Raw genomic sequence first — 69,827 nt, 5'->3', positions numbered from 1 at the left:
GATATCTGGCAAGGGAGGACAACATTAAATTATGGAGAAAAAGTGTCTTTCCAGTAAATAGTGCTTGGCAACCAGCTGTTCACATGCAGAAGAATGAAAAGGTACCCTAACTCATATCACATACAAAAATTAACTCAAAATACATAAGGGCATACATGTAATATGTAAAACATGGGGATAAATGTTCACGACCTTGCATTTAGCTATGGTTTCTCAGATCTGAAACCAACGTACAAGCAACAAGAGAAAGAATAAATTAATTTCCTCCAAATTAAAATATTTTCTGCATCAAAAGATACCAACCAAGAGGTAAAAAGTCAGTCATAGAATAGAAGAAAATATCTGCACGTTGTACATCTGACAAGAGCCTGTTATCCAGAATACACCATGAACTTGTACAGTGCAAGACAACATCCCAATTTTTTAAATGGATGAGAGACTCCAAGACATACAAATGCTCAACAAGCACATGGAAAGGTGTCACACAGAATTCCCTGTGCACACATGTGTATTTCTATAATCAGGAAAACTGAAAATCACATGTTGCCAAGGATGCAGAGGAATTGGAGCCCCCTAACCTTTGCTTGCAGAAATGTAAAACGTGCAGTCTGCGTACAACAGCTTGGGGTTTCCTCATAAAGATAAAATACAATTACCTAATTGTTGTTATACACCCAGTCCTGGATAATATCCCAAAGAAATGACAATGATGTTCAAACAGAAACTGGCCCACAAGTTCTTGGCAGCATTGTTCACCACAGGAAAAAGTCAGGAACAACTCAAATGCCCATCAAGGGATGAATGGATGGATAAAACCGGGTGGATCCATAAACTTTATTTTTCTACCATATAAAGAAACAAAGGAAAATGGTCCACAGCCTTCTTGAAAACACTGTGGGGAGGGAGGAGGGGCGTCCCCATAAACTTGAATATACTGTTAATGTATGAGCAGCAATTCCATTTCAGGGCATCTGCCCAAACCACATGAAAGCAGGGACTTGGATGTTTGGACACCCATGTTCACAACTGCATGACTCACAACAGTTAAAAGGTGGAGAAGACCCACGTGTCCACAGACAAATGAATGAACAAAGTGTGGTCTCCACATAGTGGAGTGAACAAGGGAGTCCTGGCACCTGTTGCATGGATGGACCCTAAAGCCATTTTGCTCAGTGAAATGCACCAGTCACAGAAGGACGAATACTATGTGATCCCACTTATGTGAGATCTGGTGGAACCCAACTGAGCTAAAGTCTCTGGAACAGTTCCAGAAAAAGGAAATGGGATCAGAATGGAAAGACATTTGCACACAGCTGGGGTAGGTGGAAACAGCTGTGTGGGGTCTGTGCACTGGATTATAATGTGGAGACCCTAATACTTCCCTCTTTTAGGGTCAGGATGGTGGCTCCCTATTTGGGGTACAGGCCAAGAACATTTTGTGTGAAGTGGTGGGTGTGGTAAAGTGGGACCATGGGGCATTTAGTGTAAAGAGTGTTTGTACTGACACTGCAAGTTTTCTGTGTGCTTGAAATTGCTGGAAAGTAAATTACTTTGCACAACAACCATGTCAGTACTGCACCAGAAAAGCAGAGCAGACATCACACCCGGTCTCAGAGGCCAAGCCCTCCCCATTCAGTTCACCCGAAGTGGAGCGCTACTCAGCCTGTGGGAGTCACTACAAGGCACGTGGTAAAATTCCCTTGCAGACACTGGGGTTGGTTGTTGAGACAACCTTGAGTGGAACAGTGGGATTTTTTAATTCCAATATCCACACCACTCCACCAAAAACCTGTTACAGCTAAAAATAAACTCAATGATCTTACCGGATACTAAATCAATATACAGAAGTTGTTTGCTTCTGTTCACCAATAACCAACCATCAGAAAGAGAGATGAAGAAAACAATGCCCTTTACAACTACATCATAAAGAATAAAGTACCTAAGGACAAGCCTAACCAATGAGGCGGGAGGCTTGAGGCCTGAACACTGTGGACACTGCAGACCTGGATGGGAGGAGTTAGGCCATTACAGGTCCCGTCCACCCACAGCAACCTGCAGACTCCGTGGGACCCCACACAGAAATTCCACCACACTTCACACAGAAGCAAACACTCAACAAGCTGAATGGAACTGGACAGGACCCCATCCCCACAGCCGTCCTGAGAAAGCAGAGCCCGGGCATCATGCCCTGACCTCCCACTACACTGTGGACCTGTAGCAACCGAGACCCCATGTGGCACCCAAGCAGAAGCAGGTGTGGAAACAGGACACCAGGCGCCCTTCATCCCCCAACCTGCTCGGCATGAAGAACCAGCTCAACGAGGCCCCCAGCGCAGCCCATGGGTGGGGGCCGCCCTCAGGGAGCCGGGCTGGGTCAGTGCCATGCTGTGCCTGGGGGGCCTCCCAGGCAGATCCCACCTCGGGGACCCTTCCCAGGAAACTGCCCCATGTGCTGGGCACACAGCAAGGGCTGCAGCCCAGGTAAGCAGGCTGCTTAAGCAGCCAAGTCCCCACCGACCCCATTACCATCTCAGAGCCTTGTTAGGAGGGACAGAAACAGGAATCAAGATGGTTTAAGCAATAAGGGCACCTGCTGACTCATATATGAGGAAAGCTGGAGGCAAGAGGGCTTGAGGGGCAGCTGATTCAGAATCATCAACACCAGGTCCTGTCTGTCTCACAGCTCTGCCATCCTGTGTCAGAAGTCATTAGTCACTTGCCAGTAATACTTCTTAGTTAGAAAAGGACACGTCTGCTGTCTCAACATGTAACAGTTGCTGGAAGCATCACCCAGAGCCCAGAGTTGGTGTAATGTTCCCAGCTGTGCCTTCCTCTTGACCACAGAAATGCTTCCTGCCTCCAGGGGTCAGATGTGTTTGTTCATCCGATGTCCCTTCCTGGGAGAGTGGTGAGGGAGGCAACTCTAAAATCTGTATTATAAACATAACATCTCCACCATCTCCATAATCACAGCCAGGACACGGGATTCATTGCTGGCATTGAACATTTATTGTCCAGAACAGCTGCATAAGCTAAGAAAGCATTTAGGAACTGTTGCCGAGGAATGAAGCAGCTCCCATCCTTGACGAAGTACCCGAGCACTGCAGGCTGGGGTAACACACACTGACCTAGCTTGGGAGCCGCAGCTGCCATCCTGGAGGGCGTATGGGGTCCAGGCCCGGGCAAAGCCATTCTAGTCCTTGCAAACCCAGGAACTGCAGCTGTGACTGCCACCCACAGCACGCCATGCCTTCTGTAAGAGTTTATTTTGTCCCTACAGCATCTCCACCAGTGCTGCCTCTGTCCAGTTTTACAGTTAGATAAAGGAGGCCCAGAGAGGTGCCCCACATTCCAGGTCGCTGAGCTGGAGAGCCACAGCCCTGATTCATGACCACCCAGGCCTCCTGTCCCCTGGGGCATGTTCTCCAGAGGCCGTGTCCTGCCATCACCATGAACAAGTCCAGCCCGGCTTATCAGAAGCTGCACCTGCAGTCACATCCAGCACCCTTTTGCAGAGCCTCGCTCAGAAATAAATTTTAAAATGAGTGATGCATGATGAGCTTAGCTAAGACACCCAGTAAACGTGACTCCCTGGACGGCATGTCATCTCTGAGTCATGGCAATAGATCCCAACCTCTGCAGTGGAGAGGTGTGGGTGGGAGGGAGGGATGGAGAAAAAGGAAAGAGGAAAAGAAAGAAAAGGTGATTTGGAGACAAGAATGCAGCCCCCACGAGAAGCCAGCAGGCAGTGTCTACAACTGCAGTCCAGCGGTCCCACAGCAGTTTATTCCACAGCCCCCTAGACACCAAGGACACTTTACAGCCCATTTAATGTCCTCATTTACTAAGGCAGTGCTGTTAAATATGTTAAAATAAATGTCTGCTAATGAAGTACAGGTTCAGGGAAGCTAGTAAATCTTCCATTGCCACCAATGCATGTCTTCAAATGAACAAACACCCATATAAAGATTTAGGACATTATCAGCCCCAGAAGCCATCCCCACATCTCCTCTGTGTCCTTGAAAGTGGCCATTAACCAGATTTCTGACACCAAGATTGCTTTTGCCATTTTTGAAAATGCCATCTTAGAATCACACAGAGGAAGCCTTCTGTCTCAGGTTCAGTTCCCTCATCCAGTCTTTCACAGGGAGAGTCATCCCTGTTGTTGATGAAGTCATTCTGGTCTCTTTTATTATGTGAAGGAGTCCATTTACTGAGCACAATACTATTCACTTGCCCCTCACTGTTCATGGATGGTGACTCTTGATTTGGGACCACAAGGGGCTGCTGTGAAGAGCCTTGTGTGCCTCCTGCACCTAAGTACATGCTTCCTGAAACATGTGTCTGTGTGTCTGTATGCACATTTACATTGATACGGACATTTACTTTACACTTACCAGCAATAGGCTATGCATAGTCTTTCTAGGAACTGCCACCATTGTCCAGAGTGTTTGCACCCTGCAGGAGCCTGCCAGCCGTGCAGGGGACTGACAATTGCTCTGTATCCTTGTCACCACTTATCATTAGCTTTTTAAAATTTAGACATGCAATTGGATTAATAATAATAGAGAATGGTGTTCTTAATTTGCATTTCCTTATGGCTGATGAGGTTATCTGAACTTTTTTTGAAGTGTTGTTTCATGTATTTGTTCATTTTTTCTGTTCTGCTATCTCCCTTCAAATTGATTTTTAAGAGTCATAGAGGGGAGTTTCTTGTCAAATACCTAGTATTACAAATTTTATCTCTACCTCTGAGGTTATCTAGGCTTTATCTCTAGACTTTACACTCTCTTGGTGAGCCTTTGATCAACAAAAGTTCTTAATTTTAATGAAGTCCATTTGTCATCTGTGCTTTTGGTCAGTGCCTCCTGAGGCCTATTTAAGAAATCTTTGCCATATTCCCCTTTGTTACCATCTAGATATTTTATCATTTAACTTTTTATGTGGAGGTCTATGATACACCTATAGCTTATTGTGTGTGGTATGAGGCAGGGGTCAAAGCCCATTTAGTTTTGGTTTCAATTCCCAGATATCTCAGTTTTTAACCATGAATAGGTGTTGAATTTTATGATTTTTCTATATATATTCAGATGAGTAGATGGTTTTTATCATTTGTTCATTTAGTGTGAAAAACTGCACAAATACATTTTCTAATATTGAATCTACTTTTCTTTCATTCCTTAAGTTTGCCTTACTTGGTTGTGTTGTATTATCCTTTTATGATATAGCTGGGTTTAATTTGCTAATATTTTGTTGAGGAATTTGTACCTACATTTGTGAATTTGATCTTTTATATTCTTTTTTATAAAATTAGGGTCTCATATGACAGTTACACTCACCCATTGGTGAATAAGAAAGTGTTCTCTGTCTTCTAGTCTGGAATAGTTCAAGTCAGATAAGGTAGTATTTCTCCTTAAAGTTTGTAGAATTCACCAAGGAAGCCATCTGGGCTGAGAATTGGGGAAGGTTTAATTTCTACATTCAAGTTTTTTAAACTAGACACATCATGATTGAGATTCTCTATTTCTTAAGTTAATTATAAGTTTTTTTCTCAGGGAATCTGTCCTTTTAATATACATTTTCTATATTCTTTTATTATACATTGAATGTATGTAAGAGCTGTACTAATATCTCCTTTTTCCTTCCTGGTGTTGGTAATTTGTGTTTTCCTTTTTTTTATCTTGATTTTAAGCTCTTATCAATTTTATCACTGTTTTCCAGGCACAGCGTTTTGACTTTGTTCATTCCTTTCTTGTGTGTTTGTTGAGTTACTAACATAGCCTCCTATTTTTATATTTCTTTAATTCTGCTTTCTCTGGGTTTACCGTAGGGCTCTTCTTCTAGCTTCTGAAGACAGATGCTCACACACTGACAGTGCTGTTTGTTGACAGTACATCATCTGTGTCTGCAAACCCCCCCTCAGTCCTGCTGTAGTTCTTCCTTCCAAGTTTTAAGATGTGTGTGTTTCCCATTATCATTTAGTTCTAATTTTTCTCAACTTTTCTTGTGGTTATTTTAAATTTCATAGGCTGTAGGAATCTACAGCTTAATTTTCAATCAGTTACTAATTTTTTATTCAGCTTTTAATAAGGATTTCTGGCTTAATTCATGGTGATCAGTATACTGCATGAATTTGGTCCTCTGAAATTTTGTGGAGGCTTGCATATGATCCAGAATGTGGCCCATTTTGGTAAAAGTTTCTTTTACACTTGAAAAAAAATGTGAATTCTGCAGTTAGTGGTTTGTATACCATTTACATCAAGTTTGTAATCACAGTATTTAAATATTCCAAAACCATTACTGATTGTTCTAACTGCTTGTTCTATCAGTTACTGTTTTAAAATCTCCAGCTATTATTGTGGACTTGTTTCTCTCTTTTTATTTAACTTATACTACTTGCTTTATGTATTTTAAGGTCATGTTATTAGGGGCATACTAATTTAATATTTTATCCTTTTAAATCATCCATACTTAGTAGTGCCCCTTGCCTTAAAAATCTACTTTAGCTGATATTAATATAGTTATGTTAGCTTTCTTTCACTTGATATTTGCAAGACATATTGTTTTCTATGCTTTTATTTTGAATTTTCCTGTTTTTTATTTAATTTGTGTGTCTTCTAAGCTCCATGGGATTCCCTTTTTATTACCACCCTACTTTTATTTTTACATGCAGTATCTTTACACCCATATTTAGACTACTTACTAACAACCTGCAGTTCTGACCTGCCTGCATCTCTTTGCTCTCTGCTGCCTAAACTGCTCTTTGCTGCTTTTGTACTCATTCTGTTTCTTTTTCATTTATCAAATATTTCTATTATGCAAGTTTTCCCTTTTTAGAGCATTATCATACCTTCTATTATTCCTCTAGTTGTCACCCCAAATTTACATGTACCTCTGCCTCATAGGAGGTGGCCTCCAGTTATCATTTCACCACTTTCCAGTGATTTAAGGACTTTACATACAACTCCATTTACTCCATGCTTTAGGTGCTATTGTTATGTGTTTTAATTCTGTATGTATTTTAAATACTATAAGACACAACTGTTGTTTTAAAGTCAGTATTTATTTAGGGCACCCACGTACCTGTCTTTCTCGGTGGTCCTTGGCCCCCTGGGTCTCCACATTTCCATCCCGGTTCACCCTCCTGCTGCCTGAGGACCGCCCTGTAGTGTTTCTTTCAGCACCATCCCACTGGTAATGACTTCTCATTGTCCTTGATTATCTGAAATCATCTTAATTTTGCCTTCATTTATAGGGTAGTTTTGAGAGTGTTGAACTCTTTATTGACAGTTATTTTCTTCCATCACATTAAAGATGTACATCATTATTTCTTTTGAAAACTCAGCTGCCAGTCTCACCGTTGTTCCATTGAAGGAACGTGTCTCTTTTCTCAGGTGCCTCGAGGCGTGTTTTCTCTGTCTGTGGCTCTCACAGCTGCTCCATAGTGGGACTCACTGTGGCTTTCTTGCGTTTCTCCTCTGGGGATTGATGGGGCTTCTTTAATCTATTACCATATTTTAAGTTTCAAAAAATTCTTGTCAAATAGTTATTAAAGTACTGCTTGTACTTTATTCTCTTCTCTCCTTCTGAAACTCTGTTTTCACATATGATCAATTTTTTCACCACCTGCTATATATTTCCTACTGATTCTCTCCATTTTCCAATATTTTGTTTCTCCCTATTCTAGACATATTCTTCTGGACTATTTTCAATTCATGATACTCTCATTTACTTATCTAATGTTAGACCCTGTTTTTAAATTCCTAAATTGGGACTTTTTTTTAAGTTTTGAAATTTCCACTTGGTTTTTGTAATCAGTTCCATCTGTTAATAAAAGCCTCTATCTCTTCATCAATTTACCTGAGTATATTAATCAGTGTATACTTAATACACTCTGTGTATTAAAATGCCAGGTTCTGGACGTCTTTCTAAAATTGTCTCTTTTATTTATTTTTTCTTTTTAACTTGGCAGTTGATCATTTGGTCCTGTTTCTGGCATACCCAGTTATTTCTATTGAAATTACAAATAGTTAAATTACAGAGGCTTAGATATCCCACTGCAGAGAGGTTTTCTATCAAGATAGGCAGAGCACCAGTCAGGATCGAGTTGATCTGAGGCTGTATTTCAGGCTTTATGAAGACGGGCTTCTCTCTGGTTCATCACTGTTTCTGGGTCACAGCTCTTTAGGGTTTCCAGAGAAAGCCTGGGAGTCCCTCTACCCAACAGACCTTGAATTCTGTACATGAAGTTGCCAAAATTTCTTCCAAGCATGTCATTTTCTTAGCCCCTGGGTTTCACTTCATTTCACCCAGCACGTGAACTTGGGACCCAAACGAGTGTGAGACCTTAGGTAATCACCTGCTGAGCCCTGGACTCTGTTTTCCTTTTTTCCACACCTGCAGCCCCTCACCGGTTACCCTGAAAGCCCCTTACTCTGCTGTCATTCCTTGCAGTGACACTGTGACAAGCTCGGGGCTTTTGCTCCCTAGATGGTCCCTAAGCCCTGAGACAGACAGCCTGGAGACAGCGAGGGGGCAGGCGTGGACGCATTTCCCTTCCCTGGGTCCCAGTCCTTCCGGTCTCCGCCGCTTGGCTACTGTCCAAATCCCTGCCCACTTTGAGTGGAAGGCGGTCAGTAAGCTGCTCCTTCAGACCCACAGAGGAAGCCCACTTTAGGGTGTAATTTCTAATGTTCTTCCAAATGTTTAAACTTCACTTAAACCTAGAGAGCTGATGTTTAATTACCCTGTAAATGCATTTGTGTAGGACAGCTGGTTTTCCTAATGACTTTTCAATTAAAAGTCAAATTGAATATTCAATGTCTTCTCCGAAGCAGAGGTTAAGTGTTATAAGAGCACTATAAACAAAACGTTCTGAGCATTTTTAGATATGGAAGGTATCACAGACACTTAAGTCCAGTAACAGGGCATTTGACGTGAGCCTTGCTGGAAACAGTGCTGTTTATACTTTCATTCCCAGGTCCTGTTCAAGGACTCTGACCTGAGGAGCTCGTCGGGAATTACGGTAAAGATTCATGTACAAAAATATTTATCATAATACAAAACAGAAAACATCCTCGATACACCCTAGGGAGTAGTCACATAATTATTAGCTTCCATTAAAAAAGAAGGAAGCCTTAGGGTCTAAGTGCCCCCGCGTCAATGGGTGACAGCCCACCTCCCCACCAGGAGGCTGCGCTGCACCCGCAACCACACCCACCTGAACCGGTTCCTCTCCTTCATCCTGAGAGCCGTCTCGGCGCTGCAAGGATGACGCTCTGTGCTCCAGCTCCCGCACGCGGCACTGCCCCGACCGACAGTCCTCCTGGGTAAGGCCGCCCCTCTGGGCAGAGCCCTCTTGCTGCGGGGGTGTGGCCTGTGGGCAGTGCGGCCGCCAACCTCCCTGCCCAGCGACCCGCCCCTCCTCTAATCCCCACTTCCCGTGATGAAGCCCTGGAGCTGGTGCACGGGCTCCAAGAGGTCGCGCTCAGGCCTGAGAAACGGGCCTGGCCGTAGGGCGGGGGCCCAGAGCAGGCCCAGCTCGGAGGTGAGACAAGGGGGTGACACCGGCAGGCGGCTGGCTGGGCCCCCCTTCCCTACTGCCAGGGCTTGTCAGCAGTGGTTCTGGGCTGGAAAACCCTGACACAGAGGGACGAGCACAGAGCCATCGTTCTGTCCCCAGATCTCCCCGATTCTGTGTGGGAGATGCTCCCATCAGTCCCCTGCACCCTCTGGGAGCCCAGCTGCACGTCTGTGGGCGAGCGTGGGCTCGGCCCTCAGGCACAAGGGCACCCGCGTCAGTCACCGGCTCCCACAGAGGCAGTGGGGTGACACCGCAGCCCCGTGGTCCTCTGGCCGCCGGGCCCAGGGAGCATGCGAGATGGTCGTCAGCACCAAGCCCACTGCAGCGCGGTGCTTATCAAGCAAGCCCCTCGTGCGCGGGCTCCTCTCCGCTGCGCGACGCCGGTGTCCTCGGGACGCTGGCAGGCATTCGGGCTCTGGTGCCTCGTCCCTGACGTGGTCGCACCTCCTGACGTCGGCTCCTCTCACCCGCAAGGAGCCAGGACACTGGCCTGCCTTGTGTTCCGGCCGGATGGCTTTGCCACACGGTTGCTCTGCACTGGACAGATGCGGACTGATTTGGTTTTAAGACAGTGAACCCCTTTCCACACCACAGAACATCAGCTGTGCCATCAGGCTGCAGGTGAACACGTCTGGGGGATAATCGGCTCACAGCCTACGGGCACTCTTGTCACGCCCAGGAGCCCACAAATCCCACCCCAGGAAGTCGGGGAGTCTCCGTGTATGACAAGGGCTGGTCTCCCCTGAGGAACCGCCAGCGTTTCCCTGGATGGCCTCAAAGCTCTGAGGAGCCCGCCACCTCCACTGCCCGTCATGGAGCCACAAACACCAGGCCTCTGAGGAGCTGCGTCTCAACCCTCTCCTGCCATGTGGACAGTCCTGACTGGCTCCTCGCCAAGGGATGGGGGAAGGACGGCACCTGGGGGGGCAAGCCAAGGGTGACCCACCCTGCTGGCACCCCACCAGCCCTCTGCCACCCCGGTGGATGGGACCACCCCCACCATGGCTGGAGCCCCTTCCTGTACTGGGCTTTGCCTGTGGACCCTGTCGATGGTGCCCAGCTGCCTCCAAGAGAGCAATTCACCCATTTGGTTAATGAGGATGTGGGGCTGAGGGAAGCCCAGCCACCTGTGGCGTGTCACTGCTGACTGGGCTCAGGCTGTGCTCTGGCCGACTGCAGGCCCACGGCCCAGCTGAGATGCCTGCGGGGCCACTCACGCTGTCCCAGCATCTCTGAGAACCGCTGTCTGGGACGGAGTGGGCAGGGGTGCCTCCCCTCGCCATCCCCAAAGCATGGAGCAGAGGGGAGGGCACCAGATGCCACCGAGATTCCTGTGCCAGGAGAGGAAGGGAGGGAGGGGGCAGCAGGAAAACAGGGCAAAACATGAGGCGGGGAGAGTGGGGCCCGGGGAGGAGAAGGGCTCTTCCCTGTCATCGTCCCTTCATGGGTGCAGAGCCCTGAGTGAGTCCATCAGCCGGGACACTCGGGCCCCACGTGGGGATGGGAAGAAGAAGCCTTTCTTTCATCTATGCTTTTTGGACACTTCTGTTCCCAGCTGGGTTCAGCCAAACACATTCCCCCAAGCAGAGCACCTGGGGCGGGTCCCCCAGTGAGGCACGGCCATCCTTCCTCAGGGTGTGCATATGGGTCGAGGCATGAAAAAGCCTGTTCTTCTTCAGAAGCCCCCAGCCCCCACCACCTCCACCTGCATGGCCTGTGCCATGGCTGCCTCTGAGCCTGGGGTGGTCTGGGAGCACCCAGCTGCCAGAGGGTATGCATGGAGCACACAGGTCATTCTCACTGAGACCAGAGCGCACAGCATGTGGGGACACTCTGAGCCCCAGCCCAGGCTTCCAAGACCATCCCTGATGGCCCGAGTCCCCAGCTCTGAGCTGGCCACACCCCTGGCCTGGGAAGAGCATGTGCATCACAGGGCCAGGCTGGAGGCTGGGTGAGGGTCCTGGGCCCACCGAGCTGACACATTGACCACAGCCCAAAGGACAGGGGTGTTAGGAGGAAGGGAAGTGAGCAAAGGGGCACAGTGGGTGAGGTGCCCACTGCATGCGCCCTTCAGACTCAGTTCCTGTGTTTGCATCCATGCCTGGAAGGACAACCTGCCTGAGGTTTGTGTGGTGCTGCGGGAGCCCTACATCCTCAAGTGCAGAACAGCTGTGAACGGGACCCAGGAAACCACCTTGCAGGCATCACCACAGACACGCAACTCTGCCCGAGGCTGAGTGCAAGCGGGGGCTCCGGGTGTCAGACACACCCCCGCGCCAAGGCCCACTTTCTGTGCTGGCCCCATTGCTGTCTGAATGGTATTTCACACATTCAAAAAAATATCCTGTTTTGCTTGCTCATAATCAGCAACTACAGATGTCACCAGGCTCCCAGGGACCAGAGAACCGCCTTACATTTCCGTAGGGCCTGGAGCGGACACACACGTCCAGGTGTGACAGCAAACCTTACCTGCAGCAGCCCAGGAGACACGCGGCTTTTCCTGCTCCTTACGTGGACTTGGGCCTCTTGTATCACAAAGGGAGCTGGAGTTGCCATTTCCCAGGGTCTCCAGCCCTGCACACACTTGGGCTTGATCCTCTGCTCTGGTCTGTCTGGTTTTTATCCAACTGCCCTGGAAAACCACACTCCAGAGAACATGAACAACCGTACGGGAAGTTGACCTGTGGTGGCAGCCCTAGCCAAGGTGGGCTCCTCCCCTCCACCCTAGTGGGTGCATGCGTGTGGGGCTTGCAGACCAGGGCCGGGCAGGTCAGGACTGCTGCTCTCACCACTGACCTGGGCAGGCTCTGCCCCCACGTCTTTGGGATGCCATCGAGAACCCTGAGGGGTGTGGTTTGTAGCCCCTGAGGATGAGGCTAGCTGGGAGCGCCATGCCCTGGCCCCTGCAGTTCTCAAGTGTGGTGATGTTGAATGAGAAAATGGACCAGTTGCAGACACAGTATTTGCAGTTTTCCCAAGAAAACGGAATCATCTTAAAGACCATTTTTCTGCATCCTCTTCCTCATTCAACAGGACGTCGTGGAAATCCTCCAAGCCCAGGGGGTGTCAGTGTTTCCTTTGACTGGCACTGCAGCCCAGCATGTGGCTGTGACATCCAACCAAGCAGGCACAGCCTCAGTGTCGTTGTTCCTGTCGGCACACACATCTTCACATGCGGCACCTCGTCTCTGTCAGATGGAGCTCTGCAGGAAAGCAGTGCAGTGAACACTCACACTTAGAACTGGGTCTCTTTCCTAAAGGCCAGAGAGCTGGCAGCTCTACCCGCCACTCACAGCTGCAGCCTGTGCTGGTCCGGCAGGGCGTGCCTCCCCATCCATACCTAGCCCAACTGCATGCCTGCCCCACTGACAGGCTATGGAGCGATTTTCCCATGTCTGTAGCTGTTATCACGTGAATTTCTGTGTCCATGAGGCCCTGGCGGTAGGACTCAGGGTCCCAGCCCCAGTAAGCAGTGCCCCTTCCCTCTGCTGCTCCTCAGAGGCCTGCGGCGGGAGGCGGGCAGGCTGGAGGGCTGAGGACTGTCAGCCAAAGTCCTTGCAGCCCAACAGGGTCCCTTTAAGCACCCCACAAGTATGTATGTAAGTGGATATAAACATACATCCACATGCCATATAAAAATATCTGCATCTGCCCCGTGTGGGTGCCCATGCACGTGTGAGCATATCCACGCCATGTGTGTCTGCATTATGTAAGCATATCCATCCCACATGTGTCCATGCCCACATGTACACGTCAGTGTATCCACATAAATGTGAAAATGTATCCACATATATGGATATATAGAAGCACAGCCACACAGTAATTTTAGGGGGAGGCTGCAGAGACAGAGAACAGAAATTAAAGTCCTTTTTTTCAGGACTCCTAAGTAAATTTAATGATTAAAAGCAGCAATTTAGTGTTTGCATGTGAAGTTTGAACATCTGGTTCATTTATTACGTGAAGGCCTGAGAGACTGTAGTTAAATATATATGCTTTATATTCTGTGCAATTTTCTCCCCAGAGAAAACCCTTCCACAACTCCTGGGGAAATAATTGCCGGTTTCTCTTGCTTTTCCCTTTATTTCTTCATCGCTTTTAAGAGTGGATCTTGGGATGAACAGAGGGAGGAGGGTTGAGTGGAGGATGGGGAGCGGGGAGGGAGGCGGGGAGCCCTGAGCACAGCTCTGGGGGCTGTGTGAGGTGCCAGCACCTGCGGGGGCTGTGCACACCCGCTCCCCGCTTTCTCTCCTCTCCTCACAGCAGCGTGGGTGTGGTGCTGGGGGGCAGCTCGGCCTGCCATGTGCTGTGCTCAGGGCTGTGCCCGTGCTGGTGTGTGACCCTGCAGGTTGGCTGCAGGCTGAGTCTGGTGCTCTTCCATAACTGTGTCATGTCTAACTTCTGGCTGCTGGCCGAGGGCTGCACCTGCATGCCCTCCTGGTGGCCATGCTCCCGCCACCGCTTCACAGCTTACCTCCTGATCGGATGGGGCAAGCTGCCCAGCGCCCTCCCACCCCAGACCTGACCCCTCCCTGCTGACCTGGGGGGTACTTTTCAGCTTGGAGAACCCCTGCTCCCGCTGTAGGGAGCACTCAGGCTACACTGGGGCGAGCTTTTCTAGGAGGCTCCAACAACCAACACATTACCATTTCTGGGACCCAGAAAGCTGGTTTAAAACTGCACTGAGCTCACATTCCTGGAGTGTGCCCAAAGGGGGGACAGGCGGGAAGAAGGCTGCAGGGAAGACAGAGCAGGAAGCCCTTCCACTGTTAGGGACGGGGTGCCCCGTCGCACGGGCACAGCCGCTCTGCACTTGAATGAGTGCTCGTGACGCACAGTGGGCACTCAGAGTTCAGACACACTCGTCTTCACACCTTAATGAGGCCCAGGTGTGAGCTGGCATCTGTTTATGAGGTGGTTCTGCTTAATGTCATCAACAGAGAGCCCTGGTCCCTGACGGCCCCGGCGGATGAAACGCACAGCTGCATCGTCCCTGCCGGTCTGCCCCCGGTGACCAGCCGGGGCTGCGGATGCCCGGGTGTCTTTCTGCAGCTGTCCCCACCATCTGCACGGGGGCGTGGGCAGCCACCAGGCTCTCCTTAGAGGACACGGGGTGAGTGTCACGCCCATACCACTGCCTTTGGAGTGGGCGGAGCCGCGTGGTTCCTCCTGCCCAGTCGACGTCTGCAGGCGTGGCCAGGTCAGCAGCAAATGAGCGGCTCCGAGTGCCGTGGGGAGGACTGTCCCTGGGTCGTAGTGTTTGGAGAGAAGGGATCCGGCAAGCCTTGCTGCAGAGCGGGAAGTGGGATAAACCAGGCAGATCTCATCACGGGAATCCGGGTCTTAGGTGAGGGGAGCAGTATTCACACAGGAAGCTGGACAAAACACACGCAGTGTTTGCTGAGCCAAAGGTGAGGGGGAAGGGTGGAAGGCGGGCTGAAAAGGCAGGAGGGCAGCTCTCGGAATGGTTCTCCACCTCTGCCTGGGTCCTATGTGCAGGACGCAGTGCAGACAGGGTGCAGAGCAGGTGGCGGCCCCACCCAGGCACCAAGCGTGCCCACCGTGAGTACTGTGGGAGGGGCTGTCGGCACTGGAAGTCACCCAGTACCAGTACCCATCCACCCGGAATGGGGACTTGGGTAATCACGGTGTGCTCATGCGGTGTGCTTCTGTGTGCGGCCGTTGGGGCCGACTGCGGTGGTTCTTCCAGCCTTAGTATGGCTCACACTGGCAGGCTCAGAGGTCGGCTGGAAGGGTTGGGGTTGGGGTTGGGGTCGGGGTTAGGGTCAGGGTCAGGGTTCGGGTCGGGGTAGGGGTTGTGGTTAGGTTCCCAAGGGCTTCACATCCTATTGGCAACACCAGCTCCAGCTGGGGTCGAGAGTGTGTCTCTTTCCTGGTTGGGAGGGGCTGCTGTCCCCCACTGCTGGATTTGACAACAGAAGGAATGTTGGGGACCCTCTAGCCCTTTAGGCAGCTAAAGACGATGCCTCCCGGACAGACGTTTCTAGCTGTGCTGGCCTCTTCTGCTGCACAGACATCTTAAATGTCACTCTGTACATACATTCAGACCTCAGAAAGTGAGGAAACTGGGGTTCAGGAGAAACGTCCCTGGATTTGCTGTCTGCCGCAGCAAGTGGGAGTCGTGCCGGCTCCCCGGGTGTAGCTGACGTGTGCTTTGGTGTCCCCGCTCCCCGAGCCATCACGGCGAGAATACAGTGAATCCATCTCGACGGGGGCGGTTGTGCCAAGACCTGTAAATGCAGAGCAGTTATGCTCTTACCGTGGAAGAAGTGGCACCAGGAGCCTGGAAACGCACCCAAGGGAGGTGACCAAGGGAGGCAGAGGGCAGCACCTTGCAGGGGGTGAGTCCACAGTCCACACACCATGTGGTTTACAGATGGAGTAGGTGGTAATGGGGTTTTCCTTCTCTCTTTTCAATAGTTGCTGGGATACCAATGACCACAGCATTCCCTGGTGGGTTATACGAACACCAATTTTAATTTCTATTATAGTAAGTAGTTTCTACATGGAAACATGAGTTATCTGGTGGGTAGCACTTGGCAGGGCGAGCCTGTCACCCTGTATTCAATTTAAACAGCCCCATTCTTGGAGAAGACCGAGGGAGCAGCCAAGCTCCTCCCAAGGGCTGAGGGCTCAGCCCACCTCCTGGAGCAGGAGGTGCGCGTTCCCTGGCAGGAAGGGCTCCCCAGGGCAGGCACCCTCAGGCTGGCCAAGCATGGGAGGTGGACTGGACTCCTTGCCCCTTTCCCATCTCCAAACTACCTCATACGTGTTGCCACCTGGGCCACAGACAGTGGTACAGACACTGCCAACTCCAACCAGGGGCAGACCTGTGGGGGGGTGGGGGGCACCGAGCCCTGTGCCTAGCGAGAAGCAGCCGCCCAGACAGGGCTGAGCCGCAGGCCTCCCAGTCAACCCCCCTCCCAGGCTGGGGGGCTCCACATGACATGCTGTTTCTTTTTGTGCAGGTCAACTTTGTCCTTTTTGTATTATACAAGTTTTACTGCAAAAGTTGACATCCCCAGATGTCGGTGGCAATGACCAGTCACAGTATAAGTGAGTATGTGCTTAGATCCAGGGCTGAGAGGCCCTCACCACAGGCCTGGGGCCAGGGTGGCATACCCAGCAAGCGGCCCAGGCCCCTCTGTAGTCAAAGGCACGTGCTTGTGGCTAATTCCTGGGACTGCACATGGCTGAGGCTGGTGTCTTGCCCAAGGGAGGGAGTAGCCGCAGCCCCTTCCCTTTGTGTTGGCATGGACATCCTCCGGGAGCCACTGTTGATACTTTAGCCTGTTCTGTAATCTGACTTTTCTCTTTGGCCCCACATTGGTAGTATTTTATGTTTAATCCTTTCTTCCCCTTCAGACCACGGGGTTCATGCTCACACCTAATGCCAGGCCTTGTCCTTAGTGATAATTCAATTTGTGTTTGTTAATGATCATGTGAAGATGGTCTTCATCATCTCCACTTAGTGGGAGTGGGAGTCACCCACAATCACCCAGCCAATTAATGAGGAGCTGAGAGATTCTCTGAAGGAATTAAAGATTCTAAAAATTTCTATCAAGAATTTATAAAGAAAAAATAAAGCCCAGGTATCTAGTATAAAATCAACACTATTTAAGTATGGAGTGGTTGGTCCAGCTACTGGGAGCCTGGGGACAGATGACCAGGTCCAGACCCCAGCCACCCACCTGCCCGTCCATGGGCCCCACCCCACCAGCTCCTGCCTCACCCTCCTGTAGACCTCGGGGCCTGGGGAGGCAAGTAGGCAGCATCCCTGGTAGTCTGGAGCCCTATGCCAGCTGGAGGCCTGCAGGGGGAGACGCCCCTCTGGGCCGAAGTCTCCTCAGTGGGAAGGTGGGAACCACAGTCACCATCTCCACGTTCAGGAGGACTGTCAGTGTCCGGATGGCATGTGGTGCCCAGCCCCGCCGCTGTAAGAGCCTGGCAGGCAGTCACCCGACTGTGCCCTGGCATATATAAATACCCCTTTGTATCAGAGGGGGCTGCACAGAGCCCGCAACCTAGAGAAGGTCCCACGTCAGGCCGGGAGGGCAGAGCAGTTCTGGCTGCAGCATCTGAGCAGTGTTTTTAGCTCCGGTGAGAGGCCGGGCTGATCCCTGGAAACCACCTCAGGTTGGCAGCCCTTTTCATTCTCCATGAGTCTTGCTTAGCTTCCGTGCTCACCTTTCTCTTGTTTTGGGGGACTTCCTGTTAAGTAGGTCTAGAGATGAATGCTTGTATTTTGGAAACAAAATTAAATGGGGACAATAGAATATTTTTCCAGAATAACAAAAAAGGCAGAGCGCGTCTGGCATCCCTCTGGTCATATGTTGGTGTCTCTCCCATGTAACTGTCATATCACGAATGGTAGTAACCACTCTGCCTGGACAGGTCCCCAGAGGTCAGTCTTGCTGGGACCCTTTTCTGGAAATTAGCATGATGGCAAATGTTGGATGTATTAATGATGAGAATTTGGGCAGCTTGTCCCTCTAGCATACAGCCAAAGGCACAGATGCCCACAGGGCCTCAGCGTCTGCTCACCAGGCCGGCCTGAGCCGAGAGGCAGGTAAGCATGGCCTGGGCCCACAAGGGCATCCGGCGGCAGTGCAGAGTCCCTGGCAGTGCAGAGTCCTTGCTGACTGAGAATCCAGGGTGCTCACAGCTGCTGCAGAATTGGAGGCTCGGGGTCTGTGCAGGCACAGGATGTTCCACTGGTTGCCAACACCACAGGTGTTTGTTGTTAGGGAAACTGGGGGAAATGAACACATTTCTGGAACTTACATCCAGGCTCTGAGGGCTTGGTTTCACGCCAGTACCTCAAAAATACATAAGAAATCCATGACTTTATTCTAACTGTTGGGGGTCAACTAACAAGAGCAGGGGGATGAAGTGGAGCCCCCCCCCCACTCAGGAAGAGGCAGCTGGGCAGTTGACAAGCCTGCTGCAGTCACTGGGGGTCCACATGCACATGTCACCTGGGGACTGAGGCCCTGCACTCCCAGTGAGTCCCCAGGTGGCTCCAGGGGTCCAGGTCCATGGCCACAGGGGCCTTGCAGGGGTCACACTTGGTCACACTCTGTAATCACCCAGAAGATGTGACACTGGCATGGGGCCCACCTACCAAGACCCACCTGGATAGCAGTGGGGGGACAGGCTGGACCGAGCAGCCAGGTGATTCTAGCCCACAGCAGTGAGGGCAGCTGCCTTACAGTGGTGGTTCCCGACGTGGGGCTCCAAGACTGCCGCTGCAGCACCTCTGGGAAGCTGGCAGATACAGGGGGTCTCAGGCCAGGTGCCAGGCCTACAGGACCAGCCTCTGCTTTTCAAGGTGGCCTGCATGGGTTCCAGTGCAGCTGAAGCTTGAGAAGCACCGACTTGGAGAACTGAGACATAGAACAGGGAAAGAAGTGTTTGGAGAGTGGAATTCAGTTCATCTACTTTATTTTCAACATAAAACGCAATGCCATTCACTATGTAAGAATTCGTTCACCATGTAAGAACTTGTTCGTTATGCTTCAGAAGATTGGAGACTGACGAGAATTAGGCTTGAGATGGATTAATGATTGTACATTGAGCATTGACCCCCCTATACTGAATTTTATTGTTGTTAACAACCATTTGATCAATAAATATGAGAGATGCCCTCTCAAAAAAAAAGAACGCAATGCCAGAAAAATCTGTGTTCTGATTAGGGAGGATAATGACTCACACAGAGAAATTGTGCAGGTCCAGGTCCCCCAGTTCCACAGAACCCATGGGCTCAGGAGTGCAGCTCACCAGCCCAACCCGGGAACTGCCTCTGCAGGGACCTTCCCTCCCTCCCTCCCACGTGGGTGCCGCACCCCCCTGCATCTTTGCTTGTGATCTGAAAGTAACACCTGCCTCTGTCCCTAAATGCCAGTGGACGGTCCCGACTGCAAAACCAGGGACACACAGGGGGTCAAACCCTCTGAGGCTCATCTTCACTAGCAGCCCCATCGAGATTCCTTGTGAGAGATTATTCACTTTAAGAGGCAAACAGATTCTTACCCACCTTTGCCCATTCTGCCCTGGGGCCGGGGTGTGTGATACTTAAACTTAGGAGAAAAGAGACTGGAGGTGAGGCCCTGGGCCAGTGTGTGGGTTTGCCCGGTCTCCTGCGGGCCAGCCTGCAGCCCTGCCTGACTGGGTCCCCTTTTTCGGGGCAGGAGGCTGACCAAGTCCACGCTGCTGCTCATCCCGCTGTTTGGAGTCCACTACGTGGTGTTTGCAGTGTTTCCCATTGGCATCTCCTCCACATACCAGATCCTGCTTGAATTGTGCATGGGATCGTTTCAACTGCACGTGGAGGGGCTGCCCCTGCCCGAGGGCTGAGTGGCCGCTGACGCCCCTTCCTGCCCACAGGGTGCTCTACTGCTTCCTCAACAGCGAAGTAAGTTGTCAGCGCCTCGGGACCCGTGTGTGAGGGATCCCCCAGCCTGGAGGAGCCTAGGCCTCCGCCGTGGCCCCATGGCTCACCCGAAAGCTTCATCCCATGCCCTCATGCGCCGGCACCAGTGGAGAAATGGCACAGTCTCTCTCCACCCCAAGCCAGGGCTCCATTGGAGGTCCCCCACCCCGCAGCTCCGGGGCCAGACCTGCAACCTGCAGAAGGACACCCACACCCTGCTGGAGACTCCACTGGGATTGTGGGGCTGCTCCCTGCCCTCCTCTGGGGGTGGTCTCCCCACCCATTGACTGTCCCTCAGGCACCTCTGCACTCACAGGTTCCTCTCCCCTTCCTCAGGACCAGCGCTTCCCCAGTCTGCCTTCCTGCCACGCCACCCCACATGGGGAGAATCACAGCACTCCCCCCAACCCTACCACCTGGCCACCAGGCATCTTCCATACCCAGGCCCTCCCCAGCCGGAGGGGTCAGCCTGGGGGTGTGCGACCCGGCTCTGCACAGCGACCCGCGCTCACTCCTGGGGGCTGTCCGCTCCCTGCCCGCTGTCTCCCCATCTCTCTGCTCTTCCCCAGAGCCTGGGCCTAAACCCAGCCGGCTCTGGCTGCTCTGCCTCTCTGTCCTCGGGGTCTGTGCAATGCTCCACCTGCCTCTCCTTTCCAAACGTCCCTCAAACACACTTGGCAGCGAACCATGATCCAGGTACTTCCAATCCCGCTGCCGAGGTGCTTCTGAAAACCTACGTTAACCCTGGGCCCAGGCACTCCCGAAACCAGCCACTCAAGGCCTGGGTCCTCCAGCCCAACCCGCCCAGCCGGCAAAGGGAGGGCGGCTCGCTCACGGGTGACTGCTGGCAGGGCCCCTGAGCAGTGTGCCCCGGCTCACACGCCTGCTGACCCCCAGGTGCAGGGAGAGCTGAGAAGAAAATGGCAAGGCCTGTGCCAGCGCCAGCCCTCCAGCCAGGACCACAGGCTGCGCGGCTCATCCATCCTCCTGGAGGACCGGCTCAGAGAGCGCCCTGCCGTGCAGCCAGGGCTCCCTCGCCCCATCCTCCCTGCAGAAGGAGACCTCGGTCATCTAGCCCGCAGGCAGAGGCCGGCAGTCCCCGCGATGGGTCTGTGCTTCTGGGCTCACCCCACCCGTGGGACTGGGGGTGCGTGGCAGCCAACACAGACCCAAGTCTGATCGTTGTCACTCCCACATTCCAGCAATTTTGTTCAGAACATTGTTTGGCCGCACAGACAGACCCATTTTCAAAGACAGCAGAGGACCACATGGCCCCTGAAATGAGATGCAGGGGGCCGGAAGGGGGCCCAGCCGCTGCAGAAGGAAGACAAGGGACTCTCTAATCTCAGCACCTGCTCTGGGCAAGGAGCCCAGGCCTGAGCTGGGTGGTGGCCAGTGACCTCCCTCTGCGCAAGCCTACCTCTGCCTCCTGCCTGGGCAGTCCTCTGGTCTGCAGGACAGGTGCACAGAGACTGGCTCATGACTTCCCATGAAATTACTCCTGCAAGCCCATTAACCCAGCCCGCCTGGGCACCTCTGCCCCTCTGTCCCCATGCCCCGGGTGGGTCCAGCTCAAACCACAGGTTCTCCACTCCCTGCCTCACCGCCAGGAGAGCCGCCCAGCCCAGGGAAAGTGCATGGAGGGTGTTCCCCGGGGAGCACATCACCCCAGGGCCCCTCAGCCCCAGAACACATGTCTCAGGGACCACTGCAAGGGAGGCCACCAGTGGTGGTGGAGGCCTGCTCTGCTGCAGACACACCAGGTGGCTGCCCAGCTGTGTGTCTTCAATGTGTGAGTGCCACACCCAGTGAAGCCTGGGCTGGGAGCTGGCAGAGCCAAGCGGCAGTGTCTGGGGACCTCCTAGCTGTTACCAGGTCCACATGCCTGTCCTGGCTGCTGCCAGGCCTGGGTGTTAGCGGTGCCACACGGACAGTGACACACCAAGGCCCATGCACAGGAACCAGTCTACCCTTCCTGGGAAAGGGAAAACCGTGCAGAAAATATTTACTAACAGCCAGTGGACCTGGTGACCACAGAGTCAAGGGGTGTCATTTTACAGTGTCATAAACATGTAGAAATGTCCAGTCACCTGAACCTCAATGAAACCTGATTTCACATCTGTATGCTGAGCAGGAATTCACTTGGACCCACACGTCCTGATGGACTCAGCTTTTATAGGACATCACATGCAGAGATGTCCCTGCCTCCAGGGTGGAGTGGGCGGGGGAAGGAGAGGAGCAGGTGGACACATAGTGTCTTGTCAGGGCGGAGACAGGCGCCCGCCCCAGGCCCCCCACCCGAGCAGGGGTACAGTGGCGTGGCAGCCAGGCAGCTGCGTCTGGACAGTCTCCCTGCGCACCAGGTGGAACCTCACCCAGACTGGGGAGGGTGCTCGACTTTGAGGGGACAGAGGGGAAAGAATCCTCCATCATGTCAAACAAGTGCCAGCAAGGTAGGAATTCTAATTAAAGCAACAGTAGGGGCAAAATTCAGCAGCTGTGGAATAAGGAAGAGCGGAGGGAGGGGAGGGAAAATCACAGACCCACTGCTCCACACGGGGCAGATCCCTCACCAATTCCTACTCCAGGGTCACCTGGTGCCCAGCGTCTGTGTGATCTGCACGGCATGGGAACTATATCCCCACCACCCCAGGATTTGGGGGAGCCGCAAAGCACTGGACGGAATGAGATTATGTTCTGAGAACTTCCACTTCCCTACTGGTCTGAAATGAGGGAAAGAGAAAAGGATCATGTTGAGACTTAGAAAGCTGAATGAAACAGCAAGGTGACAGAGACGTGCCCACAGAGGTGGAGGCCGGCGAGCTCCTGCCTTCAGTGTGGAGAAGAGCTCAGAGACATGTGCCACTGTCTTCTGCAACGATAAAGTGTATTTGAGAAGACAGTGTGCATACAGATGGAGTATGCACTCAGAGAGGAGGTGCACTTAAGGGCTTATGGTTTGGGGTTAGAGCCTTTTGGATAGGGTTGGCATAAGGCATGATTTAGAAGCTGATTCATAATTCCTTTGAAGTTTTGTCTTAAGATAGGGTTATTTAGGTAACTATTGATCTGGATCTTGGCATTCTTTACCCATGTAGGTTCATTTACACTCACGCCTCCAGCCCATGGCAGACTTCCTCCAGTGCAGACCCACTGGACTCAAATGGGGTCCTCTCTTCCAAGCCTGGTGCCTCGTACTCTAAATACTATCAGAAAACAGAAGCCCGAGGCGCCGGCCCCTCCGGCAGGAACCACCAACAGGGTGCGCCTCACCTCCATGTCTGCATAGGTCATCATGGCTCCACTGTGCTTGGCACTTACCTCCCTCTCCTTGTCTCCTGCACTGGATTCTCTGAGTGGGTGGGAGGAAGGAGGTGCTGACGGGGGCGGGCTCCGCTGGTAAAGTCAGGAGCAGCTGTCCCAGAGGAGGGGCAGACATAGCCTTGGGTCCAACATGCAGGCACTCTGCTGGGGAGGACAGCGGCCCCGGGTCAGGGCCAACATCGCCACCCGAGGAAGTTGCTCCTGGTCCATGGAACAGTCTTTGGTGGCCATGCATCATCCCTTCTGGGTCCTCCTGAGCCTCCAGTGGGGTCTAGTAAGGCTCTAGTTAGCAACCTCATGCTGTTCTATCCTGGGGATCCCCAAATGTTCATTTCTCAAGCTGTGCTTTAAAATGTTGGGGACAGTAGACATGTACACATGAGCTGTGACAAGGCCCCTCTCGTAACACCAGTTTAGATCAAATGGATTTCACAAATAAGCTTGAGGGAATGGAAAGGGGAGGGTGGGAGGCCAGCCTGTCTGCAGAATGAAATCTCCATGTCCTGTTATGGAATATGACTGCGCTGTACTAGCAAGAGCCGAACAGACGCCTGCCTGCACAGCCTGCATTCTCCCTGCCTTGGGCACAGGCCGGGTGCCTGCTGTGCGCAAGGCGAGCGAGCACAGAGCCGCAGGGGCGACGGCGAGAGATCCAATCCACCTCTGCTCCAGAGCTCGCGGCCCCACCGAAGCCGGCAGAGCATGCCAGAGGCAAGACAGCCACACACGCTCACACACGGGACAGGTGCTCTGGGAGGTCCCGGGACATGGAGTGCTACGGGAAGGGGGCCTCCCAGGCCCTTCAAAGTGAAAAGCACTCCCGTTCTGGGTGGAGCTTCCCCACTGCTGGCTAGTGGAAGTTGCGTGTGGCCCAGAGAGCCCGGACCGTGTTGGGACACCCGCTGGCCGCCTCTGTGCTGGGTGACGCTGGGTCAGCAAGGCCATCCTGGGCTTTCCCAGGTACCAGCCCAGAATTCTCCTCTCCCTATGTCCCCATTGTGACTGCGTGCAAAGTCCACAGAACTTACTTACTTGTATTATTTTTATACAAAGACAGTTTTTAATATGAAAGCATAATGCAAAATGTGATTGAGTAGATGTTCAAACAGTGCCCAAAGCAGCAGCCCACAAAACCTTCCAGGGAACAGCTGGCAGAGGCCATTTCAATAGACTGGCTCTTCTTGGTTTAGATCTGTGTATATGCTATTTTGTGCAGGACTAAGAACATTGTTCATTAAATACACTTCATGGAGGTTTGTTTGAAATCTAGTTAACAGAGGAGACAATATTATAAGCTCTTCTAAGTAGAAATACTCTCAGAGAAGAACGCACTGGACATGACTATTTCCTGTGAAGCTAAGGAAACACTAAAGTGTGTGCTTTTTCCATTCAAAAAATAGTGATTTATTTACTGGGTAACATTCTTGTAAAATAAATGATGTACAGTATACTCGTCCTCCATCCACATGACACATGTGCACACAGACGTAGGAGCACACACCCTCATGTCCTTGCTGGGTCCTGCGCAGCGCCATCCTCATGACGGCACCAGCGGTCTGTGGCCCCCTTCCTACCCGGCTTCCTGCAGAAGCAGCCGCAGCCTCCTCCGCTCGTCTCCCGCCGGGGTCACCCACGCCTTCCTCAGGTGCTGCACGTCCATGCTGCCAGAGGCTCTAGCCAGCACCAGGGCCAGGAAGCTGCCCCTGGTCCTCTCTGCCTCTCCCATTACAGTCATGGCCACCACCCTGCAAGTGAGAGGCGCACGCAGTGATTCTGAGTGTCCCAAACCATCTGCCTTCTAGGGAAGAGAGAAAAGGAAGAGAAATTCTACAAATTTGGTAACAGTCAGTGAAAAGTTATGCCAGAAATAAACGTATAAAACTTGATAGAAACCACTGTGGGCCTAGTTCTGCGTTTAGGGGTCTGCTGGACTGGCTGCAGGGAACAGCGTGGACCCAGGACACGCTGCCCTCAGACAGACGGAACCCCCAGGCCCCGCCACCAGCCCAAAGCCCTGGGCTCCGCCCCTGTTGGCAAAGCTCAGCCAGTGAGAGACCCACAGCCATCCTGGCCGCCCTGCCTGGCCCCCTGCCCTCCTTGCCCCCATCTCCCTGACCAGGCCCATCTCTAGACTTGCCGCTTGGCTGACAGACTCCACGACACGCACCAGGTCCTCTGCCCTCCCTGCCCCCTAGGCATGGAAACACGGTGAGGACCAACACCGGACAGTTTGAAATGTCCTTCTGATGTGATGGCCGGACAGAACCCGAGCAGCGGGGTGGGAAACCAGACAAGGTCCAGGCCCAGGATTAGCTGCAACACCAGTGCTGCCCACTACTGAGCAGGTAGTCATCCTCATGGTTTTTGAATTTCTCCTAAAAGTGGCAAATTCTTCCTTCTTTCTAGACTCTTGCCTTTCAAACTCGAATTTCTTTCTGTTCTGCTTTTCTCTGATGCTAAGGAAAAGTAACTGGCCGCTTACTGTGGGTTTTACTTCCCAAGCCTGACATGGAGGCAAGTGTCCAGGGAGAGGGGCTCTGCCTGCTCCTCGCAGTTCCAGCTGCCACCCTCTCCCGAGATTGGACACACTGACCAGCCACGCCAGCCCCCCACAGGCACAGTCCTTCCCAGGACTTGGGGGCCTGCCCCTGCCCCCAGGCTCCTCTGTGGAACATCCCCTCCTCAGCAAGACCTCCCCTGCCCCATTTAAAGCCCCAGCACCACTGCCCACACACTGGATACCCCTGTGTCCTGCATGCACTGTGGGGCTGGCTCACTGACCATACCTTGTCTATTACCTTCTTGCCCCAGCAGGACCGGCTCATACTGCACCCCTCGTGCTGGAGCAGATCTGCCCCCCACAAACACCTGATTTATTAAATGACTGGCAGACAGTCTTTGGAATAACTATAAGTGCATTCTGTGCTTATACGAATAGCAGCCCAGTGTTACGATGTACTGTTCAATGACTAAAATAATATAAGTATACCTAGTGCTTTAACTAAATAAATGCACTCCTCATTTTTATTCAGGCCTTATCAGCATGTCCCCAGTATCCTGGCAAACTGCTTCCTGTTCGATCCCCCTGACCCTCCTCTTTCCTTTACAAAAGGGACGTGGGGTACAGTGGGTGGCTCCCCATCCTCCTCAGATGGTCACAGCCCTCACAGGAGGGGACTTACTGACAAGAAACATAAAATCTCAAGGACTCTCAAGGAAAAAAAGTGGGGACCAGAGAGAGTCCTTCATAAAGAAAGCATCAAATTTAATAAGACGACAGGGACAAGGGATTATTTACAGTGCACTGATGACAACCCCCCATCTGGCACTAGCCCAAGGGGCTTCGCATGGCGAGTGCAGAGGCCACACACGACTGGGGTGACTGTGACACTGCCTGGGCCACAGGAGCAGCGTCACTGTGAAATCACGTGAATTACTGACTCCCACGTGGCACCCCTTTGTAGATACAACAGGAACACTATGTAGATCACTCAGGCAGATACTAAAGTTATAAGAATAGTAAATGAACATAAATAAGGAGCTCACACAGTTCCTTTTATTCACAGAGTGATGATGATGGGGAAACAGAACAGTACAATCCTTTGACCCCGAGGCTCTTCTGGACCCAACATGAAATAAACACATCTTACAGCAGTTCTCAAAATAATGCTAAAATACGTAAACGTGAAATCATACTTCAGTATGAATCATGGCATTTTAAAGCGTAGCAACTGCGTGCACAAAGTAAGTAGGAAAGCCCACCCTGCAGAAACGCCACGACGGCCTGTCGGGCCCTCAGACTTACTTGTCTGGAGAGATGAGCTCTTTGGCTACGGGACCCAAGTCGCTTTCCAGAAGGTCCCATATGTAGACACAGGATGCATCATCCCGGACGAGAAACACAGCCGGCCGCGTCAAGGACCACTGCAGGCCTGTGATGGCATGGCCGCCGGTGCTGCCGTCCCACTGCATGACCGGGCGCTCGGACGTCAGCTGGTGCAGCCGGATGCTCCCGTCAGAACAGCCGGCCTGCGTGGGGAGGGGCTGCTGATCCCGGCTCACTTTCCTTTCGTCCTCATCTCAGCAGCCAGGGGAATCCCTGAGAGCCTTACCTCTGCCCTCACAGCACAAAGGTGCTCCCCTTGGAGATTCGAGTACACTTGCACCCCTCCCCTTCCCCAAATGGCTGATAATTAATGAATTCAGTGAATATATAAACAGTATTTATTTTTAACAAACTTGACTATTGCTGATGTGATCATATGCCATTAGGACAGGCTCCATGGAAGTAAACAAGTCACCTTTTTAGAAAAATTACATACATGAGTACCAGTAATGTGGTTAATACTGTCTCCTTGGATTGAAATTTCCACAAAGAAAACCTTTTTAGCTCAGGAAGAGACACTTGATGCCTTTTTACTCAATATATTTAATCCTTCACATATTCAAAAGCCGCAGAGGCATGAGGCACAATCATGAGTCGTCTGTGTACTCAGGATGGAGCACATGAGCTCAAGTGCACCAGGACACCTGGAGCGGGTTTCCCAGCTGGGGAGTCAGGGGGCCCAAGTCCCCTGGACCAGAGACATCTGACAGGCAGAGATCAAAGTAGGCACCAAAGTGCCTGCACAGCAACCATGTCTACTGCCCAGAGCTTGGTTTCCAGGTATTTTTCTCCCACCAGGAGCCAGGACTCCCTGGAGAAGTGGCTGACTCCAGGGCCTACTGTACCAGATGGCAAAGAAGGGCTTGAGAGTGACAGCAGAAGACACCCCTCGGGACAGTGTGAGCAGCAGAATCAGTGATTGGGACCCAGCTAAGAGTCAAGGGCCACATGCCCATTCACGTAATAAAGGCAGCATGTATGCCTAGGAGCCCAGGGAACAGCTGGCTCCACACGGAGCCTCAGCGGGGGCTGGACACCACCGCCAATGGCGGGCAAGGCCACCAGTGGCCCCACGAGCAGCAGGGCTCCTGACACACCCATCTGTCCCCACGGGACCCGCGTGAGAAGGGCAAGGGCAGGACCCACAGCACAGCGCCAGCAGGCACAGGCCAGGGCACAGACCCGGATCTAGCTGTGCGGACCAGCACATGCATTCAGAGGTGCATCCTATGCCCATCAGCAGTGCCGAGGCAGGAGAGCCTGAGGAGACGCCCAGGTAAGAGGGTCCTGAGGAGGCACAGCAGCTGCACAAGCTCCTGATGGGACAGCGCTCTGCTTAGAAAGGACGTCACCACCGTCAGACCCGTGGGGGACAGGACCACAGCTGCAGAGGGTGGTCCTGCTCTGAGGACACCGACAACAATCTGTTCAGGGTGGACCTGTAAACCCACCCACAGAGGGACAGGATGGAGCCAGGTGGCAAACGTGGCGTGTGGGGAGCCTGCATGGAGGGCAGGCAGAGAACTGGACTGCTGCAGCTTTCTTATGAGTCTGAAATCATGTCAAAATAAAATGTTCTAACATCTGAGCCATCCCATAGCTGTGTGAAGGGCCTGTACTGACCACACGGGTGGACCTCAGAGGAGCGAGAGGTGCAGGCGTGCCCCACACACACTGCTGATGACCGACTTCTAAAATCCCAGCAGATGGCCAGGTGTTGTGCTGCCCCAATAGAACTGGTGCTTTAAAAGCAGACTTTCTTACCAGGAATACTGGTTCTCCAAATGGCGAAAAGTCAATCACATTCACCTTCACTGGTCTCACACCACGCTGCTGGGGTGCAAACAGTCTGGGAGACACTCTCGGACCCTGTCTGGTGCCATGCCTTACAAGGCCCTAGGGGTAAGAGATGCAAAGGTGACTAAGGAAAAGGTTAGGTACGAGGCTGGATAAAGCTATTATTCCTGATGTAATTTAAACAAGATTATAATAAAAGTAAAGAGTAGGTTAACCTTTAGTGAAGATATTTGTCAGGCAACTCAAATAATGAGTTAAAGAGTAGAATTTAAAATATCTACAAAGTAGAATTTTCAAATATTAAATATTTAAAAGACGTGGCACTCACCACATCTGTGCCAACAATAAAGTGATTAGGATCTGAAGGCAGGAATTTAACATTCAGTGTTTGTGTGGTCCCCCAAAACTCATCATCTTCATGGGAAAGGCTGATAAAAATAGCAAAGATTGTTAACAGACAGTTTTAAAACCATGATAATGACACTTAACATGTTTATCACTTTTCACGTGAGATACATCATAACAGGCCTTTCACATTCCCTCTGAGGTCCTGGCTCCATTTTCTGTTTCTTTTTATATTACTAAGCTCTTGATAATTTCTCAAGCTCTATCTTCCCATTCACTAATTCTTCAGCTATGTCTAAACTGCTACTTAATCACCCACTATCTTTTAATTTTGAGACAATGCCTCCATTTCTAGAAATGTTCTTTGGGTTGCACAATTATCTCAAGGTCTTGGGGTGCTAATCCTACTCATTCACAGTGATGTCTCCCCATGCTGGGCATTTCTTGGTCTTCCTTCTGAGCTGCTTCCTGTGGGCACCCTGTGCTTTGAGGTGAGCCAGCCGGGGTCACAGGCCGGGGACCAGCTCATGGATCACACCCACACCAGAGCTCAGATTTCAGGTCTCCCATGCTCCTGGCTCTGCTGGGCTGCGGGTGGGCTTTCTGAGTCTCTCTCCCTGAAAGGCAGTGAATCCGGAGTCCGGGGCAGAGTCTCATCCTTGCTCCCTGTCCCAGGCAAGCCTGACGCAGCAGTGGGGCTGCAGGGCTTGAGCTCAACACAGCCACCTGACAGCCCAGTCCCACAGCACCCGAAAGCTCACACACTAAACCAAGTTCCATCCTTGTTCTGGCAGGTTCCTCTGTTCCTTTGAAAAGCCATACTTAGTGTACTGAAGGCTTTCACATTGTACAGGGATGTGTCTGAACAGAAGGCCCACAGCAGCTCCTTCCACTCTGCCCTCCTCAGAAGTCAGCACCCTGGCCACTCTCTGCATACAGTTCTCATCCCACATTTAGGACGCGAATGTCACCTACCAGCTGAGGACTCCCAGGTCCGTGCCTCCCATGAGATCCCTGCTACAGAGCCACTGCCTCCTGGTCATGGCCATGCACAGCACACACTCTGCCCCCAGGCCCCATTTTGTTCATCTCATGCACAGCACCCAGTAGCTGAGCCAGACACCAGGGCCAGGACTGCACTCATCTTCCTTAGGAACCCCACAACAGCTGCCCAGCTGGTCTCCTTCCCATGCAACCCCACACTGTTGCCAACTTGACAGTTCTAAGTAAGACATGCTGCCTTAAAATCCTGCACTGGCTCCCTACCACCTCCAGAGAATCATCTAAACGCCTCAGCACTGCTAACACCCCAGGGTCTGGCCACGGACCTGCACAGCCTCTCTCTCAAAGGCAGACCCACCAGTTCCTATGTGGGCCTCTCATCTCCATCCCCTGCCCCCTCTGGTGGGGCACACACCATTTGGCCCATCTCAGCTGCCACTTCTCCCAGAAGTCACCGTTCCACCCTAGCCAGCCCCTCCTCTGAACCCCACACACCACAAGCATGCCCTGACAGAGAACTTCAGACCCGTGCCACCACCACAGTAGATGAGGTGCACCAGGGGGACGGCTGCTTGTTCTAGCTTCTAGGGTGCTTCACTCAAGGTCACGAGACCTCCAGGGACACCCATGTCCAGTGACCGACTGGACAGAGGGCAGAAAGGCTGGCAAGGCCCACTCTGAAAAGCTGCCCGGCTCAGTGTCCCCAGGGCTTGGCAGTGGCTGTGGGGCCGGCTTCACAGCCCACCTCATCCAGGTCTGGCCACTCCCCCCTTTCCGAGCATTGATCCCAAGGAATCACCTTACAAACTTAATTCGTACAGAACTTCCAACAAACTTCATTCCTCTGATGCCAGGGAGCCCACCCGCAGTAACTGGTGTCTTCACATGTCTGCATCCTCACCAGAGCCCAAAGGGAAAGAATGCCAGGCCCTGGCACCACAAAGACCGGCACACAGAGCACTCACATCAAGGCCAGATGACCACGCGTGGGTCTAGGGAAGGCGGTGCTGGGGGCTTGGGGGAAAAACCTAACTTTAGCTATATTAGAAACCTTCCTTCCAAGAGGGCAAGTACAATACAGGACATTTTTGGTTAAAAATTAAATGCAATGCATCTCATGAAGTGGTAAGGGCCACAGCAGAGATAAGAACAGAGTTCTTATGAAACCCAATGAGGGAGTCAGGCATCTGCCACTGGCCCAGAGACAACCTGTGCCCGGCTCTGCAGTGTACTTATTGTGTGAATTTTAAAACATGACTGATTCCCCATCATAATTATACTTAAATCCACTGAAGGTGATTCACAATTTCAAAGCACATACAAGTTCACTGACACAACCCATAGTTTTGTCTGATGATGAGGAATCAGGCTATTAACCAATGTTACTCCAGGGATAAATCACATGCTGATAGCCCCTCACTGCAGTAACTGTCAAAAACAGATATCTTCAGGAAATAAATTACCAAGGAACATATAAATTATATTTGTACATTTAATAAGAATTTTTATAAAATAGAAAGTCATGAATAAAAGTAGAAATCTAAATTTCTGAATAATACTTTCATATCAACATTTCTGGTTCCTGAAACTCATCTAAGCTCAACTTCAAGGTTGAATTAAAACTGGATGAAAAATAATCAAATAGTACCAATTTATAAGACAGAAAATACTTTAATCAAAGAAAAAAAAGTAGCTCTATACGACGTGGCATTGGACCCATTAATACTTAACTAATAAGCAGATAAGTCAGCAAAAAGCACAGGTGAAGAAGCTGGAGCGCCTCCTGCAGTTCCGACCCTGCATCTGCTGTGCATGCAACGGCCTAACGTCATCTCCCTCCATGAGAACAGACCCTGTGGGGTGGGGGCTTTCTGCTCAAGCACAGTCTCACCTGCCACTCAGCTGGATCACAGCACTGTGTGCCAATTTTATCCTCCCCCCTGGCAGTAAACCTGAAAGTAGAGAAACCAGAAATAAATGCCTCCCTCCCCCAACACAAGTTGAACCCAAATCCAATTACAGCTGCCTGGAATCACTTTTCACTGCTTAATTGTACGTGTTAGAAAATAATATCAAAATGTAGATGAATAAAGATCATTCCCTCCCCCAAGCAGGGGAGCATAGGAATTTGCTGTAGGATAGGAATAAAGAATTTTCAGTTCAGAGCCTTATAGGACAAGGACTGGTGCAATCTGGCTCAAGAAGCCACCACAGTGTTAGATTTATAAAAGAAGGGCAGTACACTGAGCAAAAACGTCAGCACTTGACAAAATGCTAACTGCCCAGCAGACACTCTGCCATCAATGCCCACTGGTGGTCCTGTGCCCATCAGCAGCACAGTGGCCCCGATGCCTGCCCGCTCTCCTGCAGACGCACGCAGAGGCTCTGGCTCCTCAGCCCACCACTTCCCGCCTTCTCACAGCCACAGAGCTGCAATTCCTTCCTGGAACATCCCAAAGTGCCATGCCACATCTCAGCCATCCCCTGGCCTTGCCACCTTTGTCTAGTCCCAACATTGTCCTCTTGGGTTGGAACACCTGCAAGGGGGGCACTGGGAATTTATATATATTGAAACCCAAATCCGGGAAAGGTACTACCTAGAACCTTGGAATAGTTGGATTAAAAGTATGTAAATAAATGCAACTTCCAGTTGGAAAGGGTGCTATGATCATATATCACAGACTCAGTTCTGAATCTTGCTACATGTCAGTTATAACTGATGCAATAGTGCAATGTTGCTGTTCTGATTTGGCAACACCCCCACTTCCCAGCTCACTGGAGCGACCCCAGGGCTCAAAGTCTCCCCCAAAGGCTACCCCTCCCACCCTGGATGGCCTCCTTGCCCTGGCCCTCAGCCCGACAAGCACTTCTGATCCAGCAATGGCATCAGCAATGGCTATGGTTGGCACAGCACCCTCCCCACGAGATCACCGTCTCACAGCACAGTGCCAGCACCCACTCACTGTGGTCCCCTGGTGCCCAGGCAGGGACCAACAGTTCAGAGAACAGACAGCGGCCGGCTGGCTCTGACCATGCGAGTCCTCCAGCCGGATGCTGATCCGACATTCATGAGACACAGCTTGGAACCACCCAGCCTCTCCTGCAGGCATTTGATGACCAGAGCTTTTCCACACTGCTTGCTGGTATGAATGTCATTCTCCTTTTTCCCAAAAGCAAAGTGGAGACATGGTCAGTGTTTGGGAATTTTCATAGAGCAACATTTAACAGTGAGACACACACCGCTCTACAGCATCCTTCACGTGACTTCCCACATACACTACAAAGCATTTTTATGCAAAATAATTTCATCTGCACAGGCAGCCTGTGACCTGCAGCAGACACTCTACTGCCTTATTACCGACCACAGTTCTGAAAAGGGGCTGGGTCATGGCACAAGTGGGCAGCACAGCCAGCTCAGGCTGCGCCCTCCTCCAGGCTGTGACACCCGTGGGAGCCGGGCACAGGTTTGGGGAGGTGGCTCAGCTCCAAGCCTGCCTGGGAGTATGGCCCGCAGTCCATGCCAAGGAAGGGCAGAGCACCCGGGGCCCCTGCGCTACCACCTCCCACAGATACACGCAGCACGAAGGTCTCATCATAAGCAGAGGATGCTCTAGGAAGGAGACACTGAGAAAAATAGTTACTCAACCTCAATAAATTTACCAGTGAGACCAGTGAGATGATTCAGCCTTGGCTTTATCGGAGCCCAAGTCAGGTCCCAGCAATGCCACTAACACCTCAGTGGAAGGTGAAGCACTGGCCCCACTGAATAAAGATGCTTCTCTGTTTTCGAGAAGTCAGGAACAAAAAAAAATTTTTTTTGCCGGATCTTCCCAGGGCACAGCCAACAATTCAGGAGGAAGGGGGCTTTCATGGCCACAGGTGGCCACTGCCATGCACGACCCAGATGGATCTTTCGTTTTTTCTATTTATCAAATGTCTCTTTTTTCCTCCAAGGTCAGACCCCATCCCCTGGGGTAATCTGAATAAAAAATGTAAAGAAATTTCAGTGAGTGGTCAGGGCTGGTGAGGTGTCAGGAAGTCAGGGGCCCTAGACCACACAACAGCACAGACCGAGGAGGTCCGTGGGGCATGAGAGCAGCAGGCCCATGCAGAGGACTGCGTCACATCTGCCCCAATATGGGGCTGCCCGCGCCAGTCTCAGACCCCTTCCAGAGTCACCACAAAGGTGGCACCATGCCAAAAGCAAAGGGCAGGGAGCAGATGCATCTCCCCCAGGAACCCAGAACCGAGAGTGTGCACACACACAAGGATGGGGTTCTGTGCCCTGGAGAGCCCGTGGGAAAGGCAAGGGGCTAGCACTATGCTTACATGCACCCCACAGAGCAGAAATCACAGCGTGAAGAGCCCTCCCTGCCCCTGACTGGATCATCCCGCCAGCGGCACATCACTCACTCACTCTGAGCTCCTGCTCTATGTGGGTAAGGTCACACCTGACTTCATGTCTCACACAGCTAATCACTTCTTAAAGTGGTTATTTGTATCTTTCATCTTTATTCATTTTAGAAAACTGTGACTAAAATCAATATTTTAACTTAATAGTTACCTAAATCACTTATTGAACCTGCAATATCTGGCTTCGATAATTCAAGCACCACCTGAGAACAGAATATTGGAAATGAGTATTAATATACTGCAAATACCAGACGATCTGAGCACAGCCCGGGCTCATGCAGACGGCTCGCTGCGTCAGGTGCCAGCTGTAACTGCCCCATAGGAAGGACGTTCACTTCGGCACTAGCAGCTCAGAGGCCGTGACTCTTCCTCCCGACCACGCCCGTTTCCCTTCTCTGGGTGGCTGGTCCGGGCCAGCGCCTCAGCACACCGTGCAGCCGGCTCCAGCCCTGTCGTGCAGCCTGACGAACCTCCGGGAGCCCTGGGAGGTTTCCTGGCAATCCAGCCGTGCCGTGGTCTCCCTGCAGACCGCAGGCACTCACTGCACCTCACACAACTCAGGCCAGCAGGTGGGGAGCCTGTGCATAAGGTGCACGGGCAGGCCATACTCACCCACATATTGAGAACCCCGCTTTCATCCAAGGAGGCGATATGGAACGACAACCCCGACATTTCTAACAGAAACAGAGACAAGAAGTGGCTCGTGAATGATGATGGCACGTCCTAGCTGCTGATGGGGAGTTCGCGGAGCAGGACGGCCACGTACCCTCCTGAGTAGAAATGGGTGAGAGCGCAAAACTCTGCTTCTTACGGGCGGCTGTGGAGATGGGCTCCACGGCCTGAAGAGCACTGCAGTGGCTGGCCGGAGCGAGGGTCCCACCTAGGGGTCAGAGCACACGGCACTGCCAGTGAGGACGCAGGCCCTCCTGCAGGTGCCATTCATGGGCGCCAGCCACCGGGACTGGACCGGAGGGTGGACAAGTGCAGCACACACGGTGGGTACTGCCCAGCCGGGAGGGGGGACACTGACGTGCACAGCACGCCAGGTGGCAAACACACGCTGTGGGAGAAGCCAGGCTCAAAGGTCTGCATTCTGTGTGATTCTGTTTATTGCACAACTAGAAAAGGTAAAACTATATATACAGAAAACTGTCAGTGTGGGTGAAAATGGGAGACACAGAACCAAGTGTGGGTGGGGTGGGGGCCTAGTGGGAACACAGAGGCAGACAGTGAGGGCGCCGGGACTGAGCACAGGCCCTGCCCCCACGTCAGAGTGACCAGGCGGGGGGTGCGAGCAGCTGGGGTACAGGCCGGGACCGGCATCAGCCGGACAGTGCAGAACAGAGAGAGATGGCAGCCGGCCTTCAGCTGACATAGGCCGAGTCATTCATCGAGGATGTAGAAGCTTTGCACTGATTTAGGAACATGTAACCACAGGTGGCCACTGCCATGCACGACCCAGATGGATCTTTTGTTTTTTCTATTTATCAAATGTCTCTTTTTTCCTCCAACGTCAGACCCCATCCCCGGGGTAATCTGAATCAAAAATGTAAAGAAATTTCAGATGCTCCTCAAACCTGTTGCAGCTTTCCTAGAGGACACTGACCGGTGGAAAATGTCGGCATCCTGAATGTCCAGAAGCAGTCGCTCAGCTTCACATAACAATGTATCCGGGAGTCTTCCCGTAGGTCCCACACGACCACTGAGCCATGGGCTGTTCCAGCAAACAGCAAAAAGGCCTTAAAAGGGCTAAAGCAACAACATGTGACCTAGGAAGACACATAGCAAGCTCGAGACGGGAACACGGGGCTCTGGCCTCCCCATGTCCCATGGGCCCCTGTGACCCTCCCACCAGGGGCTGTGGGACTCAGCAAGCAGGAGGCATACTGAGGACCGGCAGCCACAGCTCAGGAGCTTTGCAAACAGCCTGGTGCTGGTGTGCCACACCCTCCGTTACCCCAATTAGCTGAGACCAGGAGAGAAAAGCATTTCTTTGTCATTTCATTTACATCTGCTATTGCAAAAAATTACTATTTTCAAACCCCAAAAACTGACACCTGAAAGTTATGATACAACAGCTGTGGAGAATTAATGATTCTGATGTCAAGGAGCACATGAACTGGAGAATCAAAGCGTGCATTTTCCCAACCCCGAAGAAAGCACGTGGACGGGACAGCTGTCCCGCCAGCCCCACTGGCCCCATTAACCAGGGCCTGCAGCGCACAGGACCGAAGACTGGAAACCCCAAGCATACTAAGAAGCCTCTGAAATGTCCGTGACCCACACGGTGTGAGCCAAAGGCATATTCCCACAGCCACGCCCCGTGTGACCTGAAGTCACACGGCACTGGTTCCCAACGGACCCACGAGGCTGCAATGACCCTGGATTTCCTCAGTCTGAATGGGTCCTTTGAGCTAAGAATTTGTAGAGATGAAACAGACACACGCACATGTCTCGTCACACCTGCTGGTAGCTGAGAGTGCGCCTGCTAAGTTCCTGTTCTCCTGTGTCACTGTCCCCTCTTGGCACGTGGTGCCTGCCCCCGCACTGGCCCTCATGCTGCACACCGTTCCTCTTGCTAAGGTTGTAACTCCTGGAGACATACCTTTGACTCACATATCAGGACCTTCTGAGGCCCTGAAGGCTGCCAGATATCCCACACGCAGAGCACGTATCTGCCGTCCAGCGCAGGGTTGAAGGCCTTCCCAGGCCGACCATGGACAGACACCACTGTCTGTCTCTGCACCTGAGAGGCATGCAGAAGAGACACTTCTCGATCTAGGAATAAAGGAAGAATGATATTTCTATATTGTAATGATCTGCCAGAATCCATGTTAAATGAACACACTTGAGAACATTCAAGAAAATCTCAGCTTACTGAAGCAGCAAACATGGTCTTTTCACAGCTGCACACACAAGAGGTGTGGGTTTTGAAAATGGCCACAGCTCTGCCTGAACACTGTCCGAATCAGCCGCATGGTTTTGCAGAAAAGCAACCCTCCAAATCTGGATGACACGCCTTCTCCCTCACCTACTAGCCACTCCGCCAGACCAGGCTGCCCGAATGTGCTCTGGAGTTGCCCCTACGCACCCGGCCAGGACCCCTCCGGTCCCAGTGGTCTTCCTGCAGCGAGGCCTTCTCCATCAGGGGCAACAACTACTGCCCATTTTGTTTTTCTCTTTAGAACGCTCCCCTCTGACATTTCACTTGTTCAGCAGTTTTTAGCAGATTTGACCAACCAGGAGGGCAGGATTTGTCTGTCTGTCTGCCCACAGCCGAATCCCGGCAGTGCCTGGGATGCCGTGGACACTCACTGAGTCGTCATCAGACAAATGAATGAAGGAGCACGAGCAGGCCACCTCAGGGGTGTGCCAGCTGTGTGCATCCTGGAAGGGTGATGGAACAGAGGAGGCCCATGAAGGCTGGCGTGTGGTCCTCCTGAGACGGAGCTGGGTGTGTGTGGCAAGCCCAGGCCACAGGGGAGATGAGCTGCTCACTCTCAGACACCTGTCATCCCAACCCCATTTTCCTTCTATTACCTCAAATTCATTTCAGTAGAACATAAAAACAAGTAAGAAAACCTCCACTTTTCACCTCCAGAACTCAGACCCACTGCACAAGGGCCGAGCCCCGTGAGAGCACACGTGCGGGCATCCCCGGCTCCCTGCAGCCCACACAGCCGTGGGCACACACCAGCTCCCACAAAAGCACTCTATTACTCCCCGTGTCTTGGCGTGAGGAGGGCGGTAGGAGTGTGACCGTCCATGTTTTGAATGCTACAGATACAATGACTATTTTTCTAGTAGGATAACTCTTATCTTTTAAAAACAAAAATACAAAGAACAGGAGTTTTTTTTAAGTTAGTGATACCATTTTTGTCACTGTCAAATGCAGAGGAACATACATGAATCTAACAACCTCTGAGCAGCAGGCAGGACAGAGCGAACCCTAGGTCGCACCGGTGCCCTGGCTCCCGCAGGCCCAGGAGCAACTGGCTGAGGGCAGGTCCCCATGTGCCTCCCCCCAACAGACGGGACCCCAGCTGCACCCGCTGCCTCACCAGCTACTTCTTTAAAAGGCAAATTGGTGACCAGCTTAAGAAATTTAAATTGGTCATGCAAATGCAGTTTGTTTAAACTAACAAATGGTGACCTGCAGCTACACCTCTGTTTGGTGCGGTGGGCTTCCCGGGGTGAGCGGTCCTGTTCTGGGACCAGGGTGAAGTCTGAGGGAGGAGCTGCAGGGCATTGCCGAGCCTGCCACACTGTGGCTAAGCTAGGAACACCACTCTCAGAGCCACACTCACATTTCCCTATTCCAAGAAATAAAGAAACTGAACAGGCCTGAAAAAAGGATTTAGAACACATAAAACCTCAGGGTCCATTGGCCTAAGTTCCTGTGTCCCTCTGCTCATTATCTCTTGAGAGTTCATGATTCTAACAGACACACTAAGAAAACCTCACCCTGCACTCCAGAGCCCCACAGAGGTAGGATCTCCAATTCTCATTAAATAAACCCGCCTCATTAACATGTGATGTCATACTAAAGATCATGCTTCCCACGTGAATGTCTAGTGGTGGATTCAAGACACACTGGGCCAGCTCCTTACTCTGGAGGAATGGCAGGCTGGTGTCCAGCGGCAAGGCGCTGTCGCTGAAAGGCAGCACACTGCCCTGTGCTCCGGGGCTCCAGCAGGGCTCGGCCACCACATGGTCTTCTCCCAGCAGAACTGCAATCACCTTTCAAAGACAATCATGTCCTTAATAAACACACTCAAGCATACTTTTACAAGAAAAAACACACACAAATTACCTATTCACCTTCCCCATGTCTGAAAGTAACTGCTTAACTCCAAGACATCATAAATATAACAGAATGCACTCTTATTGTTCTTGCACAAGGGCAGACACAGGTAAACCTCCACCAGTGGGAACTCCACGGAACAGCCAGCATGTACTTCAGAAGGCGTTTTCTTAGCAAACAGAGGAAGAGCAAAATGGCTGCCGCCCAGCAATCCTGATGAGTAAGGGTGTAGACAATGCTGTACACACCCCGTACCATCCTCCTCATGGGGCTGCTGTGGGGACCCAGGATGAGCAGGGTCTCTGTAACTGCTCTAACAGGTGTGTGCAGGACGCTGATGGGTAGGGCAGACTTGGCAGGAGTGCTGTCATCTGGGTCCTGATGCGATGGGCGTGGAGGTTGGGCCGCAGAAGCTTGTGGAGAGCCATGAGGTCCAGGTCAGCCCCAACCTGGCTCTGTGTCCACACCCCACTCCCACTGCACAGCTCTCCTCCTCCCGACCCTGACCCAAAGGCTCTCCTCTTCGTGCCCCTGAACTTATGCTGAAAGAGAAGCTGACTGGATTCCAAATTACATGAGGGCATGATCACATTTCATGAAGCACAGACTCTCTAACATGGCACAGAGAGGGTGTAAGCACCGGGTGTCCAGAATAGACAGAAACGGGCTCATTCCACATTCACTGTATATACTGCAGCTTTTTTATTTAAATTCTGAGCCGACATGAAAAACACACAGTCAGCTGAGGAAACCTGGTGATGTTAAGAAACACTAGCATGGCTGAGGTAGCCACGGAGAGGATGGTGTGGTGACCACAACTTGTTCTGAGTAACTGAGGGGGTGGGGGGGTGGGAGCTCGGAAGAGACAGGTCAGCTGTGAGTCAGCAGCTGCTGAAGCACATGGGTGCACCCTGCTGTTTCCTTTACGCATTTTCAAAATTTCTATTAGTTTAAAAGACATGGGTATCAAATACCCTAGAGGTGTACATGCCTTGCCAACTTAATACACCTGCTTTTCAGTCTTCATTTACTTTGACACGTGTGCAGCTGGCATGAAGCCACAGACCCAAGCCCACAGGCAGCCGCTGTGACATGCATCAGTGGGTCACTGGCACACAGGGCTTCATGACTGCGGAGACGCAGAGCACGTGGTGTACCTGGCAGGCGGCCCGGAGGAAGCTGGACAGCCTTGGTGTGTCAATCTTGGGTGCAGCCACAGTGTCAGAGACGGCGCCATCCTCAGCCCCTAGAAAATCAACGTGACCCTAAAGGAGTCGGCCTCACACGCCTTCGAGTCCAAAGAGGCGTTACAAACGGGCCCTGGAAGGAAAAGTCAGAGAAGTTTTCACTTATTCCCAAGATCTGCTAGTGATTTTTTCAAAAACAATTGAATCTTGTTTTATAGAAAGCCTTTACATGGAATTTCCCTGAAACACTGAGGACAATAGTTAGAGGTGCCAATTCAATTGCTATGCAAGCATGAGGTATGCTATTCTCACAGGGTGAGCCTCCATGAGAAAGGGGAGTGAGAGGACCCCTGCCCACAGATACCCCCAGAGCAGACCACCCACCAGCACTCATGCAGCTCCAGGGACCCGGTGTTGAACACATGTGCTGTGGGCCTCGTGCCTGTAGCATGAACACATCTGGACACTTAGGTATGAAACACATCTGGTCCTTAAATATGAAAACTCCACTGAGCAGAACAGCCTGCCCCCAGGGTGGGAGCAGAGCAGCACAGCCCGTCTGTGCTAGCCCGCCGGGCATCGGGGCGCCCCTCACGTCGGGGGTAAAAGCGCCGTGAACCCTGCTTAGGGCCCAGCAGAGCCTCTGGTGCAGCACCCAAGTCAGCAGCTCGCAGAAGCTGGTTTGCTCCCCCATGTCACGTGCTGACAACCACCCCCAGTGAAAGATCTAAGGAAGAACAAGAAAGGTGACCCCAGAAACCACCAGACACTCCACTCCCATCGGCCCAGAGCACAGAGCTGTTTACCCCCAGACACAGCAGCGCCTTCTCCCGGGTGCTGGGTCCACACCTCCTGGGCTTCGACCTCTTCGGTCTGAATGTCTCTCTCAACGTTATCTTCATTACACTGAACATACGCCTTGAAAACAAAGGTACGCTGGACTGAGCAGCGGGTCGCACCGCCAAAGCCATCTCTAATCATAGAAAAGAAAATGATCTTGACTTTAAAGTTGGCAGCAGCAGCCACAGGCCTCTGCCGAGTGGACATGCTGTGGCATGAGTGACAGTCACGGGAACACGGCCTGTGCCGTAGATATGGATGCGAACAGTTCTCTTTTTCAAGGTGTTTTCAAAGTGACACACCAAGCGATTTAGCTTTGGTTTGAAAATCCCGCCACCCTGTCCAACTTCATCCTATTCTCTTGAACATTCTGGCTTTGCAAAACCAATTGCAACTTTATTTCAAAAAGGAAGATGCTTCAGTAAAGAGTTTTGTTACTAATAGCTTTGAAATGAGGAAACAAGCAAAGAAGTTACACCATCTACTCAAGGTCAGAGTGAGCCGACTGCAGAACAAGGGTTTGTCTATCAGCTTTTTCATCCTGTGACCTTCCCACCGAGTGTGCCCAGAGAGCAAGCTGGTCGGTGGCACCATTGGGAACATGAGGGGGAGGTGAGGGAGGACCCCTGACTGCAAACCTTCACAGCCTGACTGGAAGGTGGACCACCGCACAATCAGTGACTGGAAGCACCACAGAGAAGCACAAAATTCTGGGGGACGGATCGGAGCAACTCTGGACTAGGAGAATTCAGTGACGGTCACTAGGGAACAACTCACCCAGAAAACGGGCCATGGACACCAAGGAACAGACAGGCGGGTGCCTGCAGACACCGGGCCGCCCCTCTGTGCTCAGGAGCACCGGTGAGGAAGGGGACCCTTTCCCAAAGCGACACCCTCCACACCACTCCCAAGCCCCAGGAGTCCCGCACAGGGTGACGGGCTGCACAAGTTCACCTTATTGTGCTTCATTTGCATTTCTGTCACTTACTCAGCACACCTCATACTGACCTGCTCGGTATTCTTTTTCCCAAAGTTTCTGATGTACATGTCATATTCGTTTACTGGCAGCAAGTCCAAGAGAGAGAAAGTGACAGAAAAGTCTAAGTCAATGAGCCGAAGCAGTTTCAGACTGCGCGTCCTTCAAAGCAAATCGAAAACAAGAAGCAGTTAAACTGAAGATATACAAAGGGACATCTGGGGAGAGGGTGGTGCATTGTGACTAGACGTCGGTGACTGCCAAGGCCCACCTTCGTCAGGTGAGCCTGAGGTATCAAATGAAGATAAGATGGCCATACATGGACCAATGATGTGAGTAAACATGAGCCAAAAAATTAATTATCCTAATTCAGTGCCCCTGAGGTTAACACAGACCAGAGTTGCCGTGTGTGTGCCATTCTCAGGGAAAGCAATTCCCTGCATACCATGTTATGGCCTCCATGGGCGCCCCGACACTGGCACCCCGGGGTCAGTCTGGCTTTCCCCGTGACCCTCCCCCGGCCCCACACAGCTCTGTAGGGCAGGGAGCTTTATTTCTCTCACTTACTGTGACTTCCACACAGTCAATGATCAATCAACATGGGCTGAACGAGGGGAGAAATGGCCCCCAGTCCCTGGGGAGCCCCGTTACTTGGCTTGCCCACTCCTTCCTTCCCCGCCCCTCAGGGTCTTCACCACGGCCTTCCCCGCTGTGGCCTTACTCTCTGCCCCCCATCACCGTCCTCCCCGCCCCCTGCCTCCAGTCTTCCATTGTCAGTGTGATTTCTGACTTGAAGTGACTCATGCAGAAGCTCCACGTCACAGGTCCTCACACAGGGACTGTCCGAGGTGCCAAGGCCCAGAACCAGGGAACCCCAGATGGCCCAGGCCCATGAAGGGCCCCCTTACTTCCCGGAACCCCCTGACAAGCTCTACATGGAATTTGGTGATTATCTTATTCTTGATTTTTAAAATATCATTTCATCGTATTTACATCTGCCTGAGGAGTTCACAGTGTAAATTCTGATTGTTTCTAAGTTTCTAAGTTTCTAAGTTTCTAAGACTTGAATAAGGTTAAAAAATATGTAGCCATATAGGCAGGAAGAGAAGGCCCAAAATATAATAAAAACACTGTAAAACCTCATATTCTTATTATTAATGATTGATTTGTTCATTTGGCAAAACTTGCTGAGTACTTACTAATGCCAAGTAGTGAGCTAGATGGTATGACGGATTTTTAAATCCCCTCCAAAAATGAATGTTTAATTTTCATATTTACTCCTAAATAGTACTTGGATTAAATATGTATATGGTGGACCCTTGACTTAAGACCATGTCCTCTAACTTACAAATTTCTAAAATTTTCCATTTCCAAATTTAGAGTAATTAATTATCAGCTCGGATGCCTGGTGGCCCTGGGTTCAGAAATGAGCTCCACCATTCCCCAGAGGCTGGCCTGAGCCCACTTCCCTCACCTAGACACCAAGGGGGAAGGACCACAGGCCGGCAGCCCATGGGAGGCAGGGCGCCCGGCACAGGCAGGGCAAGCATGCGGCGCACGGTCCCGGGGATGCTCGCCGCCACGCACCCTCCCCAGCCCCTGGTCTGAGAATTATGCAGCAGCACTTGGCTGTGGGTGACCTCAGGGTGGCAGGAGCTGAGCCTAGCGGAGTGACACATGGGGATGCCTGCACGGGTCTGGCCACCAGCTCTGGGTGTGGTGAGTGCGTGGCGCCTCCCAGGGGCACGTTGGTTGGAGCACAGCCCCCACCCAGCCTCCCAGCCCAGAGCAAGGTAAGGCATCTGGGCAGCTCAGCGGCCAGACACAAATGAGGGAAAAGCCCTGGTTTTTAAACTACATTGAAGAAAAGCACACTAAAACACCACTATGCTTTACACAAATCTCCCAATATACCTACTTTTGCTTCAGGGCCTGAGTCCGACTCTTTTGACGGTGTGAGGCTGTTGCAAAATCCACAAAAATTCCACAAACAGGGGCTCTGGAAGGGGAACTGCTTGCATCTGTACAGATAAAAGACTTTTTGGGCAACTGAAACATTTCTTTCAACAATCAAAACAAATCAAGAGTAAAACAATTAGAAGCATGGATGATAAACTCAGTAAGGCCTTTGCACACAGCTAGACAGCCACCAGCACATAACAGGCCTGCTTCGCCAATTTCATCCAAAACTCTGAGGCAACAAAACAAAATTTACTGTGTGAGTCAATCACGTGATTAAGAGTTTTAGAAATATTTAAGAATTCCCACCCCAGTCTCCCCATCCAGCCCCTACAAAAAAGGTACCTTCTAGTAAGGGAATCGGGACATGAATATGCAAAGCAGCTGAGAAACAGAAGCAGATGTGAGTTCGTACTGAATCTGTCATTTCCGTCACAGAGAGAAAACAGGAGAGCAGGCGTGGGTTCATCCAAAGACTTTGTAGTGGGCAGGGGGTGGGCTGGGTGGGGGAGAAGCCACGGGACTGGCTCACTAGGCTCCTGCTACGTGAACAGCCCCACCCAGCACCCTTGGTGGCCAGGACCCCCTGGGCTCCTCTTCCCTCTGCATATGTCCATTGCTCCCCGTATGGATTTACCCCATCTTTGTTTGTGTGTTTATTCCAATTGCATCTTAATCTGCCTTCTCATTCTTCAGATATGTGTTTGGGCTCTTCAGAGGAGCATGAGCAGTTCGATCCAATCCACGGGGCAAGCAGCCAGAGGCGCAGCCCGACCTGGGCTGGAAGACTGAGCTCAAGCCCAGCTGTCCCTGTTACTTGCTCTGTGGCTGTGAGCAAGAGGCTCACCTGTGCCTGCACATTCTCACCTGTCAGGACATCTACACAGGACCGAGATGAGGGCCAAGGCAGGCTGTGCTCACAGTGAGTCCTGCCAAGTGTGCGGCACCATGTGAACACTAAGAGAACTGCTGACCACTGTTCCTGCTTTAGAAGTGAGGAAACTGGTCCATGTGCGAAGTCACAGGATTAGGACTAAAACAGAGGTGTCCGTGGAGCAGGACCCACATGCACCAGCTGTCAGCACTCAGGCTCACCTTCTGGAGGTGTACAGACCCCTAAATACCATGCACCTCGCACCCTGGGGAGCTATTGACCCCTGGCTTCCTAGGCCCTGAGGGAGGATAGGGGGCAGCTTTAACCAAACAGGCCGACCACCACAGAGGGCGCAGGGTGTGGGCCGCACAGGGTGCAGGCGAGGAGCACTCCAGCACCCACTAGGCCATGGCGGTGAGCAGCACTAGCAGCTGACACGCCATGCTCGGTGTGTGCCTGACCCTGCACGCCCCATGGTCACTGCCCTGAAGACCCTCCCCCTGTCTGCAGATGAGGGACCAGAGCCCGGAGAGGCCGGCCAGTGCTGGCGCCAGCACCCTGCAGCAGCACCCCACTGCCTCCCATGGCAGGCGGCACCCGTGCTGGCTCTGATCTCACACTCGGCGGCGAGCGCACAGCCCTGCCCCTCTTAAAAAAACACCTTATACTGTGCCGGGAGGTGGGATTCTCATCTTGTTAATTCACGCTCTTCAAGGACACAAGGCCCAGCAAATGGCAGGACATGAACAAGAAGAAAAGGTCATTCAGAGCTTGGCTAGGAACCTAGGAACTTGGAATCCAATCCTGTACGCTTCTCAGCAACTTCACGGCAGGGCTGGGAATGCTGCCCGAAACCTCCCTGCGCACACAGCCACGACTGAGGGGCATGGGGCAGCACTTACTGGACGTCACCACCAGGAAAGGGAATCTTTTAGCTACAAGTCTGGACACTTTTCTACACATCCACACTCACCAGCTGTTTCCGACCTCTGCTGCAGGCACCAATAATCCCTCTACCTGACCTTCACTTGGATTATCACATCACATTAACTACTAATCACACTGACTGTACTGGTGACTAATTATTCTACTAATAATTTAAAGTAGTATGTTACCCAGTATTTTCAATATTGTCCTACTTGACCTTCTGTGCTATTATGTTAGTGACAATTTTTTCTATGAATGTCATAGTTTCACTTTAACTGATTTAAAAATATTTACTCCTAATTCCTACAAGTAATTTTTAACATAACCAGATGCCAGTAATTTCTGAGCAAAATATATTTTTAACCTCATTAAAAAAAAATCCCTGGGAGAGAAGGCTCACTCAGAAGTGCTCCTGAGAACAGGACAGAGGGGCCGCGTTTCTGGTCCTTGGCCATGGCCGCACCACAAGGCTCCCTCTGCTGGCACTTCTGAGCCACTTTCTCTCGTGGACAAGGAGGGAACCTCAAGGACAGTGGCATCAGAGAACAAGAGCATGTGGGGCAGACGGCACCGGCTGACAACACAAGGACACACCGCTGCGACAGTGCTCACAGCCACCCTGGCCACAGGCACCGCAGGGAGGCTGGCTGCGCTTCGTCTCCGAGTGACCCTAACACACGCGTCATCAGTGTCTGCTGAGTGTCGAGCACGGCATCGTCATGGGGGCATGAAATGCTTACACATCCACCACCTGACTAGAGTGACCCCGCCCGTGACACACGTCTGTGGGGTCTTGGTGCCGTCTGGGCACATGGACACACACCATACTGATTTGCATACGAGATTCCCTTGTAACTGCCATCAGACCTTGCTTCTGAAACAGCTTCAATGACAACTCTCCAATCCTCTCATTTTCTGCATTAATGGCTTTTTGAATTTCTTGTATCTCCTTTTTTCTGGCTGGAGGAAGTTCTTCTATTTTTTCTTTTGGTTCTGGCTCATTAGCACTATCGTCATCCTCTCCATCACAAACCTCAAAGTCATCTTCATAGTCCTACAAAAAATAACACCACTTTGGAAATGTCAGGGCAAAGTGACTTCAAAGAACACTCATACAAATCATAATTTAAAATAGACAAAGTCCTCACCGTGGCTAAGAAAGCTTTTTATAGTTTATTGATTTCAATGGCACTGAATTATAAATTTGTGTACTAATTTTTTTCTCCAAAAAGGAACCACACTATGTAGAACCATATACACTAAGAGCTCTTAGTAAGAATATATAATTTTGTGCTGAGAATGTGTCTGTGCATACAAATACATAAACTATGTATATATTCTACATGCACACACACAATATATATACTCTGCATGCACATGCATGCACAAAACATAAACCCTATAAACATACATACACACATGCACACACTATACATATACTACATATATACACATGCACTCTATATATATTCTCTATACACACATACACACACATATATATGCTCTATATTCATACATATACACATGTGAATACATACTATACCTATGCTACACACATGAACATATACTATATATGCTCTATATACATACATATACACATGCACACACTGTATATACATATTCTCTATATACATACATATACACACTATACTCTAAAAACACACATGGATATACACACTATACATGTTCTATATACATACATATATACACATGTACTCACATAATACTTATACTCTACATATAAACACACATGATATATATCATATACACATGCAAACACATGTGCATACATGCATATGCACACATGTAAGCACATACACGTGTATATATTCATATGTATGTTTGAATGTAGTATACTTGAAAATGGGTTAAATTGTAAATTTATTTAATTACATCATATTGGTAAGAGTTGACAGAGGTATGGCAAATGTTTCAGAGGCAAAAGGCCTGTATCAAACAGACATGGAGTATGAAGAGTACCAATAAAGAGGAAAAAGCTACTAAGTTACTGTGCTCAAGCTGATTTTTAAGAACAAATTATTTTTAGGCCAAGAAAAATTTCAACTTCTATACATACTTCAAAATCATCTTCAAAACTAGCTGTATATCCGTCAGCTACAGCATTTTCTAAGTTAGGGTCATCCTTTTCAATTTCCTAGAGATAAAAATCAAACATATAACAAATAATTCAATAATAAATTTGAATCTTGCAAATGGGTTGGGAAAGTATGTTTTCTGAGATTCATTTAATGTTCCTAGTTTTAAAATGTTAAGTATTTATAAAACTAACATAACCTGACTTCAAATTATTTAAGAAATACCTTGCTAACTTATAAATATGATCAAAAAGAGAAAACAGTTAATAAACACATCTTTTTTGAAAAATCTCGATAATTCTGATAACTGAAGAAAAAATTTTTGTATGTAAATAAATACAATACAAATAAATGGCAAATAAATCATTTCTATGAATAAATTTCAAACTTCCAGCATGCTTCTGTGGCTTCCCTTCTTGCCCGTGAACAAATCCCCACATCCTCACTGTCAAGAACAGACACACAGACGTGTGCGAAAGCAGATGCCAGCGCAGGGCTGTCTGAACTGCCCCAGTGACAGAAAAGCTCATGTGTGAAGTCCTCACGTTCCCGTCCTTGTCACTTAGAGCAAGAAGGGCTGCTCAGATCTGGGCCTGCCCCTGGGCATCAGGGTGCACCTGGCTCATCGCTGATCCACTCCCAGCCTCAGCGTCACCACCTGTGGTCTGGGATAAAGGAGGGGCTCAGTGAGCCTACAGGGAAGGCGGGCTTGGGGGTGCTCTGGAGGTGTGGGGTGGCTACACAGGCCACCCTGAGGCTGCCCTGGTCTGTGTCTTCAGGATGAGTAAGAGGTGACCAGGAAAACCAAGGAGAACTACATTCCAGGTTTCCAGGCAAAGAGGGCAGCAAAAACCAAATATGTTAAGAAAATTTGTATTTTGCACAAAAAGCTGCCCCTCCTCTTACCTATATCTGTGCTTCCACATCCTACTTAAAGGCAATGTGGCACCCCCATGTCTCACCAGCACATGTCAGGAGTCCTCCAGCCTCCGGCTCCCCACATGTGGTTAGTACTGCAGCCTCTCACCAGGCCTGCTCTCCCCTCTACCCACCATCCCCATACGGCCTCTCTCCTTCACTTGGGGTCAGAGACATCCTTCAGAAAGAAGCCTCACCATACCCACTTTCAACCTAAGCAGTTCCCTGCCCATGTGGAAGGCCTGAATGCACCCCGGTTTGTTCGGTTTCATCCTGGACAAGGGGCAAACCAAACACATGTGAGTGGACCTTCTGGCAGCACAGGCAGGATGGACTCGGCCAGGCCAGTGGAGCAGCCACGGCAAAACCCAGGGGAGCGAGGCCGACCCGGTGTCGGGGTCAGAAGGAGACAAGTCCCTGGTGTCTAGGGCCATAACTAGGCAGATGTCAGTGCGCGGGCCAACACAGGGACAGAGGGGCGAGCCAAGGGGGCAGGGCTGGGGGCTCGGTTGTGACGTGTGAGAGTGAAGAGCAAGAGGCACCTCCAGGTGGGCAGGGCTGGGCAAGAGGCCGGGGCCTTAAGCCCACCATCTTCCATCTCAAGACCCTTGTGATCGGCTGTGCGGCAAAGTGCCACAGAACCAAGGAGGTCTGCCACACAGAAGGCGGGCTGCTCTTCACAAGGATAGTCAGTGCTGACTTTCCAGGTGGCAGCGTGGTCCTGCACAACCACAGAACTGAGGGGACCACCAGGGACATCTCACCACCTGGGGGCCAAGGAATTATTTTGATCAAATACTTTATAGTTAAAACTACCCTGTAAAACGGTCCTATTGGCACAGTTATATAAAGTCACCGTACAATACAGTGAGAGCCACATACTGCACATGCTGCACCAGTCAGGAGGGTGCCTGCTGACTGACAGGAGAAACAGCTCAAACACCACATGGGAGTTTTAGACTCACTGCCGACTGCTGCCCAAGCCCCTCCATCCCAGACAGCGTCCACGCAACAAATGAGGCACCCAGGGGCATGCCAGGCTCTGTGCCGGGGGAAGGGGAAGTGGCGAGCTGGCACATCCTAGCAGCAGGAATCGGCCGTGGATGATGACAGGAAGGTGGCATCAGCACGGCTTTGGGAGGAGCACCGCCATGACCAGTGGTCCTCTTATAAGAGAACAGGCCCACTTCCTTGAGATCTCCAGTTTGGCATGTAGTTCTGAAAGCTACCATTACCTGGAATATTTCACACTGACAATGGCCTGAATCACAGCTGTTTAGTTTTTTGCATTCTAATAACCTTCTTCAATTGAAATGCAGAGCAATGCCTGAGAAGGCCAGCCAGTTACTCGGTCTGACCCTTGTCCCTGCAAAGCCCTCTGCAAATGCTTCCCTCTGTCCATGCAAAGTAGGGCCATGGCTTCTGACAACCTGGACGGCCTTCACAGCCAAGGAATCCCGAACAAGTGTAAACAGGGTGCCATTTAAAATCTTCCCCTCCCTCCATACTAAGTCCTGTTATCCAGAAGAAGTATGCTGGATAGTATGAGGACAGCACAGAAGCACGAGTCAAAACGCTCATCTGGATGGGATGCCAAAGTTAAAGGCTCTCCCTTGCGTCCACGCCTCTGAGCCGGCTTCCCCCAGGAGCTGGTCTGGAGGGCACAGCAGGGTGCAGCCAGCAGAGGGAGCAACTCCAAGGCCGCCAGAGCCCGCCTGCTCCCCCCAGACAGGCGCTGCCCTCAGTGGCGAGGGACTCGGGCCCCAGCCTGACGTATAAACGGTGTGACTTAGGGTGAGTAGCGTTAACTCAGAGAAGTAGGCAAACAGTGGTACAGGGTCCTCTCTCACTACAGGGGCCAAGGTCCCAGACTCCAGTGGGTGTCTGAACCAAGGACAGTCCCAAAGCTGATGTGTACTACTGTTTCCTATGTATAAATGATTTTAGGCCTGTAAGGTTTAATTTATAAATGAGGCAGTGAGAGATGAACAGTAACTAATAATAAAGTGGCACAATTATAAAATATGCTGTAATAAAAGTGATGTGAATATGGTCTGTCCCTCAAAACATCTCCCTGTGCTGCATCACACTTCCTGTGAGGATGCGAGATGGTGAAGGCCCACATGATGAGACGGGGCAAGGAGAGGACATGGGTGCCACGCCACTGCATCAGGCTGCTGTAGACCTTTCAACCTACAGCCACAGGTCAGCTTCCAGACCATGGCTGACATGAGAATTGAAACCATGGATAAGGCGGGGACAACTATACCTCCTTTCAGTGCCAGCGAGCAGAGGGTGAGATGACCTGCACCAGGAGGGAAGAGCTGACGGCCAGACCTGCTGGGTCACTGGCACCAGGAAGGCAGGACTCAGATATCACTACCCACAGCTACTCAGTGCATAAGATGGAAACAGCATGGTGCATTGCCACAAAGAAAATATGAAGCCTTCCGTGTGTCCAGAAAACTAATATTATTATATCCATAAATACTGAAGAAATAAATCAAGATAAATTCAGTGTTGATGTTCTAAAACGTGGCCTCATCAAAGCCAAGCGAGCTGTTGATATCTTCAAGATCACTTCTGGGATCTTTCAGGGAAAAATATATCACATATTTTGTTCCTCTAGTAAAAACAATAATGTAAAATGTCTCAATGATAATTTCTTTTAATGATTACATGTTGAAAGGATATTTCAGAAATATTGGGTTATATATGTTATTAAAATTGTTTCTTTTTTACATTTTTAGTGTGACTGCTAGAAAATTAAAAATACAAATGTGGCTCACATTAAAATTCTAGTGAGCAATGTTACTCTAGAAGTTACAAAAAAATTGGGAGACATAAGGAAAACATTAAAAAAAATCTATGTATTTTCAGCCAGTCAGCCACAGAAAGCTGAGTGAGATCTGCCCTGGAGCTGGGGATCTCCATGCTGAAGGGGAAACTGCTGCATGGGGGACAGAAAAGGCAGCCAGAACCCCCCAATACGTACCTCAGTGCAGCACTGAGGAACAGAGGACAGAACAAAAGATTATCTGGAAAAAAATGTTTATAAAAGTAACTTTTTCCTTACATGTAGCTACAGCTGGATAGTAAGTGATTCAACCACTCCCCCAAATTAAATAAATAAAACATATCCACATCAAAACAACACATGCCATATGACATGATTTATGTGGAAATACCTGTTTGTGTGTATGTATATGTGATAAAGAGATACATAAAAATATAAAATGAAAAAGGTGACTAACTCAGAGTCATGAATTTCAGATAATTACCAAAGAATGAAATAATAGAAGCCAAAATCTGCCTGCTGATTATCTGTAACAACAAAACAAAAAACTAGGAAAATGGATATAATGAACACCACAGTGAATCATTTGACAGTGACTAAATAATCACTATGCGACCGTCCTGGTAAGAATCCTGAGCCCTGGGAAGACACAGACATGTCACTCAGAGGAAATAGCAGCAGGCGCTACAGGTCTCACGGCGCAGGCCGCGCCTGTAACAGCCGACAGACAGGCTCCAGGGGGGACAAAAACTAGCGACTGTGCTGGAGCTGGCGTGCGGCCACCAGAGACGGCGCCTCTGTGGGAGGGACTTTAATACTCACGCAGTCTCTTTACCCACATCAGGCCCCCTCAAGCTCCCATTTCTTCTCAAGGCAGCTCCAGGAATTCATGTCCTTCATCTAAGCTGTCTACTTTGTCAGCGTGAAATGCTACTATTCCACCCATTAATGAAAGTGGGGCACTAACATCTTGATGACTGTTGATTTCCTATTTTTCCCTTTCATTCTGTCAGTCCCTTATATCTTGCGCTACTTATATGTTAGGGCTCTTTTGCTCGGTACATGATTGCTCATGATTGTTACATCTTCCCGCCAAGCTAACGATTCACCACTGTGCGATGCCCCCCATCCCCGCCTCTGGTAATGCTTTGAGTCAAGAGTAGATTCTGTCTGACGCTAGTGTAGACACAAGCTCTGTTGCAGGTTCTGTTTGATGGTTTGTCTGGTCCATCTTTTACTTTCAGTCTAAAAGTGTGCCCCTTCTGTGTTTCCTGGACTCATTTAAATGAACCATCTGCCAGCAACGCCTGTCCCAGGCTCTGCTTTCCCAGGTAAACACAAATGGAAATGCACAGTGAATCTCACTGCACAGTAAGTCAATGCAAATGTCTTACCTTCCTTCTTGAGTCTTTATCTTTTCCATTAGTCCTTACTAAATTCTCTGCATGCCTAGAAAGCAAATATGATCAAAATTAATTTTAAATCAACACTGAAAAATACTATATTTTACATTTGGGTGTGGGGGTTTGTCACGGGGAAGACAGTGTAGCACAGAAAAGACAAGTAGGGACTCTGTGGCATCTTACTGCACTGATGGACAGTGACTTCAGTGGGGTATTGGGGGGACTTGATAATGTTGGTGAAAGTAGTAACCACAATACTTTTCATGTGAAACCTTCATAAGAGTGTATATCAGTGATACCTTAGTAAAAAAAATAATAACAACATGAGCTGTCCCTGTCACAGAGCCATTTAGTGAAGGTCTCACTGCTGTGAGTTTCCTCATCAGGGAAGCAAATAAATTCATTTGCGTAATTAAAACAAAAATTTACATCTCGGTGAGGCTCTTATCAATATTTGACATGCTTAAAGACTACTGTAGGTTGGCAAAATTCCAAAGCATGCTTTATTAGAACTATGAATACTAAATCCTTCCCAATATTTTTACTATATTGCAGCAGTAATCCAATAGAGAATTTCTTTAGGAGAGGGAAGAAACAATGTGTTTTGGAAAACTTGTGTATATTAACTTGTGCATATATCCTTAGAAGATTTCAATAAAACTCTTATAATTTTATTAGATAGTCAATCTCAAAAATTAATTTAATTTTCCAAAAGAAATATTTATCTTGAAATATGTTCTATTTTTTAATCAGATTTTTATATTAGTTGGGACCTAAAATTAAGGCTCTCAGAATTTAAAACTGATTCTCAATTTTTAGAACTACATTCATACCATACAAAGCATGTGCTTTAAAGACACACAAAACTGAAAAGACACTTTGCAGAGCATCCTGCAGATCTGCAGGGCAAGAGGTAGGAATGTGCACCCCAAGCCGAAATGCTGGCTTTGCCCAAACTTACAAGCCTTAGGGCAAGGCATTTAACCTGTTTTCCTAATTTACGAAAAAGAATTACCAAATATGGTTGTCATGAAGAACAAATTAAAACCTAGAGTTTTTATACAAAAAGAGAGTTTATACACAAACCCTCATCTGTAATCTTCACAAAACCCACACAAAACAGGTGTTGCTATCAGTTCTACCAGTGAAGAAAAGACTCTGAAGGGCCAGCCCGCACCCCCAGTGAGAGGCACACGACCATCCCGCAGCTGGTGCCAACGTGGTTGCTCTCACTGTGGCACGACCTCCACACAGGCAGCATCTCTGGTCCTAGGGGCTTTGTGGAAGGCAGTGATGGCTCCGAACAGCCCATGGCAGATGCTCCACCTTCTCGGGTCTGTCCTATAGGTGAGGGGCCACCCCTCGCACATGCAGATTCCCAAAAGACTTACTCCCCAAGGTGAAGACGCATGTTCCAATTTTCTATGAGCCAGTGTAAAAAAGGCAAAGAGGGCTGATAAGTTAAAGTGTTCCCAAGCTCCCCTAGAATGTATCCGGAGGGGTCACATCTAGAGTAAATGAAGTCTATCTCTAATTTATTCTCATTTACAGGCTGTAAATGAGGCCCAGTAGGAAAAGTTCCCTTTAAAATGTTCTATGAGAACTGGGCTGTTTGTAATGCATCCTCCTTACTGGCTGCTGCTCGCATCTCTCCCAGAACTTGCTCCTTGATTCCTGTGATCACCGTTCTGTCAAACAAAAAAATTCAGAACCATTGATTGGTGTGTGACCAGAATTAACCGTAATGAACAAATACTGTAAAATAAGCACAAGTCACAACTTAACAGCAGCTACACTACAAGTTCTTAAACGCACTGCCTGCACCAGCTCGCTTCAGTAAGGTGGGTGATGTAGGGGGTGAACACAGTGGCTGTGTATTACCTCAGAAAGTAAAAAATTGTACACTTACAATTTCATTTTATTTTCAAATAAATCTGCCTAGTTCCTTACTCTGCTTAAAATTATAAGATTTCAAACATATGGAATGTGGCTATTTCACAAATCCATATGCACCTATAGAAAAAAGATTTCAACTATCTTCTCCTGAATTAAGTGAATTTTAAAAAATTAAATTAAAACCGTTAAATTGGGGGGATCATGGGAAGATGGCAGCGTGAGTAGTTCAGAGGAAATCTCCTCCCCAAAACATATATATATTTATGAAAATACAATAAATACAGCTATTCCTAAAAGAGACACCAGTGGATGTAGTACAACAGCCAGGATACATCTACATCTGTGAGAACTCAGCATCACACAAAGGGGGTAAGATACAAGCTGCAGCCAGGTGGGACCCGAACACTGCCCCACCCCAAAAACCCAGCAGGAAGAAAGGAGTCAGAACGGGGAGGGAGTGAAAGCCCAGGACTGCTAAACAACCAGCTCTAGAAATCCGCACCCGGAACGCAGACACAAGGTGCATGGGGTGCTGGATATTAGAGAAACGGTAAAGCAAAACCTGGGGGCAGGTCCCCGCAACCAGTGCCCCTGAGATAAAAGAAAAGTGAGTGCTTTCTGCAAGTCATAAAGAGACAGGGACCCCATAGCTGGACGAAGTTGTCCCGGCAGCTGGGAATACCGGGGAAACTTAGGCGCCCTAAACCCCAGGGAGGCAGTGCAGCTCTGAAGCCCCTCACGACACTAAGCAGCCTGCCAGTCATTCCTCCAACTGGCGCGGACCCTGACACACGGGCCCAGTAGCGGGACAGTGGCAGCACGTGCCGGGGATGGCAGCGCCAGAAGGGACCGGGAGCAGATCCGTGCGCCACAGGAGAGGCTTGTGCTAACCCGCAGAGGCGCGACCGAACAGTCTGGGCACGGCTCGCTCACACTGGTGGCAGTGAAGCCAGAGGAGCCCGGTAGAGGCCTGCATGGAAGAGCCCCATGCGCACCTGCAGCGGAGCCAGACGGAGCAGTTGCGCTCCCAGCAGCCGACCAGAATCCCAGCCCAACACACAGCCACCTGGGCCAGACCCAAAGGCCGCTGTTGCCACACAGCTGCCTGGCAGGGGTGCTGCTAGCACGGAGGAGTGCACCTGGCATGCCTACCACTCCCCACAGGGCTCCGCGCTGCTCTGATGGACACTGCGCCCACAGCAGCTTAGGGGACTAACCCGGTGGCTGCTCCAGGAGTGAGGGTAACCGTCACAGGCAGTGGAGAAGGGCAAGGCATCCAGCAAGCAGGAAAGGACTTTCTTCTCCCAGCTGACACACCCGCAACCTGCCTACAGCCACCGCTATCACCATGAAAAGGCAAAAAAATTTAGTCTAGTCAAAGATAGTTCAAACAACACCTGAGAAAGGATCTGTAGAGGCAGACCTAACCAGTCTCCCTGAAAAAGAATTCAAAATAAAAATCATAAACATGCTGACAGAGCTGCAGAGAAATATGCAAGAGCTAAGGGATGACGTCCAGAGGGAGATTACATGAAGTGAAACAAACTCTGGAAGGATTTATAAGCAGAATGGATAAAATGCAAGAGGCCACTGATGGAACAGAAACCAGAGAACAGGAACACATAGAAGCTGATGCAGAGAGAGATAAAAGGATCTCCAGGAATGAAACAATATTAAGAGAATGGTGTGACCAATACGAAAGGAAAAATATCCGCATTATAGGGTTACCAGAGGAAGAAGAGAGAGAAAAGGGGATAGAAAGTGTCTTTGAAGAAATAATTGCTGAGAACTTCCCCAAACTTGGGGAGGAAATAGTTGCTCAAACTACAGAGGCACACAGAACTCCTGAGAGATGGAACCCAAAGAGGACAACACCAAGATACATAATAATTAAAATGGCAAAGATCAAGGACAAGGACAGAGTATTAAAGGCAGCCAGAGAGAGAAAAAAGGACACCTACAAAGGAAAACCCATCAGGCTGTCATCAGACTTCTCAACAGAAACCTTACAGGCCAGAAGAGAATGGCATGATATATTCAATGCAATGAAACAGAAGGGCCTTGAACCAAGGATACTGTATCCAGCATGATTATCATTTAAATATGAAGGAGGGATTAAACAATTCCCAGACAAGCAAAAGTTGAGGGAATTTGCCTCCAACAAACCACCTCTACAGGGTATCTTAGAGGGACTGCTCTAGATGGGAGCACTCCTAAAAAGAGCACATAACAGAACACCCAACATATGAAGAATGGAGGAGGAGGAAAAAGAAGGGAAAGAAATAATCATCAGACTGTGTTTATAACAGCTCAATAAGTGAGTGAGGTCAGACAGTAAGGTAGTAAACAAGCTAACCTTGAACCTTTGGTAACCATGAATCTAAAGCCTACAATGGCAATAAGTACATATCTTTCAATAATCACCCTAAATGTAAATGGACTGAATGCACCAATCAAAAGACACAGAGTAACAGAATGGATAAAAAAGCAAGACCCATCTATATGCTGCTTACAAGAGACTCACCTCAAACCCAAAGACATGCACAGATTAAAAGTCAAGGGATAGAGAAAGATATTTCATGCAAACAACAGAGAGAAGAAAGCAGGTGTTGCAATACTAGTATCAGACAAAATAGACTTCAAAATAAAGAAAGTAACAAGAGATAAAGAAGGACATTATATATATAATGATAAAGGGCTCAGTCCAACAAGAGGATATAACCATTATAAACATTTATGCACCCAATACAGGAGCACCAATGTATGCGTAACAAATACTAACAGAATTAAAGGAGGAAATAGAATGCAATGCATTCATTTTGGGAGACTTCAACACACCACTCACTCCAAAGGACAGATCCACCAGACAGAAAATAAGTAAGGACACAGAGGCACTGAACAACACACTAGAACAGATGGACCTAATAGACATCTATAGAACTCTACATCCAAAAGCAACAGGATACACATTCTTCTAAAGTGCACATGGAACATTCTCCAGAATAGACCACATACTAGCCCACAAAAAGAGCCTCAGTAAATTCCAAAAGACTGAAATCCTACCAACCAACTTTTCAGATCACAAAGGTATAAAACTAGAAATAAACTGTACAAAGAAAGCAAAAAGGCTCACAAACACATGGAGGCTTAACAACATGCTCCTAAATAATCAATGGATACATGAGCAAATTAAAATGGAGACCCAGCAATATATGGACACAAATGACAACAACAACACAAAGCCCCAACTTCTGTGGGACGCAGTGAAAGCAGTCTTAAGAGGAAAGAACATAGCAATCCAGGCACACTTGAAGAAGGAAGAACAATCCCAAATGAATAGTCTAACGTCGCAATTCTCGAAATTGGAAAAAGAAGAACAAATGAGGCCTAAAATCAGCAGAAGGAGGGACATAATAAAGATCAGAGAAGAAATAAATAAAATTGAGAAGAATAAAACAATAGAAAAAATCAATGAAACCAAGAGCTGGTTCTTTGAGAGAATAAACAAAATAGATAAGCCTCTAGCCAGACTTATTAAGAGAAAAAGAGAATCAACACACATCAACAGAATCAGAAACGAGAAAGGAAAAGTCACAAGGGACCCCACAGAAATACAAAGAATTATTAGAGAACACTATGAAAACCTGTATGCTAACAAGCTGGAAAACCTAGGAGAAATGGACAACTTCCTAGAAAAATACAACCTTCCAACACTGACCCAGAAAGAAACAGAAAATCTAAACAGACCAATTACTAGCAATGAAATTGAAGCAGTAATCAAAAAACTACCCAAGAACAAAACCCCCGGGCCAGGTGGATTTACCTCAGAATTTTATCAGACATACAGAGAAGACATAACACCCATTCTCCTTAAAGTTTTCCAAAAAATAGAAGAGGAGGGAATACTCCCAAACTCATTCTATGAAGCCAACATTACCCTAATACCAAAACCAGGCAAAGACCCCACCAAAAAAGAAAACTACAGACCAATATCCCTGATGAACGTACATGCAAAAATACTGAACAAAATATTAGCAAACCAAATTCAAAAATACATCAAGAGGATCATACAGCACGACCAAGTGGGATTCATCCCAGGGATGCAAGGATGGTACAACACTTGAAAATCCATCAACATCATCCACCACATCAACAAAAAGAAAGACAAAACCACATGATCATCTCCATAGATGCTGAAAAAGCATTTGACAAAATTCAACATCCATTCATGATAAAAACTCTCAACAAAATGGGCATAGAGGGCAAGTAGCTCAACATAATAAAGGCCATATATGATAAACCCACAGCTAACATCATACTGAACAGCGAGAGGCTTAAAGCTTTTCCTCTGAGATCAGGAAAAAAACAGGGATGCCCACTCTCCCCACTGTTATTCAACATAGTACTGGAGGTCCTAGCCACGGCAATTAGACAAAACAAAGAAATACAAGGAATCCAGATTGGTAAAGAAGAAGTTAAACTGTCACTATTTGCAGATTACATGATATTGTACATAAAAAACCCTAAAGACTCCACTCCAAAACTACTAGAACTGATATCGGAATACAGCAAAGTTGTAGGATACAAAATTAACACACAGAAACCTGTGGCTTTCCTATACACTAACAATGAACTAATAGAAAGAGAAATCAGGAAAACAATTCCATTCACAATTGCATCAAAAAGAATAAAATACCTAGGAATAAACCTAACCAAGGAAGTGAAAGACCTATACCCTGAAAACTACAAGACACTCTTAAGAGAAATTAAAGAGGACACTAACAAATGGAAACTCATCCCATGCTCCTGGCTGGGAAGAATTAATATTGTCAAAATGGCCATCCTGCCCAAGCAATATACAGATTCGATGCAATCCCTATCAAATTACCAACAGCATTCTTCAATGAACTGGAAGAAATAGTTAAAAAATTCATATGGAACTGCCAAAGACCCCAAATAGCCAAAGCAATCCTGAGAATGGAGAATAAAGTGGGGGGGATCTTGCTCCCCAACTTCAAGCTCTACTACAAAGCCACAGTAATCAAGACAATTTTGTACTGGCACAAGAACAGAGCCACAAACCAGTGGAACAGAACAGAGACTCCCAGACATTAACCCAAACATATATGGCCAATTAATATATGATAAAGGAGCCATGGACATACAATGGGGAAATGACAGTCTCTTCAACAGATGGTGCTGGCAAAACTGGACAGCTACATGTAAGAGAATCAAACTGGATCATTGTCTAACCCCTTACACAAAAGTAAACTCCAAATTTATCAAAGACCTGAATGTAAGTCATGACACCATAAAACTCCTAGAAAAAAACATAGGCAAACATCTCTTGGACATAAACATGAGCAACTTCTTCATGAACATATCTCCCCGGGAAAGGGAAACAAAGGCAAAAATGAACAAGTGAGACTATATCAAGCTAAAAAGCTTCTGTACAGCAAAGGACACCATCAATAGAACAAAAAGGTATCCTACAGTATGGGAGAATATATTCATAAATGACAGATCTGATAAAGGATTGACATCCAAAATATATAAAGAGCTCACACACCTCAACAAACAAAAGCAAATAATCCAATTAAAAAATGGGCAGAGGAGCTGAACAGACAGTTCTCCAGAGAAGAAATTCAGATGGACAACAGACACATGAAAAGATGCTCCACATCACTTGTCATCAGAGAAATGCAAATTAAAACCACAATGAGGTATCACCTCACAACAGTAAGGATCGTCATTATCAAAAAGACAGACAACAACAAAATTTGGCAAGGGTGTGGACAAAGGGGAACCCTCCTACACTGCTGGTGGGAATGTAAATTAGTTCAACCATTGTGGAAAGCAGTATGGAGGTTCCTCAGAATGCTCAAAATAGAAATACCATTTGATCCAGGAATTCCACTTCTAGGAATTTACCCTAAGAATGCAGTAGCCCAGTTTGAAAAAGACAGATGCACCCCTATGTTTATCGCTGCACTATTTACAAAAGCTAAGATATGGAAGCAACCTAAATGTCCATCAGTAGATGAATAGATAAAGAAGATGTGGTACATACACACAATGGAATATTACGCAGCCATAAGAAAAAAACAGATCCTACCATTCACAACAACATGGATGGAGCTAGAGGGTATTATGCTCAGTGAAATAAGCCAGGTGGAGAAAGACAAGTACCAAATGATTTCACTCATATGTGGAGTATAAGAACAAAGGAAAACTGAAGGAACAAAACAGCAGCAGAATCACAGAACCCAAGAATGGACTAATAGTTACCAAAGGGAAAGGGACTGGGGATGATGTGTGGGAGGGGAGGGATAAAGGCGGGGAAAAAGAAAGAGGGCCTTACGATTAGCATGTATAGTGCGTGGGGGGCACAGGGAGGGCTGTGCAACACAGAGAAGACAAGTAGTGATTTTACAGCATCTTACTACACAGATGGACAGTGACTGTGAAGGGATATGTCGGGGGGACTTGGTGAAGGGGGGAACCTAGTAAACATAATGTCTTTCTGTAATTGTAGATTAATGATACCAAAATAAAAAAAACTAAAATAAAAAATAAATAAAATAAAAAAATAAAAAATAAAACTGTTAAACTGTAAATCAGCATATGTAGGTAGGTTGTTTAAAGAAGGAGGCTTTCATTAAGTAGGCACTGGGGGGAAGCCTGAGTGGAGGGAGGGGCAAGAAGCCACTCCTTGACAGGTGGAGACGCCAGGAGACACGGCCAAGAGGAGGGTGCTCCCTAGGGCAGAGAAGCTGACCACATGGGCATTGGTCCACAGGTGCAAAGCAGAAAAATGGCAGGACTAAATCACCCATGAAGAAGGCCAGTTAGGAGGGCAATTACACATGCACCAAAAGCCTTGAAAGGAGCTAGGAATATGCAAATCCTCTCTTTGACCTATGAATTCTACTTCTAGAATTATTCCTAGAAAACAATCAAACATATGTATTAAGATTTTCAACCTGTTTATGACAGAATAATATATAATTACAAAAAATATTAGTAACCTGAATGTTCAGTATTACTTTACTTGTTAAATATATGAGGTTATGACCACATGATAGAATACCAGACAATTATTAAATATTCCAGTATTAAAAGTATTTCCCAGAATAAGGAGAAAAAATAGCGTGATTCCAGTTTTGCACTTTTAGAAAGCTCATTTACATACAGGAAAGTATACCTACTTATCACAAAATGCATTTTCTTTGAATCTGGGATCCTGGGTAAGTTTTTGGTTTTGTTTTTTATTCTTCCTGTATTTAAAATTCTTTCCAAAATTAGTAAGAAAAAGTATACTTGTATGTTTAAAAGGAAGAATAGCCTGGCGTCAGTCTATAAAAACTGGTTGGAATGGAGAATGAAATCAGTAGTGCTAGACAGGAAAAAATTATGATTTAATGACTACCTAGATATAAAGGAGAAGGAGAGAAAGTAATCAATTGTAAGAAACCAAAGGGAAGAGAAGAGGGCATGCACTGGAGGTGCCTGGGCCCAAGGCAGAGGCCGGACAGGCTGCATGTGCAGCCAGGTGATGTGCCCAGTTGAGGGCCCGGGATCGCCAATCCCACGAGCTGAATCCCTAGGACACGGGGGAGGCAGCAGCACCAGCCAGCAGAGCCACAGCAGGAGCTTGGTTTCCAAGCCGCGTGGGCTGGTGAGGATGTCCGCAGACACAGGGGCAGCCACTCGCCCCGGAGCAGATGGAGGCATGACCAGGGCCCAGCAGAGGGACGGCACCACACATTCTATTACAGAAGCCTTCTCAGTCAGAGGCCTTCACCAGACACTTGTCATATTCACTGTGCTGAGTCATTCCCTCTGTCTCTAAGGGAAACTGGAGGAGGCACATGATAGGAAACTCACAGTGAAAATAAAGGATCAGAAATCACAGAGGGTGCAGGTGGCCAAGCAGAACATACCTCCAGGGCAGAGTCCTGGCATAATCGCTAATAGTGCTCCTGGCACTTTACGGCACCTCACGGTAATTTTACCAGTCATCAGGCTAACACAGCAACCAAACTGAAAGGTATACGCAAGGTCAACACAAAGAAAAATGTTAATTCTATCGTGTTCACTATTATATACTCATTTGTTTATTTCCCTATCATGTGGCTTCTCCGATGGAATGTAAGCCCCATGAAACCAAAAAACTTTGTTCACAGCGGTGACCTCAGCAGCTAGAACAACAGTCACTCAATGAATAGGAACACATTGTCTAAAGAAGGAAGCCAGTCAGCTGGCAGAGCCCTTTTCCTGAATGATAGGCTCACGCCCATGGGGGCACACCGCTGGAGCCACTGGTTTTATAAAACGGGGGACCCTCCTCAAAGTTGCCCTTAATAAAAGCTAAATGTGGACACAGCGATAAGCCTTGGAAAGGTATTTCTGGGGGAACTAAGATGTCTTTTCTAGTAACTACACTTGATCTGGGGGTGGTAAAACAGGCCATCCTGACAACAGTGGTGGGAACCAGGTGGTGCAGTTCTACCAGCTTTGCTCTGTGTTTGAACACATTCATAATAAAATGCTGGGGAAAACACTGAAAGGGTTCGGATCCAGGGAAAGAGATTTAAAAGACAGCAGAATGCCTCTCTGTGAGGGTCTTGCTCTCAGTTGCTGCCTCCCAGAGCCTGTCAGCAGCAAGTCCATGGTTAGGAATGCAGACATGCCGCTGGGTGGATCCCAGGGAAACCCTCGTGTGCGCGTACATGGACCAAGCGGGCACTGTTAAAAACTGCTGAGAAACAACCTGCATTCTAATCCAAAAGGGGGGCAGTGTGCTGCCACAGTCCTTCTGTGAGCAAAGGTAAGGCACAGGCACTGGGCGTCGCAGACACTCAGCTCATATATCCCCTGTCACAGTGCAGAGCCAGTGAGACAGTCCCGAGGCCAGGCAACTACCGCAAAGACATTTCAGAATTCCAGAACACAGAACCGTTCCTCAGCAAACACACGCACCTCCCCGGACGAGCACCAGCCAGTCAGAGGTGCCAGTCTCTGCCCCCGAGGGCCTGACCTTTGCTTCGCTTCCACCTGAGGGAACAACACCAAAAAAGTAGAGAAAGGAACTGTTTCACTTCAGAGTCCAGAAAAACACCACAGCAGGAAGTGTATATGAGAACCAAAGATACTAAAATCAGTATAGGAAAATATTAAGCAATTACAGTAATCACATAAGTATACATGGAGGAAAATTAGATCCTTTGAGATCAATAGTTTAAATTTTGTATTCTTTTTTTTTTGCAAACATACTACCAATTCTGGTGAACATTTTACTAAATTATTCACTTAATTTCATCTTGTAAAAATGTCAGCTTCCTTTTTAATGTTAAATTCAAAATTTTATATAGATTTCTGAATATGTTACAAGTGTGTTTGTAATATAATCACACCCTTAGACTGCCTGTTCCCTAGAAGGTCAGTAATCATCCCATGTTGATTTCATGTACAGCTGACCCTTGATCAACACAGGAGTTATGGGCACCGACCCCACCACCCCAGTTAAAAATCCACATATAAGTGGACCCATACACTTCAAACTGTGCTGCTCAAAGGTCAACAGTACAGACTTGAATCACATTTTTACCAAGGTTACTACTTTTAGGTGACAAGTCTAATCATTTGGCTGCATGAAGACGACCTCTGGGTCTCAGGGCAGCCACAAAGGCAGTGACCATCAAAAAACAGTACCTTGGGCTCCCCTGTCCTGTGCTCCTTTCCCAAGGGCCTGTCTCTTCTGTCCACGTGGCCCTGGTGCTTCTCATCACCCAAGTGGAAGCCTTCCTTACGGCATTTCTCTCTACTCCGCTCTGCCACTTCCTTGTCAGGAAATGAACTGCTTTTTTCCTTTGGATACTTTTATCTTCTTTCTCTTGTGCTGCTTTTTTCTTGATGCTTCCTTTCTCGATCTGGCTCTTTCTGCTTCCTATGTCTTCTCTCACCTTCTTCCTTATAAAGCCAGTACTTAAGAGGGTTGTCTTTACTGTCACTGTACTGCAGCTGTGGACACGACACAGGGACAAGCACGTGAGCACACAGGCAGGCACGCAGCGCTTCACGCATGTTGCGGTGATGGTGGGGACCAGCACTGCCCCTCCTTCCTCCATCCTGCTGCAGCTCCTTCCCAAAAGCTTGCTCTGCTGATGCACAGGAGAAGCCCACTGCCCCCCCTGCAGATGCTGCACCCACCCCGCCCTACCACACAGCAGCAACTCTGCCAGGCACCCTCGCCCAAATGGGGGACAGCATCCTGATTCCTCACACGGCACATGGGACTCTGCATGGTTCACCCTGCCCCATGACCTGGTCCCCAACTCCTGGACTCCATAGCCCACACACTCCTCCTGGGGAGTCCAGGGACCTCTCCAGAGGACATGCTTCACGAGCAGCATGTCCCTCCAGCCTCTCTGCTGGGAAGCTCCACGTCTGCTTCCCAACCACAGGGAGATTCCTAAACCAGGCACCACCATTTAGTCGTGTCTGACCCCCAAAACCACTATGAGTGCTGGGTATTAACTGGAGAGGTCCAGCGCAGGGCCATGCTCGCCTGTGCAACACCTGGCTCAGACCCAGTCCTGCCCAGCAGAACCCCAAACCGCACTGTGCTGCCTGCCACTCAGGACTCCTCCACTCACACCCAGGCAGCCACTCCCACTCCAGCCGGAGGTGCCCGCTAGGCTCAGTGCACCCTGGTCCCTATTCCCGCCACCCAACTCCCACCCGCTCTGCTCAACTGCCAGGGTGATCTTCCTACAGAAAACATGGTGCCAAGCCCCTAACAAAACTCCTCGGCTGTTAAGTGAGATTACCCACACAAGCCCGCCACCAAAATAAATTCTGTGGAGGTTAAAGATTTAAGTGCTAAAAAATGTCATAAGTACACAGAACAAAACACAGGTGACTATTAACACTGGTGTGGGAAAAGGGCTGTGTATATATTACATCAGAAATAATGAAAGACAGACTTGGCTACTTCATAATTTTAAATAAACTTATAAAAACAAAGATCCCACAAATAAAATTCAAAATGGAGAATGGCAGTAGGATGTGCAGCAGGGAGCCTACCTTTAAAGCATCCTTAAAATCAACAAGACGGGGTCCTAGGGCAGGAAGAAAATGTGCACCAGTGGTAACAACAGGGCAGGAACCTTTACCAAATGCTCAGAAAGTCCTTTTCTTGTGAATCAAGTGAGCAGAGATTAGAAATTATAATGCCCAACTGCTGGTTAGGACCTGGGGAATCACATTCTAATGATAAAATAATTACAGCTTTCATGGAAAGTAAGTGGGTTAAGGTTACAATCACCTTATGCTGGCAAGTTCATTTCCAGAAATTAATCATATGGGAATAATTATGATAAGTACAAAAACTTTATCCCATGGATGTCTTTATAATAAAAAAATTCAGAAGCAACCTAAGCATCCAAAAAAAGAAGATGTGTCAAGAAAACTATGATATGTCCATATCATTGAATATTATAATTATGCAGCCACAATAATAATATTATAGAGAAATATGCTTACTTGGAAGAATGCTCAAAATATGCTCAGTTTAAAGTTTATAAAACAGCAAAAATCTAATTTAAGAAAAATGGTGTATGTGTACATAGATATATACATACTTAGAAATATATATATATGAACCTGTAGGATATATACCTACACATTATCAGTAATTGTCTCTGGGCTGGGATTCATTTTTTTTCCTTATTATTATTTCCTAAATTTTCCAAAATGACAAAGTATTGCTCTTGGAATCACAGAAAAACACTTGACTAAAGAGAAATAACTGAGTGCCATGGGGCCAAGAGCTTTTCAGGCCTGGAATTCTGTTTTACAAAGCCTGCCAGCCCTCCACAGAGAATGCACCCCCCTCCACCCAGCAGCCCGGAGAGCCCATTGCCCAGCCCGTGGCCCACCCTCCTCTCCCAGGGTCTCTGCTCTCTCTCTCTGTCTCCTCTTTTGGAGTCTTGCTCTTCCATCGCCTTCTCTTCAGTTTGTACTTTACTAACTACAAAAATAAAACATATTTTTAACATTCACAAATGAGCACGTCAAAAAGATCTAACCTCTTGCTGGTCTTTACTGTATGTACTACATTACTACACAGTATATATTAACACATATGAAAAGATATTCTTCAATTAAAACACATCCTCCCAAGATGGGGAATCCCAAGAATGGGAAGTTCTAGAATCTGACCCTAAAATAGAGTGAAGAGGGACATCAATGGCAACTGCCACTGAGGCAACCCAGAAAATGTCAGACTGACCCCTGGACACTGAAGAGATGCACCAGACAGAACAAAAGGCCATCAGAGCTCACAGAGCTGGCAGAGGCACTGGGAAGCAGGGCCCCATCTCTGAGAAGAGCCTGCCCAGCTGGGGAGACGTTTCTGCCAAGGGCCCAGCTTCAAAGAAGTAAACGTCGCCTCAGGGATGAACTTCATAACCACACCAGGCGCCCCACCCCTTGCCCCTGGAGCCCACCACTGAGGGCACGGCAGGAGGGGGGCCCAGGGCCCCACCCACAGTCTGCTCTTTCTCCCTGCCAGGAGGGACCCAGGAGAGCCATACACGACCACTGCTGACACCCACAGTACCACCCGATGGTGGAAACTCGGCCTGTACTTTTAAATATGCAAAAAAAGTCATTAGGCTTAAACTAAGAGCATCAATATTTTTAAAGATGAGGACAAAATTAAACATTCAGAGATCACTGAAACAAAGTTCATTCATTCAAAAAGCGTTGACTGGGCATTGGCCACTCTTCTAATAGCCAGGAGTACCATGGATCAAAAAATGGGGTGGAGAGACAGAATAGGGTTGGGGTGATTCCCAGGTTTTCCCATCTGAGGAAGGGAAGGACACAGGTGCCGTCCACTGAGACAGGGAAGGCTGTGAGAAGTTGGTGTCTCGGAGCTCCCAGAAGTTCATCTTGAAGGGCATTAAGTTCGCAACATTATCACAGAGCAAGTACAGGAGGACATACAAGCCCAGACAGGGATGAGGCCCAGCTGGGAATCAAACTTGGAAATCAGGAACAGATAATGGTATTTAAAACCATGAGACTGGACACATTCACCAAGGCAGAGAGCAGCTACAAAGGTGGTGCGGAACAGGGGCCCGTTTTACAGAAGGGGAGATGCAGAGGGGATGAGGGAGACACAAGAGCAGCCAGGAAGGAGGAAGGGATGTCGGGGTCTAAGTGCACGATCTTCCCAGTGCGTCCCTCTCGATAGTGCATGGGAGAAACAAGAGCAGGAGGCGACCGGAAAAGAATGTTCTGAGGACAAACAAGATTCCATTGGAAATAAATACGAAGAACATCAAAATAATGACCCTAAAAAGAGGCAATGGAGAGTAAGGTAGGGGCTGTTAGACTTAACAAGTGGCAGGTAACCTGCTAACCAGCAGTTAAAATACACCCCACCCAACAGAGCACGAGGAGACGCTCCCAGCCTCCCCGTGGGCTGTCTGCAGAGGCATGCGATGCACCTGCAGCAGAGGGAGTGGTGGGTGCCAGGGAACGGTCCCACCCACATCCAGGCCCTCCTGGCTCCCCATGACTCCAAGAGCTGCCACAATTTCTTCTCATATACTCCTTTTCTTTTGAAGTTGGCTAGTTCACATTTTTTATAAGAAGCATATACTATTTGTATAATTATAAAATAGTGAAGATATTTCCATTACAGGGGGAGAAAAGATATGCACCTTTACTTTAGAGTTCCTAGGAATTTAGATAAATAATAATTACAGTGCTGAAATAAAAATGGTACTTCTGATGAATTCTTTTTATCAAAGAGCATTATTTTTATTTACACTGTGGGTTGACATTTATTGATAATAAAACTGAAATGTTTCAATAGCAAAACTCTAGTAAATAAGGAGAAACTGTTACTGCTTTCATTGAATGAAGTGAGTTTCTAAAATAGCAAAAAGAAAACAACAGTGAAACTCAGATGGGCCACAGCTTCAAACTCAGAACTCGGACATTTATGAAAAGCACCAGAGAAAACAAAACAAACGAGTGAACATTAGAAAAGAGGAAGTGCCCCCAAACTGTGAGCCCTTTACTTCACAGGAAAATGCAGAGGATGAGACACACCAGCTGTGCACCACCTGCCAGCATCTAGGTTCCCCCAGGACACTCCCGTGACCCCCGACAGGCTGCACACGCACCTGACTGCACCCTGTGCTCCGCTCTCTCTAGGAGCTGCGGGCCCCGCAGGCTGTGGGGGGCAGCGTCTGCCGGAGCTCCACTCTCTGGGCCCGGGGCTCTTTGCCTCTGTCCCTGTCTTTTCCTTGGCTCTGGGGCTTTTCTGCAT

General features: G+C 49.1%; 1 protein-coding gene and 1 pseudogene across 2 annotated transcripts; one reads left to right on the top strand and one right to left on the bottom strand.

The window, feature by feature from the left end:
* Positions 1-2,302: 2,302 nt before the first annotated feature.
* Positions 2,303-21,108, top strand: LOC140847379 (vasoactive intestinal polypeptide receptor 2-like; annotated as a pseudogene).
* Positions 21,109-24,737: 3,629 nt separating this feature from the next.
* LOC108407371 (cytoplasmic dynein 2 intermediate chain 1-like) lies at positions 24,738-55,188 on the bottom strand. Of its 2 annotated transcripts, XM_073227447.1 has the most exons (21): positions 54,780-55,188; positions 53,573-53,627; positions 49,081-49,128; positions 48,445-48,522; positions 47,208-47,421; positions 44,526-44,628; positions 42,640-42,769; positions 41,598-41,709; positions 40,762-40,850; positions 39,411-39,540; positions 37,406-37,578; positions 36,407-36,569; positions 35,567-35,680; positions 35,413-35,474; positions 34,952-35,003; positions 32,279-32,339; positions 32,119-32,193; positions 29,369-29,468; positions 29,008-29,139; positions 27,163-27,386; positions 24,738-25,102 (listed from the first exon to the last, which is right to left on the bottom strand). In XM_073227447.1, exons 3-21 carry the CDS (start codon positions 49,087-49,089, stop codon positions 24,928-24,930), a joined length of 2,196 nt encoding a protein of 731 aa, XP_073083548.1. In that variant the 5' UTR covers positions 49,090-49,128; positions 53,573-53,627; positions 54,780-55,188; the 3' UTR covers positions 24,738-24,927. The 2 variants fall into 2 exon arrangements, with proteins under 2 accessions (XP_073083548.1, XP_073083549.1); XM_073227448.1 differs by lacking the exons at positions 48,445-48,522; positions 49,081-49,128; positions 53,573-53,627; positions 54,780-55,188 and having other exon boundaries at positions 41,598-41,764; positions 47,235-47,372.
* Between the last annotated feature and the right edge of the window lie 14,639 nt (positions 55,189-69,827).

Source organism: Manis javanica, chromosome X (assembly GCF_040802235.1).
Source record: "Manis javanica isolate MJ-LG chromosome X, MJ_LKY, whole genome shotgun sequence".
NCBI classification, from domain to species: domain Eukaryota; kingdom Metazoa; phylum Chordata; class Mammalia; order Pholidota; family Manidae; genus Manis; species Manis javanica.
This window is presented reverse-complemented; position numbering and strand designations above follow the sequence as displayed.

Bases quoted from the DNA above. Each gene is read 5' to 3' on its own strand.
- LOC108407371 (XM_073227447.1), bottom strand. The intron at 40,851-41,597 runs GTAAACAGCTCT...TTGATTTTCTAG, and splicing joins AGGCGCTGCTGTGTCTGGGG to GGGCTGAGGATGGCGCCGTC. The intron at 35,004-35,412 runs GTGAGTATGGCC...TTCTGTTCTCAG, and splicing joins GCGGGGTTCTCAATATGTGG to GTGGTGCTTGAATTATCGAA.